At 39.5% G+C, this 72,089-nt stretch overlaps 3 protein-coding genes, 2 long non-coding RNA genes and 1 other non-coding gene across 6 annotated transcripts; 4 read left to right on the top strand and 2 right to left on the bottom strand.

Annotated features, from left to right (window-relative positions):
* The first annotated feature begins 13,611 nt into the window (after positions 1–13,611).
* Positions 13,612–14,215, top strand: LOC141622059 (uncharacterized). The gene is made up of 3 exons (XR_012532854.1): positions 13,612–13,764; positions 13,858–14,037; positions 14,132–14,215. It is a non-coding gene; the product is annotated as an uncharacterized LOC141622059 (long non-coding RNA).
* Positions 14,216–18,635: 4,420 nt separating this feature from the next.
* On the top strand, positions 18,636–31,825 carry LOC141618280 (uncharacterized). The gene is made up of 3 exons (XR_012531351.1): positions 18,636–18,708; positions 31,355–31,543; positions 31,618–31,825. It is a non-coding gene; the product is annotated as an uncharacterized LOC141618280 (long non-coding RNA).
* Positions 31,826–36,871: 5,046 nt separating this feature from the next.
* On the top strand, positions 36,872–37,705 carry LOC141620766 (pentatricopeptide repeat-containing protein At1g02370, mitochondrial-like). Its single transcript, XM_074437553.1, has one exon. The coding sequence runs from the start codon at positions 36,872–36,874 to the stop codon at positions 37,703–37,705; it is 834 nt and encodes a 277-aa protein (XP_074293654.1).
* A 1,102-nt stretch (positions 37,706–38,807) lies between these two features.
* On the bottom strand, positions 38,808–38,889 carry TRNAS-UGA (transfer RNA serine (anticodon UGA)). Its single transcript has one exon. It is a non-coding gene; the product is annotated as a tRNA-Ser (tRNA).
* A 3,269-nt stretch (positions 38,890–42,158) lies between these two features.
* Positions 42,159–44,962, top strand: LOC141618277 (alpha-L-fucosidase 1-like). The gene is made up of 3 exons (XM_074435377.1): positions 42,159–42,844; positions 43,386–43,625; positions 44,100–44,962. Exons 1-3 carry the CDS (start codon positions 42,264–42,266, stop codon positions 44,800–44,802), a joined length of 1,524 nt encoding a protein of 507 aa, XP_074291478.1. The 5' UTR covers positions 42,159–42,263; the 3' UTR covers positions 44,803–44,962.
* A 402-nt stretch (positions 44,963–45,364) lies between these two features.
* On the bottom strand, positions 45,365–51,045 carry LOC141618276 (DEAD-box ATP-dependent RNA helicase 7-like). The gene is made up of 14 exons (XM_074435376.1): positions 50,438–51,045; positions 49,561–49,695; positions 49,298–49,438; positions 49,050–49,161; positions 48,670–48,740; positions 48,361–48,515; positions 48,146–48,257; positions 47,945–48,046; positions 47,784–47,844; positions 47,533–47,701; positions 47,345–47,441; positions 46,881–46,975; positions 46,270–46,403; positions 45,365–45,926 (listed from the first exon to the last, which is right to left on the bottom strand). Exons 1-14 carry the CDS (start codon positions 50,888–50,890, stop codon positions 45,691–45,693), a joined length of 2,073 nt encoding a protein of 690 aa, XP_074291477.1. The 5' UTR covers positions 50,891–51,045; the 3' UTR covers positions 45,365–45,690.
* Between the last annotated feature and the right edge of the window lie 21,044 nt (positions 51,046–72,089).

Here is a 72,089-nt window from a genome sequence, read left to right as displayed (position 1 = left end):
TGTCAACAAACCACTAACCGAATGCATATAGGTATTAAGCAGATTAAGTTCATATTTATGCAAATTAATGTAACATGTCTCATAAGGAGTATTACTCACATCCTAGATAAACTGGTCATAGATGTCACTAGTTATAAGGCTCTAAATCTCAGAAAGTGATGTAGTTTGCCAAAAATCTGAGTCAAGTCTCAAGTTCAGCAAGAAATTAATGAAAACTCGTAGATATGCATATATGATTCTACTAATAACATGTCAATTAGCAAGGCTTAGGCATAAACAGCTGCAAATGCAATGTCATCATTGAAAAACTACCGTTCCGACTCGACCTAAATGCTAAAATAAACGTGCAATTTTTTGAAATTTTTTTGAAATTTTTTGATTTTTTGAAATTTCTGTATATATAAGGGAAATAAACAAATGCAAACTGAAATGCAATAAATGTGAAACAAAAAATGCAATAAAACATGTGAATGCAATGCAAAACCCTTCCCCAAACCAAATCACACAATGTCCCCATTGTGCAAAATCATGTATAAAGAAGCAAAAGGAAATGGGATTTTGCATAATAAAAACTAAAATTGACATAAAGAAGGACTGAAACTCACAAGACTTTAAGCGCGAAAAAAAACCTCCCCAAACCAGCGTGAACTAGGAGGTTTCAAAGAATCAACATGCTACCAATAAGTACCGAAAAAAGACAAACAATACCACGCGTAAAACGAGAAAACAATGTTGAAGCGCAAAATTATGTGCAAGAATAAGAAAAACAGAAGAAATCAGAAATTAAGCGGAGAATAAAGTGAAGGGAATACTCCCTTGACTCCGCAAATCGACCAAACACAAGAGGGGAATGATCGAAAAACAGTACAAAAGAGCTGACTCACGGGCGGTCGATCGACCACATCACCCAATCGCTCGACCAAGGTGAACAGGAACAGAAGCTTCTGGATTTCGCAGCTCAGTCGATCGACCATACTTGACGACTCGATCGATCGATCGAGAAACCTCTTGTAACTTTCTGATTTCTTCGAATTAGCTCAATAACGTGATCTAATATGGTCCATATACCTGCAAAAGCACATAATAACGCGCCCAAAAATTGCGCAAAACCCAAAGTAACAGTCTAAAGTTTATAAAAATCCTAAGCAAACCAAACTAAGCAAAGTTTCACGCACACGAAAAACGATAAATCGTCTAAAAGCAATAAATTGTCTTAAAAAGGTCTAAAAAACGAATCAACGGAAACTGCAGAAAATTTCCGACGAAGGCTTTTGTCTACATGAAGTAGCTTCCGCGGTGCTCATCTCAGAAGCTAGACTCCACTCTACTCCGACTGGGATGCTCAATGGATCATCTCTAGCATCTTCCCAAGCATGGCCATCATCTTCTAGCTCCTCACACTCGAGATCCGACTCCGAAATTTTGACTGGCTCCTTCTTCTTGGGCTCCTCATCTGGCTCCTCGTCCGTGCCATAACTAAGACATCCTAGACCGCCTCTCGAACAACGGGCTCCTTCTCTCTTTGGAGCAAATGAGGCGGTTCTTCCTTCCCAAACCGGTTCTGCAACATTCAAAACAAAGAGAATTGTCCTCCATATTGCTCCCAATCAGGGCGGAGGTGTCATAACAGAATAGGTACAGGGTAAGGAAGTGGGAATGTCGAAAAGCACAAAATAAGATTTCTTTTCGAAATCATATTATTACAGTCATGGGCCACATGGGGTCTTTCTTCCTAGGGGACTGGGCAAACATAATAGAGTGCTTCCCTACCTTAAATCTCAAAGTTCTTTCCCCTACATCAATTATTGCACCAGCAGTGTGCAAAAACGGTCTTTCCAAAATAATTGGGGTGTTGACATCTTCAGGAATATCCAAAACAACAAAGTCAACAGGAAAAAGAACTTTTCAATTTGAACAGGCACATTCTCTAAGACCCTCGGTGAATCTGAGAACAGTCGACCATTTGCACACCATGTCGATAACAGTGAATCTAGTTAATTTCAACTTCTTAGCCAGACTCAAAGGCATAACACTGACACTAGCCCCTAGATCACATAATGTCTTCTCAATTGAGAAGGTACCAATACTACATGCGACAGAAAAACTACCTGGGTCAGACAGTTTATGAGTAGCAGTGCGAGTTAAATATGAACTAGACTCTTCAGTTAAATGCACTGACTCCACAATAGACCTGGCAAAATCAACCCGACCCGATTGACCCGACCCGAAAAGGATGACCCGAGACCCGAAATCGACCCGAATTGCTGAACCCGAATGACACCCGAAGCCCGAAGTGACCCGACCCGACCCGAAAATGACCCGAGCTTTCATGGACCCGTAACAAACCCGACCCGAAATGACCAATCCGAAACCACTCAACCCGAAAATGACCCGACAAAATATAACTTTAATTGACCCTAATAGACTTGAAATGTCTCTCTTCTCTTAATCTTTGACCCGAAAATGGCCTGACCCGAATTAACCTGACCCGCTTGACCCGAAACACACCCGACCAACAAACTCGAAATAGACCCGTAACCCGAAATGAACTGACCCGATCCGAACTAACCCGAAAATTTGAGAAACCCAAAATGACCCGACCCAAACCGGCCCGACCCGAACCCGACCCGGTTGACCCGTTTTCCAGGTCTACTCCACAACATTCAAAGACCTTTTCTTAGCTAGCAATTGTCTCATAAATTTCATATATGCATGTACTTGATTAACTAGCTCTAAGAAAGGAATTTGCACGTTAAGACTACGCACGACATCTTTAAATTTGTCGAATGTTACCTCATCTTTGGTCGGCACTAGTCTTTCTGGATAGGGGGCTGTCAGAAGTAGCTTTGCCCTCTCCTCTAGGTCTCTCATACCGGCATCAGTGGACTTAGGCTGAAAATCCACTACCTTGTCTTTGTTGTAACTTGACCCTTCTTCATACCGTCTCAGATATGAACCATTAATCGACATCGGGCCATAATTTGGAACCGGGACTGACCCATCAGCACTCGGGTCTTGCCTCAATATTGTCGGAGTTGTCGTACCCCGAAACAAGTGATCCCTAAAATTATTGGGCATTGGAGGACGGAATGGTTCGTCATCAACTGCTTCCTCAGTCGATCGACCATGTTGGTCAGTCGATCGACTGGTTTCAACAGTACCAGAAGCTATGTCATTTCGCGGATTGGTCGATCGACTGGGTGATGTGGTCGATCGACCGTGTTTACTGCTGATCGTCTTTTTCTCGCCCTTTTTCTTCTTCCCTTTTCAGCAGGTTTCTCGGGTCCATCGAGAGCAGACCCGCTCCTCAGCGTCATTGCATGTACGGTCTCAATACGCTGATTCAGAGAGTGGACTTGACTCGGTATCTCAGCTGCATTCTTGTCTAATGTAGCAATTTGAGATATCAGCTTCGTGATTAAGGCCTGATTCGCCGCATTGCTTTTCTGTACCTCCACCATAAGCACCTGCACTAGACTCGTCAACTCGCAACTTCGTTTTCAACTCTTGCTTTGTGACGGAGTAGATGGTGGTGGGGCTTCATAAGGAGGCACATATGGTTGATGGGGTGAAGTAGGAGCGCAATTATACGAATTGTCGAGCTGAAGTTGATGAAAAGCAAACATCTTCTCCTTAGGGTGCCTGCATGCCTCAGATGTGTGTCCCGCTCCGCCGCATCTCCCACAAAATAGCACCTGCTGCTCCTGAGAATGGAACATGAGTGGACTCTCCTGAATTACTGCAAATAAACAACACTAAAGAAGAAGATAAGAACTGCCTCAAGGTACTCAGTCTTCCCTTGAGGCGAAAAACAGACTAAAATGAAAAACAACTAAAACTAGCGCTGCCTCCCCGGCAACGGCGCCAAAATTTGATACCTGTCGATGTGAGTATCAAAAATAATATTTATAAAACCAAACTACTACTAGCAAGCGGTAGTAAGGGTCGATCCGCAGGGAGGTAGGGAGATGATAGTTGTTATTAATTCTAGTCTAAGGGTAACAGTTGTGCGGGTTTTGGATTGGATTATAACTAAATCTAAATGCGAAAACAAAATAAAAACTATAACTAAAGCAATTAAATAAAAAGGTGTAGAAAATAATAAAAGGGAAGCTAAGACGATTGGTTCACTGCAGCTGCAACGACGGTATCTAAGTAAGTCTGATAAATCACGATAGGTGGGCAAATAAGAAGTCCTCTCGGTCCATTCTTAACTAGTGGCGCCTCTCAGCCTATGCTACTGGTCCCTAGGTCTCACTAATACTAGCTCTCGCCCTGAAAAGTGATTCCTAATACCTAAATTACTTATCTTTCGATCTTAGCAATTTAGTCGTCTCAGTTTATTAATCTATTTTCCCTCCCTTATCTCTCGATCTTGTGGGTCGGTCAAATACTAAGCATTTAACAAGTCTCCTCTCGGTCTCGTTGTCAAATATTGCAATTAAAACATTGAAACGGTGCTAATCTATCATCGCGTCGATCGATCGACCACTATAGGCGATCGATCGACCAACAGTCGATCGATCGATGACTAATCCGATCGATCGACCAAAGGCCGACATCAAGTTTACTAATCTACGTCGTCTTCGCTTACGCTCGGATCCCCTCGCATCTTAGCACGGGGTATTTAGCTACTCATAATAATTCTAACTACAACTACGAAAGCAATTAACACGGTAAACGGAAGCATGATTAAAACGATTTAACAAAAAAATTCGCAATAAAGAAAATTACGGCTTTGGGGAACTAATCTAGCAATTCTAACTACGAAGATAATAAACTTAAAGACTGAAATTATGATTGAGAAATACCGAAACTGAAGGCCGAAAGGAAATCCAGATGCAAAATAGCGAACTTTATTGAGAAACTAAAGTATTTGAATGTAAACTATGCTAAACTCGAGACCTAATGTCTCTCCTCTAAAAACTGATAATTATTCTGAAAACATAGGTTAGTTATATAGGAATATCACGCACTCTTATTCCTAAACCTAAGAATACATTAGGCTTTCTAATTCTCGATCTTTTAATTTGCGCATCAGCTCGCGTGGTGGTCGATCGACCACTGAGGCCAGTCGATCGACCAAAGGTCTTTGTCTGAAATGCATTCGACGATTCCTGCAGCGCGCACCAATCTTAAAACAGCTGCCATTTCTTCGTTACTTGGTCAAATCAGGCGTTCTACACGGCGTTGGAAAGCTAAGAGGATAAGCTTTCACCTCCAATTAGAATCACTCGATTATCTGCTCTATAACACGAGATATAGCCATCTGAACAAGGCTGCAATATCGTGAAATGCTTCTTTGCTTGTTAAACTCATACGCACCCTTGCTTTTGCTATCTTTAGGCCTTGAAACGCGCACCAAGCTCATTCCTTGAGTCAATACTCCATGTCAAATGCAATGCTAAGTACTTAGGGACGGATTCGGCTTATTTTCCACTGAAATCTTCATATTCCTACAAAATCACAAAAAAAGGAAGAAATACACGAAACAAGGGAAATAGTAGCATAAACTACTCAATTGAGCTCTGAAATGCGTGTAAAATAGGGTGTAAAACATCATATAAATGACACGCATCAATCGTGAATATGCTAAGGGAAGACATAGTAAAGAGATTATAAGGAAGAAGCATATACTAATAATGATAACAATAAAGTAAGAATTAAAGAACAAGGAATTAAAGTAGAGAAAAAAAAGATTAGATTGAAGTTAAGAGTAAAGAAAGATTACAAAAGAACGAATCCGGCAATAAGAACAAGGTAGCAGCAGAGATTAAGAGAGAAAACAGTGATTAAGAGTAAACAGTATGATAAGATGTTTTTAACCTAACACTACTACAAATACAGGCAACCACAACGGCCCTTTAACAACGCTTATTCACGAAAATCATCAAAACACGTTGTAGAATTTATTCCGCGAATTTTACCAAACTTAATTACAACGGTTATGTGTTGTTAGCCGTTGTTATTTGTTTTAACAACGGGTCATACTTAAACAACCGTTGTTAATGAAAAAACTAATAACAACGGTTAAATTTTAACCGTTGTTAATGGTTTGGCGCCAAATTAGTGAAAAGTAATCACAACGGTTATATTAGAACCCGTTTTTAATACTTTTTAACAACGGTTGTAATCTCAATAACCGTTGTTATTAATAATATGAAAATCTTAAGAACAACATATTGCTTTATTCTCGCTTATACGCTACAAACACAAACACAAGCTAATATCACTACTATATATATCATCCTCCATTCCTCCCTGATCGTCTCTCTGTCTTCATCTCCGTCACCGTTGTCACGTCTTCTCTCCCTCATCGCGCGTGTTTATCAATCCGGTATATATATGTTTCTTAGCAACGCTTATTATAACTAGATATAGGATTTTTGGGTTATTATCTAATTTGTTGATAATTTAGCTTAATTGCTTTCCTGAATTTCGTTTATTTGTTTGCCTATTATTGTATTTTCTGAATTAGTTGCCTATTATTACGAATGTAGAATAATGACTCGAACTTGGATGATTGATGCAAATATGAGTGACCGCACCTACAAGGATGGTTTAGCTGAATTTTATGAATTCGTTTCGAACAATTTGAAAGGTTCTTCTAGTATTGCATGTCCTTGTGAAAGATGTGGTAATATTAGCTATATGGCTTTTCCGGACGTTAAAATACACCTAGAAAAGTGGAGATTTAGTCGATCCTATACACTTTGGATTTTTCATGGGGAATCATTAGAGGAAGAGAATAACTCTGAAGAAGATGATGTTGAGGTACACGAAAGGCTAACTGATGATCCTGAGTTTGCCGAGTTTTTTGAGTTGGAAGAGTTGGAAGAGTTGGAAGTAGAGAAGTTGAATGTTGGGTCTATAGATAATGAAGAGAATGATGATGAGTCCATTGCTTTTGAAGATGTAGGTGATGACACTAGTAATTGGGATGACCTTAACAACATGTATGAGAAGTTGTGTGAGTCCAAGCACCTCTTTATCCTGGTTGTAAGTTCACAAAAATGTCGGCTGTGGTGAAGTTGTATAATATCAAGGGGGCAAATGGGGTGAGTGACACGTGTTTCACTAGTTTTTTAGCCTTAATAAAGGAGTTGCTTCCAGATGGTAATGTTCTACCTGTTAAGACATATGAGGCGAAAAAACTAATAAGAGGAGTGGGTATGAAATATGAGAAAATACATGCATGTCCAAATGATTGCATATTGTATCGGAAATTATATCAAAACTTAACCAATTGCCCTAAATGTTTGGAGTGGCGTTATAAGGATAAGGAAGGGATCCCGGCTAAGGTGTTGTGGTATTTTCCATTGATACCAAGAGTCATAAGGATTTATGCGAATCCCGGTGATGCAAAAATGTTAACTTGGCATGAAACAGGAAGAATAAATGATGGAAAGCTAAGACACCCGGCAGATGGTAAGCAATGGAAATCGTTCGACGCTAAGTATCCCGAGTTCGGCAATGAACCTAGAAACTTACGTCTAGCGCTGTCCACTGATGGAATGAACCCACACGGAAACATGAGTAGCCAACATAGTACTTGGCCAGTAGTGTTGGCTATTTATAACTTACCTCCATATGTGTGCATGAAAAGAAAGTATTTGATGTTGTCGTTGTTAATTTCCGGCCCTAAACAAACTGGAAATGATATAGATGTATATTTGGAACCTCTTCTAGATGATTTGCGATTGTTGTGGGATAGTGGGATAGAAGTATTTGATGCATATAAGAACGAAACTTTCAATTTGAGAGCGATGTTATTGTGTACAATAACTGACTATCCGGCTTATGGCGACCTTTACGGGCACACGTTCATGGGAAAGAGGCTTGTCCATTGTGTGGGGAGGATATCGAGTCTGAATACTTGAAGTCTTCTCGTAAGTATGTGTATATGGGAAATAGGAGGTTCTTGTCTCATGACCATTGTTATCGCAAGATGCAGAAAGCATTCAATGGAAGACAAGAACTTCGTCAACCTCCTAGAATTTTGAGTGGGCATGAAGTTTATCAGAAAGTAAAGCATATTGAGATAGATTATGGGAAGAAGAGCGGCTCTAAATTATCTACTCGTGGGTATAAGAAAAGATCCATATTTTTTGATAAACTTCCATATTGGCCTGACCTGGAGGTCAGGCATTGCCTCGATTTCATGCACATTGAGAAAATTTACGTGATAATATTATCAATACCCTTCTGAATGTTCCCGGTAAAACAAAGGATAACGCCGCAGCTAGGGGAAGATATGAAAATGATGGGTATTAGGCTAGAGTTGGCACCACGAAGAGAGGTAATCGTACATTTTTACCGCCAGCACTTTTACCCTTTCACGGAATGAGAGAAAAGAGTTACGTGCATGCTTGAATGGAATTAAAGTGCCACATGGTTATTCGTCGAACATCAAAAGCCTAGTGTCGATGCAAGACCTAAAACTCACCGGGTTAAAGTCACATGATTGTCACACTTTGATGCAACAATTACTACCTGTGGCTATTCGTTCCATTTTACCTAAAAAGGTAAGATATGCTATAACTAGATTCTGTCTCTTCTTCCAGTCCATATGCGAGAAAGTCATCGATCCCGATGACGCGGATTCATTGCAGGACCTCGTTGTAACCTCTCTTTGTCAGTTGGAAATGTATTTTCCACCCTCTTTCTTCACTATCATGATTCATCCGACCATTCACTTGGTTAGGGAGATTTTGTACCTTGGGCCCGTGTACTTGAGATACCGGTATCCTTTCGAAAGATTGATGAAAGTCTACAAGGACTATACATCTAATCGGTATCGTCAGGAAGGTTGTATTGCTGAACGCGCTATTTTAGACGAAGCTCTTTCATATTGTTACGCTCATCTCTCCCTGAGGAGTTGATTGGCGTTTCTAAGAATCGTCATAGTGACTGGATGACCGGAAAAGGTATTAGGGGTCGGGTTGAAAAAATTGTGACACGTGAAATGTTGCATTTAGCACACATGTATGTGCTAAACAACGAAGATGAGGTGCAACCTTATATTCAACAACACAAAGATGAGCTCAAATACGATCACCAAAACAAGACCGAGAAGTGGATTGCGAACGAGCATACGAAGACGTTTCCAGAGTGGTTTAGGAATATTGTCTTACAAATGTACTTGATCAAACTGGTGATGACATCTCTCCTAGGTTACTACGTCTTGGTTTAGGTCCAAATGCCAGGGTCACCTTTTACAACAGTTTTGCCATTAATGGATATACTTTTTACACCCGCGAGCAAGATGAGGTGAGCACAATGCAAAATAGTGGTGTGAGTTCTGAATTTGAGGCAATGCACTTTGCTACTTCAAAAGATAAAAAGCCTATTTGGGGAAAATGCCTTTATTATGGTGTTATTCAAGAAATATTGGTACTAGATTACATTGATTTCACACTGCCTTTGTTTCGATGTAACCGGGTTGATAACAACATCCATTGTGTCCGAAAGGATAAGATGGGATTTACGTTGGTCAATCTGGGTAAGGTTGGCAATAATAAGGATGATCCTTTCATAATGGCATCCCAAGCTAAACAAGTGTTCTATGTCACCGATCCTATGGATAAGAAGTGGTCTCATTGTCTTGTCTATAAGGAAAAAGAAGGAGTAGTCCATCCGATAATGGTGATGATGATCGGGATGTCGTTTTTGAGGGAATGGATCAGTCTACCACTGTATCTTATTTCGACGATGTTGACACTGATCATGAGGACACCGAAAGCATCTATATGCGTGATGACCATGGTGAAGGTATTTGGGTTAACGAAGAAACTATGACATCCAAGAAACGTCCCGATCCTGAGATAGTTCATCGGGACACATACTGATATATGCATGCATCTTTGGTGTAAGTTGTCTTATTTTCTTGATCTTATTATTAGATGTGGATCTTTGGTGTTGAAATTGCTTTGAATAATGTATTGTTACAGAGTTTGGACCGTAATGGAATTACTGATAATTTTTAAAAAAAAGAGGTTCAACAATAACAACGGTTATATTTAAATTACCCGTTGTTAATACTTTCAACAACGGGTGTAGTACCTCTACCCGTTGTCAATTATTTTTTTGACGTATTTCATTTTGGCGCAAATTTGGTGAAAATATATTACAACGGGTATATGTTACCCGTTGTAATAAACTTTTGACAACGGTTGACTTTTATTGACCCGTTGTTATTAACATATAACAACGGTTCTTCTTTGAGCACCCGTTGTTAATAGTTTGTCTTAATAAAAAACTAATATAGAAACCCATCCAGCATGCCATACACAAACTAACACACACAACATTATTACTCCAACCGTTGGTATCCTGTGTTAATCCTTCTCTCTTCCTCGCTTTTTACATTCTCGTCGTCCGCTTTCGAAACCCAGATTCCGTTGCCTTCCCTTATCATCCTGCTCGTTCTCTTTATCATCATCATCAACAGGTATGTTCACTTTAATTTTGTGTTTCGTCATTAGGGTTTTAAGACGATCATCTTGTTTCTTTTTTCATGCATTTGTTTGTTTTTCGTCTTCTTTGTTATCTTTATCATCCCGCATCATCTACTTTACTCCTCTTATCAGGGTTTAGGATTTTAGAAGCTCAATCTGTTGTTTTAAGTTTTCATTCCTATTAGGGTTTAGGGTTTTAGATAATACTCTGCATGTACGTTGTTAAGTTGTTCATATCCAGCTATATCATTCATATTTGGTTTTTAGGATTATCATGGGTGAAAAACGTAAAAGAAGTCAAAAGAATAATGAGCCTGGTGATAATAAGCCTGGTGAGAGGGGTGCTACGAAGTGCAAGAAAGTCCTTGCAGCTATAGCCGCTAAACAGCCGTTCGAAATAACATGGAGTGAGAAGGGTTTCCCTACTGGTCCAAATGCGGGTCTTTTCTCCAGTTGGATTGGTGCTTGCACAAGACAGTTTGTGCCTATCCATTTAGAGGATGTTAAAAGTTTGAATCCAAAATTGGCGGAGTTATACTTGGCTCGTATAAAGGAAGGCTTTATTATACCCGATGAAAGTCATGATGAGTATTTAATGCATAAGGCAGCTGAGGTCCATAGGCAGTGGAAGTGTGGCGTTGCTAGGGATTGGTTGTATGTGGACAAGGCAACGGGGGAGATGCGTAAGAGCCCACCGGAAAACAAGTGTCCCACCATCAAGCAGGAAGAATGGGATCTTTTCAAAAAGATGAGAACTACTGAGAAGTTTCAGGTTAAATATTCTCGCCTTTTAACGATTTACCTATCATTTTTTTAATTAATGAGTCCTTTATATAATGTTTTTATTATCTCATCTACTTGCGCTTTTATATAATTATTTGAAGGCCGTTAGCAAAAGAAATCGTGCTAACATTTCATGCAAGAAGGGGAAATTCTATGGTTCTCGAGGCGGTTACAGAAAGATAGAAGAGGACCTCGTAAGTAGCATGCATTATTGCCCTGTGAGACTTTATTTTTTTAATCACACTTGGACTTGCATTGATACACATTTACGTGTATAAATGTTACCATGTTAATGTGTAGGTGGCAAAGGGAGTGAAAGAGGTGGATCGGCATGTAACTTATAAACATGGGCACACGCCTAAAGGATCCCGGTCGTCGCATGACAAATACGATGTGGAAGTTTTGGCCAACATAGTAAGCATTATTTTATTAAGACGAGTTCATTACTAACTTTATTATTTTAGTCACAAATATAATTTGAAGTTTATTTAATATATTATAGGATAACGTATTGAAAGAGGTAGAAGAAGGGAAATTCACTCCCAGTGGTCGTAATGACGTTCTTGCTAGAGCGATCGGCCGACCCGAACATCCAGGTCGTTTGAGGGGCGTCCCGTTACGGGTTGGAGTAACGAAATATTATGGGAAAACTGCCCAGATAAAGAAGAAAAGGAAGACTAAGTCGAGAACGCCGACATGGTAACATTTATTCTATTATTTTCATTTAAGTTCAATTCACATGTTATTGTTGGGATAAAAATTGCGACACATTACATTCTTGGCAAGCGACTTGATTAATGGCATCCGTAGTACTAAAGCTGAATCTTTGGAGGTAAGCTTTCCGAAGAAGAAGTGAAGATGATGGAGGATGTCATTTCTAAAGAGGGTAATAATAAGGTACAACAGATTGGTGAAGAGGCCGCTACTACCTTGGCAATACATGAGAAGGAAGTATCGGTCAACGAGATTCAAAAGATCGGTACCTAATAATGCTTCTTAAGTTGTAACAACTAAAGCCGATCAGGTACCTAATATACTTCCTTATTTTTCTTTTGTTTTTTTTTTTTGGGTAAGATCGGGGGTGTGTTCACCGCCAACTTCGACATGGTGCCATTGAATTGGTTAATTTTATTAGGTAAATAATGGGTCCGAAAAGGAGATGCAACTTGATGAGAAGACGGTGATGGAAAACAAAGATACATCCCCTTCAAGTCGTTCCTGTTTTTGATTAAGGTATGCATGAAGTGTTTAATTAGTTAAATTTATATGAATGCTGAAGTTTGTGCAAAAATCGGCCCGAGACGAGAAGCGTTGTTGCAAAATCTTTTGAATGTTGAAGCGTTTTTGCAAAGATATAATAATAATGTATGTATGTGTATATTCTTGGGCCGTAAACAAGAGGCCGATTATTCTTCTTGACCCTAATAGAATCGAAAAGCCACCGTGCGTGTTGGCCGGGTCTCGTAGAAAACAAATCAAATGCTGGCGGAAAAACGTAGTTCATGGCGAAAAACTTTTGCCGAATCATAGAATAGTAGAGATAACTACGGTCAATCCAGGCCATGAAAAATTTCCATTGCTGTCCCGATTAAATGACGACATTACCATTCTGGGAGATGCGCTTGGAAGTTTCATCCAATGGCCTGATACTCACATCTACTTGGCGAAGATATCTCCGCCGCCTCCGCCTGAGCAGCGGAAAGCAGTTGGGGTTAGAAGAAATACCTTTATATATATATATATATATATATATATATATATATATATATATATATATATATATATATATATATATATATATGTGTGTGTGTTACATTTTTAATTGTTGAATGTTTTTATATGTTAAATTTATATGTTATTTTTTTTTTGTAGGGAACAAAAAAGGCGGCTTTGGCGGATAAGCCTAAGTCCACAGACATGCCAACGACCTCGACTTCACAACAACTTGATGAGGTATGTATTTAATTAACTTCTCCATTTTTTTAAAAATTAACCTCGCCCCTTTATTTATATTTTGTCTGTATTTATAAAAAGCATGGTAATTTTGTGTATGTAGGGGACAAAAAAGACTGATAAGCCTAAGTCCCCGTCTTACTGCTACTACTACCTCATCATTGAAAGAGCGGGTTGACGAGGTATTTAATTAAGTACGCTTTTATTTTTATTACTCCAACTAGGATATGTTACCTTTGAATTTTTTATTATTTTAATTATCTATACTACATGTGTAGGCTGGTGGTGGTAGTAGCACCACATCAAAGACTCATTCTTTCCGTGTGAAAGTTAGGAGTATAAACTCCACAAAATATAAAGGGAAGGATTACATGGAAAAAGTAAGAACGGGGACGATGATGACACTGTATGAGGAGGCTGGCCATCGCATAGCCTCCGAGCAACTGATAATTATTCCGCTCGAGGAGGATATTCTAGGGGCTGAGCGCCAAGCGCTTATATCATGGGATCTGCTAGCCGTATGGGCTGGACTAGACCAGATTGATATAGCACACATATTTGTTTGGATGAAGTAAGTTTCTTAATAAATAATTTCACAGTCTAATATTCTGACTACTAGGTAGATAGTGTTTTAAATACCGGAATTAATACCGTAATAATGTAGGATATTGCAATTGAGAGTGATCCCCGAGAAGAATATTCCATCTGATCAATACGGATTCCTGTGCCCCTATGTTTTATCTTTATCTATTCCGGATTTCTCGTTCAAAGAACGGGTAGATTATATTGCTCAGCAATTGACGACAACCAAGAAGCTGATTTTTGGCGCTTATAATGAAAAAGGGTAATAAACAAATTAATATTACGTTTCCCCCTACAATTGCATTTTCATAACTAATATATGTACTTGTTAATAATGATGATGTCTCTTGATGTAGGACTCATTGGGTGCTAGCAGCCATCATGCCGACAAAGAAAAAAGTTTTCTGGTTGGACTCTATACATCACCAACCAAGCGAGACTTTTAAGCGCTTGATTAATATGTAAGTTTATAATACTGATTTATTTATAATAACATTAAGTTTCAATTTTTATTTATAGAAAAAAGCTCATTTTTGCCCCTAAAAAAATGAGTTTCTGCCTCCTTTTTTATTTTTTAAAAAAAGGGCCTTTGAGAAGAGAAGAGCAAACGAGCGGGATCAACCCACGAAAGATTCTGATGTTGGCCCCGAATTTATTACGATAACAGGAGTACGTGCTCAAATACAATAACATTAAGTGCAAAATCTGTGTTTAATACTAATATAATACCTAAAGTTCAAGATTCTGATGTAAGCCTTCTCTCGTCTGTTTGTTTTTATGTAATAATAGGCCCTCGCCAGACCAGATAGCATACAATGTGGATACTACGCTTGTCGGTTCATGTTGGAGATTATTAGGCGAAGATATATCATTATTCCTCCAAAGGTTAGTAATTTAATAATGTGTTTATTACTTTTTTTAAATTAGAGCTAATGTTGTGTTGCTTGCTGCTATATATGCCATGATGTTGCTATGTTGTCTTGCTTGCTTTTTGCTATATATACCATAATGTCATCTCTTTGTTTTTTCCATGATATGCAATCAACCCGTCGAAACAGTTGAGCGTACTCAAATATAGATATAGACGAGGTAAGAGACATGTGGGGCAACTACGTCTTAGAATATATTAGAAATGCATGATACTCAGAGTTTAGATCAACTTATTAGTAAATTTTTTGTTGAAGTTAGGGAATGATTAGTTCATGTAAATTCAACTCCTTGTAAGTATATATATATATGATGCAAATTTCTTGTTGTGGTTGAATTGAATCTATTGAGTTCGATGAACCAGTGTGATTTATCTTTAGTCTTTGGTATATGGTGTCACGACATATGCAGGTTTTTGAATAGCATGAAACCAATTTATTTTTTCAAAACATTAGGCGTTTGTAATAAAAACGGTTACTAAAAAAAAACCGTTGTGAATACCTTTAACAACGGTTAATAAAAATAACACCGTTGTGAATGACATTCACAAATACCCGCGCATAATATTCAACAACAGGTTTTAATCGAAGAACCGTTGTTAAAAGTATTCACAATTTTGGAGGTAAAATTACAACAACGGGTATTAAACAAAGAACCGTTGTTACTAACAGTTTCAACAACGGGTATGTAACATAAACCCGTTGTCAAAAGACTTCATAATTTTGGAGGTAAAGTTACAACAACGGTTATACATACGACAACCGTTGTTATATTATTCCCTCCAAAATTTTGAGACACTTTCCACAACGGAGAACACCCAACAACAACGGCTTTTAACCGTGGTGAATACTTTAGACAACGGTTTCACTAAATAAGCAAACCGTTGTAAATACCTTCTACAACGGCCGCTTTAACAACGTCCGCTTTTTTATTTTACAACGGTTTTTACCCGTTGTTATAGGCTGTATCTGTAGTAGTGTAATCCCGACTTCCTTTATAAAGGGAAGTGATTATTAACATAAAATAAACCTAACACGGAATAAAAATCCCGAGTATATAAGCTAGTCACTCGATCGAGCAACTTTATATCACTCGATCAAACAAATCCAAGCTAAAACCTCTCGATCGAAGACTTTAGGTACTCGATCGAGCACTTATCAAAAAGGCACAATTCGATTGAGTAGAAAAAGGACTCGATCGAACAAGATAGTACTCGATCGAGTACTTTCCAGTGCACAATTCCTGCTTCGCGCACTGAACTTAAAACGGCCTCCATTTCTTCGTTACTTGGGCAAATAGAGCGTTTCCGGTGGCGTTGGAAATTTAAGAGCACAAGCTTTAATTTCCAATTAGAATCACCTGAAAATCAGTTATAGAAATCGAGATATGGCTCTTCAAAGTAAGCACTGGTAATTTGAAGTTCTTCCTTTGCTCACCTAGCAATCCTACTTCTTTGCGCATCTCAAAATAGTAGTCTACAAGCTCCGACTCAACTCATCTCATAAATGCATGCATAGGGACATGTATTAAGCTTGATTTCGCTTCTCTTTGGTTCATTCCTACAAATAAGACAAGAGAAACCAAAGTAGACAATTCGGGGGACATTTGTAGCTGAACATTACACAAAATGCATAGAGATGCGTGCAAATATGATACAAAAATCCTATATAAAATGCACGCATCACATACCCTAATTTGGGTTGTATTGGGGGTAGTGATTGATTGTGTTGGTTGTGATTAGTATTGTTTGATTACCATTGTTGTAGCTGACGATGTGGTACTCGTTGTGCATTTCTATGATTGGCTGCAGTGTAACGAATTGCGAAAAAGGTAGGGCTTCCCTACTCAGTCGGTTGTATAATTGATTATAAGAGATGATTGTGGGTGACTGTTTGGTATTGTTATCATTGTGATTGAGATTGTACTGTGATCGATTGTTGTTGTGGGACCATTTTCGGGAGATGGTTCCAATCCTTTGTTTGCCCCATGTGGCTCCCGTCACAAGGGGGATGTGCATATTAATGATCTGGGTTCGCTCGTTGCGATGAGCGAGGATTTGGTGGGAAAGGTTGCGGTCCCCCACTGGCAGTGTGGGTTACATGTTGCGATGGGTAACCTGGCAGGGCTACACACTCGGGTCTAAGGGTGTTAATGAGACGAGACAGCTCGCAAGCAACTCGAGATCGGCTCGGTCAAAGCTCGGCTCGTGCAAGCTCGGCTCGGGCTCGGAATCGGCTCGAAAGCTTAACGAGTCAAGCCGAGCAAAGGCTGGCTCGACTCGAAAAGCTCGCGAGCGGCTCGAACTTGTGTGATTACATTAGATATTGGTCATATTTTATAAAAATATTTTATCATGATTATATCTTTGTACTACACGTATCAAATGTCTCACTGATTTGCCAAACATTTTCACATATAACTTTCGAACCTTATCATTGAAAATATCAGAACAAAAAAATAGAAAAACAAACAATTTTATATAGGCTCGATTTGGGCTCGAGTTTGGCTCGAGCTCGCGTTAAAGCTCACAAGCTTTATAACGAGCGCATTTTTTTCAGGCTCGGGTAAGCTCGAGATCGGCTCGAGCTCGAGTTTTGGTTCTTGAGCACAAGCCGAGTAAGGCCAAGCTCGGGCTCGGCTCGGCTCGTTAACACCCCTACTCGGGTCTCATTCCCCTCCACTCGGGGTGGATTTGGGGGAAACGCGATGCGTGACGCCCAGGCATACGTGCCCTCAGCCGAAGCTTTGGGCGCAACTTGTAACACCCCACGGTAATTGAAGAGGTCAAGTGATAGGCTTAAATGAGTAGTGCTTAAACGGATTAGAAGTACTACTCATATCAACAAAGTGCACTTTCTTTTATGGTCATCCATGTGAAAAAACTCCAAAGTTAAGCGTGCTTGGCTGGGAGTAGTCTTAGGATGGGTGACCTCCTGGGAAGGTACCCGGGATGCGCATTAGTGAGGACAAAATGTGCTATAAAGGACTTGTGTTGATCTATGGGTCATGTACACAGCCTGGTGAGCTATCATAAGTAACCGCTCCCGACCCGGTTTGGGTCGGGGTGTTACAGAAGGCCTTTGATAGATTTGATATTTTTATTCCTCAAATGTGGAAATTTTCATCCGATGGCTCCCTCCACCTCATGGATGGTTATTATTAAATACGGACGGGGCATCTAAAAGAAACTCGGGTATAGCGGGAGGTGGCGGAATTCTATGAGATGAAATGGGTAATTTCGTCACTGCATTCTATTTCTCATGTGGCGTGTTTTCATCAATGAAAGCCGAGTTGTTAGCTCTACTTACCGGGTTGGAACGAGCGAAGTCGCTTCGGGTTCGAAAATTGCTAAAACATATCCATGTGTCAATATTATTAAAGAAGAACAATTAGTAAGTAGTAGTCTGAAATTTATCGTCAAAATATGTCAAGACTTGATTCGAGAAGATCCCTGGACGGTCAAGCTGGGCATACTTATAGAGAAGCTAACAGAGCGGCGGATTTATTAGCTAATACAGGAGTGAACGCTAGTACTATTCCTACACATTTAGATGTTCCTTTAAATGAGCTGCGTCCTATCTTTCGGGAGGATATATTTGGGGTTGCTATTCCCGTGTAGTAGCGAACAATTAATTTTCGGGGCCTAGCCCTTTTTGGTACCAAAAAAAAAACACAAAAAAAATGATGCATCAGGTATTGAACCTTACAAAAATGAAGGTCTCAACCACCATAGCCACCCGCATTTTTAACACCAACCTCCACCCTCTCCTTCGCCACATATCCACCGCCGTCGCTAACACCACCGCCACAACCACCAAAGCTGCGGCGGCACGGCCACAAAGGGCGTCGAAGGTGTATATCCTCAGAAAAATAAATGAAGTGCGGTCTACAAGTGGCAAAGTGTCCGATGCTTTGCACCGTATTATAAAAACAGGTCAACGATTTTACCCTGTTTGATTGTTTCAAAGACCTCCGTAAAAAAGGCCGTTACCAACAATGTCTTGAGGTAAATACTCCATCCGTCTCGAATCTCGATCATTTGTTTACTTTTTACGAGTACCTGTTCTAATATGTTAAAAAGATGCCAACTTTTTATCTGATCACATTGTTTTGTCTGAATTTGATTAGTCTAATTACTTTTTATCTCGACGCAATTTTCATCTTGGGTCATTCACCTAAACTGAAACCGAAACGATTTCTTTTATGGTTTTAGCTTGTGTTTATGTTGGTCTGTTCTTTTAGTGACTTCACAGCTGCTGAATGTTGTTGTTCTGGGTGATTGAAAGCAATACTATCCAACAACAAAGATTGGATTTATTTTTTTTTTGGGTTAAAGCATTACCTTTAGTTTGTCTCATTTGTGAAAGCGACACCTTATCTAACGGTGACGGAGCCAAGATTTTAACTCGTTGGGCGAATATTTGGCAAACGGGTAAGAGTATAAGGGAAACTCGAAAAAAGTTCAAAATTTTGAACTGAAGAGTGAAATTTTAATTCTGGGGCGAGCGCCCCTCTTAGCTCCGCCACTAGTTTCTAATGGAACACACCATCCGAACTGGCGTGTTTCCTTCCAAGAGCTAAGAGCATCCGCAAAGGTGAGACTCCTCATATTTTCTCTTTCCTTTTCTTATTCATCCACCTCATTTTCCACTAACTTTTTCATTTACCCTCCCCATTTCATAACTATATTTATGCAACAATGGGGTTCCCAATTCACACACAAAAATTTGGGAATCTTCCCAAAAGTAATACAAATTGCTTTACTTTTTTTTTAGACCTCCCCTAAAAACAGTGGAGCCCCATTTTATGGGGAGGTTGGTGCAACAATGGGGTTGCTTATTTGAGGAAAGAGAAGACAAATGGGAAGGTGATTTCTCTCTTTTGCGGATGCTCTAAGTTTCTAATGGAACACACCATCCGGTTATTTCATTTGTTGTCCTATTTCATTTTGGGGGTGTCTCAGTGAATTGTTGTCCTTTCTATTTTAAGAATGAACTTGATGAGCAATTTGATCATTTACACTCAATTTGATCCACTTATCATTTAGTAATTGGTCCCCTGCTCTTTCCTTGGTTTTTGTGCCAAAATCAAAGTACAACAATTGACCGGGACGAAAGGAGTAATTTCCATACAACCCCATTTTACTGAATAATGATTGAGAGGGTGTGAGAATTAATATATTGAAAGGATGCTATTTTTATCTGATCACATTGTTAGTACTATATTTGCTTAGTGTAAGTACTATATTTGCTTAGCTATGATGATGGGTCATTACTCCCTCAGCATAAAGACCAAGAAGAGAGGAATGGGCCATTTGTTAACGGATGACAAGTGGAAAATAGTGTCATTTGATGATCAAACTAGTGTAGATCCCGCGCAAATGCGCGGTATAAATAGAGCTTTTAATTTTTACTATAATATTTATAGATTTCAGATTTATATCTCATGAATTTTAAAAAAAAAAACAAAAATTAATCTTACAATTAATCAAGAGAATTGAGCAATTTCATGAATTGTGTTTATTTATGAAAATATTTTAACTACCCCATATTATTTTAGTAATTTTTTTTTCGTCGCGAAGTTAATAATAGGGGTAACAATTTATGTATAGAGATTATAGTTTTATACCAATTTCGTTTTATTTTTATTAAATGATTATATTTTTAAGTTTAATGATAAAAAAGTTATTTTTAAATGAAAAGTTATTTTAATAAATGAAATCTAATTTGTTTTCATATATAAGTTAGAGCACTTTGGAGGAAAAACTTGAGATAAGTTTTATTCTTTTATTCGTAGTATATGTTGGGGAAAAAATTAACACTTTTTTCTAGAAAGATACGTGGCATGCATCAAGAGGGGAAAAGCAAGTGTGAAAGAATTGATGAGTTGGCAAAATCAGGACCACAAGTTGAAAGTAAACAAACACATTTAACATGGGAAATGCGCCAGTCAAAGGGGAGAAAAAGTCAGAGCAAATTCCTCCTGGAAAATAGGTAACCGCTCCAGGAACCTCGCAACGGGCGTGCAGGGCCCTGAAAAGAGGAAACCCTAGGAATTCAACTATAAAAGAAGAAGATACACAGCAGCAAGGGCATTCACTTCCGTGGAGCTTACTAGAAAAAATATTGTACTTCCTTACTTGCAAATCACTCTCGATTATAGTATAATTATTGGTGGGATTCCGACTCCCCCCGCGGTTGTTCCCACAACGGGTTTTCCGCGTCACCAAAATTCTCTCGTGTCACTCTTCTTCTTCCGTTGCTCATTGCCTTTATTTATCAATCTCGTTATACGCTCAAGACCATAGACGATCACTTTGACCTCACATATTAACATATAATCGGTAAAATTTACCCAAAACAATTTGGCGCCCACCGTGGGGCCTCAGTGATCAATTTCTCATAAAGTCGAAATTAAGCAATCCGTCCGTCATCATGTCTGGATCCAGTGCGAGTTCGTCTAGCACCCAGGGGGTATCCTCTCAATCCTCTGGGGGAAGACCTCTTCCAGCGAGTACGGGATCGGTCACCGCACCATCAGCAGTCAGTCAGATGGCCCCGGTCAGCACCTCCCCGAGAGCCATGCCGCCACCTTTCAAGCCACCCCAAGCGCCTAAGGCGTCAGCAGCACCCGCTGTTACGAGATCAAGCAGGGAAAGCAGTCCCAGCAGGACCCAGATCCAGGCGACTGCATCCGGAGGAATCCATCAGGAGACCGCATCAGGAGGAGTCCCGAAGAAGTCAGGAGCCTCATCACCAGACCCAATGCGAGTGGTGTTGGAAGGAATGGATACCCTGCACCGAGCCATCGAAAGCCTGAGGAGAGACAACCAAGACCTCAGGAACCAGATCGCAACAGTAACCAAGACCTCGTCGGCCGCGCTGCCTCCACCTTCTGAGGCCCCAGTTCCGGCTACCAACGCGGGCCCCAGACAGATTCCATCGGAGCTGGTCACCAGATTGGATCTTGAAGGAGTACCACCCAGAGGAGCCATCGAGCCCAGCGGATTGGGATTCCTGTCTTTTGATCGACCGTTCAGCTTGCAGCCAACCCCAGGTAGTGTTTTGTCTAATAGTCAGCCAGGAATTAACTCGCAATATTTTGCAGGAACACCCGTCCAGCAGGTGGCAGGATGGAATCCAGGACCCAGCGTCAGCATGATGAACCCAGCAAGCGGACACCTCGCTGGAGGAACCTGGGTGTGAGGAATCTCTTCTCAACAGGCACCAGAATGGCAGCCGGGAACAATCATCCATGCAACACCTTTGGCAAGTCAGCCAGGCAGTCAATTCCCAGGAGGAGCCTGGTTGGGAGGTACATCTGTCGGCTCTTTTCCGCCTGTCTCTAACCCTCTTGCAGGAACAGGCAGCTTGCTGGAACAACAATACCAGGAGTTGAGGGACCTGATGTACAGGATTCCTGGTGTAGCAAGGCCCCTGGAAAAGGTAACACGAGATAGCTATGCAGATTCCCCTTTCGTGGATGACATAGCCCTTGTAGGTGTCCCAAAAGGATGCGCGCCGCCAGCCATGACGCTTTACGACGGAACCACGGATCCTCTTGACCATATCAACCACTACAAGCAAAAGATGATGGTGATCACCGCGACAGGCTCCTTGAAGGAAGCCTGTATGTGCAAAGGGTTTGGATCTACCCTATCCGGAGCAGCCTTGCAATGGTTCGTCGGCCGCAAAATGTATAACTCCTTCGCCGACTTAGTCAATGCCTTCCACCCAAAGTTTTGCAAATGGCCATGGACGAAAAACAGACCAGTGACCTGTACCGGATAGTGCAGGGACCTGAGGAGGCCACCAGAGATTTTCTGAACAGGTTCAACAGGGAGAAGGTGGCAATCCCTCGGTGCGACATAGCCACGGCCATAGAAGCATTCCGCCAGGGGCTCCGCCAGGAGTCAGACTTGTATAAAGATTTGACCAAGTACCCATGCACTACCTTCGAGGAGGTGCAGACAAAGGCAATTGCAGTCATGCGGCTGGAAGAAGACTCGAGCCCGGGAGGGCGGCTTATGGCACGATTCTACATCCGAAAGGCACCGTGGAAAAGCGAATGAAAGAGCCAAACCCTACAAACAAACCCGTGAATAAAGTATCGGAGGGCCCGGAGAAAAGAACAACTCGAGCCACCTCCAGAAAGTAAGTGAGTATAAATTCTCAACCAATCTTGCAGGTGTACTCAAGGCCCTAAAGGAGATCCGAGGAGTCAGATGGCCCAGGAAGCGGGCTGACGAGCGTCCTAACGACAAGAGAGACTCCAGTAAAAGGTGTGAATATCATGATGACATCGGCCATGACACCGACGAATGCTACACCTTGAGAAAGGAAGTCAAATTCCAGTACGATCGAGGAAACCTGGACCACCTATTGCCAGGAGGCTCCGCCAAAGTTCATTCCACTAACCAGGTTCTGCCTACTCCTCCACCTGTGTGCACTAGAATTGTAAATGTTATTACAGGAGGCTCGGAATTGTGCGGCCTGACCTATTCAGCAGCCAAGAGACACGCCACACAAACCAAAGGAGATAAGCCGAGTTTTCTGCAGAGTCGGCCCCGGACCTCCCCTGCGATCACCTTTGATGAAACAGACGCACAAAATGCTCCAGAACAACACCACGACGCTCTGATCATCACCCTCCCCATAGGAAACTGCGAGGTACGGAAGATCCTGGTAGACACAGGAAGCTCCGTCAACCTGATTATGCTGGAAACACTGAAGGTCATGGGGTTCAGCGAGAAGGACTTGGCAACAAAAGAGGTACCTCTAGTCGGTTTTAGTGGCGAAACGAAGCACTCTCTGGGAGAAATCGTCATCCCGACCTATGCCAAAGGAGTCAACAAGCAGGTGAGATACTTGGTTATCGATGGGCCCTCTACTTACAATGTGATTCTTGGCAGGCCCTGGATCCACGAAATGAAGGCGGTACCTTCAACTTACCACCAATGCACAAATTCCCAACGCCTTGGGGAGTGCAAGAGATACGTGGGGATCAGGAAGAAGCCAAGAATTGCTACAAGATAGCCCTAAAACCAACGGCGGACCGCCAAAGATAGCAATTCAGAGCGAGCATCCGGGAAGAATACGTCGAGCCACCTCGGCGAGAGCTAGACGAGATCGGCTGGATGAGGCGCAACCGAACGAACCATACTCATCGGGTCAGAATGCACAGGTAAAGTCCGTCAGGAACTTATTCAATTATTGAGAGCTAACATGGATTGCTTTGCTTGGTCCCACAATGACATGGTAGGTATAAATCCAAGTATCATAACACACAAGCTGAGTGTGGACCCAAGATATAAGCCTATCCAGCAGAAGAGGAGGAAAATTGCTCCAGAGAGGAACCAGGTCATAAACCAGGAAGTAGACAACACCTCATTGCTGGAAAAATCGAGGAGGTAAAGTACCCGGAATGGCTGTCTAATGTGGTGGTAGTCCCGAAAAAGAATGGCAAGTGGAGGGTTTGTGTCGATTTTACGGACCTAAATAAAGCTTGCCCTAAAGACCCGTTCCCGCTGCCGCACATAGACGCTATGGTGGATGCCACAGCAGGCCATGGAATGCTCACATTCCTGGATGCTTGGAGTGGTTACAACCAAATCAAGATGCACCCAGATGATCAAGAGAAAACGGCATTCAGGTCAGAGCGAGGTATCTATTGCTATAACGTGATGCCCTTTGGTCTAAAGAATGCAGGTTCCACCTACCAACGGCTGGTGAACACTATGTTCAAAGAACAAATAGGCCGCACCATGGAGGTGTACATCGACGACATGGTGGTGAAATCAAAGCAAGCTACCCAGCACGTTGAACATCTGGCTGACACTTTCAGCACCCTGAGAAAATATGAAATGAAGCTGAATCCCTCGAAGTGCACTTTCGGAGTCTCCAAAGTGGGAAGTTCCTGGGGTATATGGTCACCCGAGGGGGGATAGAAGCCAAAGATCATCAAATCAAGGCCATACTCAGTGAGTCACCTCAAAAGCCGAAGGACGTGCAGCGCCTGACGGGACGAGTAGCTGCCCTAAACAGGTTCATAGCAAGGTCCTCAGACAGGTGCAGGTTATTTTATGACATCCTAAGGAAGAGCCAGAAGTTCGAGTGGACGGAGGAACATGAGGCAGCACTCAACGAGCTGAAAAGATATCCGAGCACTCCACCACTACTATCAAAGCCGAACACGGAGAGCCCTTGTCTTTGTACCTCTCGTAACGGAGGTGGTGTCGGTGCGGTGCTAGTTCGAGAGCAAGAAGGAATACAAAGATCCAGATATACTATGTCAGTAAGTCCCTGCTACCTGCAGAAACCAGGTACACCTCACTCGAAAAACTTGTACTCGCGCTGGTCACAGCCTCCTATAAGTTGTGACCTTATTTTGAATCCCATACTATCTCTGTGGTAACTAACTACCCTCTTAAGACTATAATGAGGAAACCGAGTTATCGGGAAGAATGGCCAAGTGGTCCATACACCGAGTGGCTACGATCTGAAATTCGAACCTCGGACAAAGAATCAAGTCCCGGCTCGCGGACTTCGTCTTCGACTTTTCCCCCTCCCTCCGGATGCGGTGAGAAGGAAATCCTCACTCGGAGGAGGATAAAGGAGAGCAGTGTGGGAGCCAATGTAGATGGAGCCTCGAATATGAAGGGAGCGGGAGTTGGTCCGGTCCTTAAGTCACCCCAAGGAGACCCTGCTTTGGTCCGAGCGGTTCGGTGCGAATTCAAAGCTACCAATAACGAGGCAGAATATGAGGCCTTGATCTTGGGTCTGCAGCTGGCTCTGGACCTAAAAATCAGGCACCTCCAGGTATACAGCGACTCCCAACTCATCGTGAACCATGTAAATAACTCTTATGCAGCTAGGGACCCCACTATGATGGCCTACCTGGAAATAGCGCAAGCGTTGAAACTCAGGTTCCAGACCTTCAACATCAAGCAAATCCCCAGGGACCAGAACGTGGAGGCTGACGCCTTAGCTGCCCTGGGGGCAACATTCAAGGCAGGTACAATCTCCACCGTACCTATCGTCCACGTACTAGAACCTGCAATATCAAAAGCAGAACAAGGCAACGAAGGCACAGCTGGCTCACCACAATCACAGGAAAAAGAGGTGTTAGCAAACACTACCAGCCAAGAAGAGGCTGTAGATTGGAGGAAGCCTTATCAAGATTGGTTGCAGAATGACACACTTCCAGCAGACAAAAAAGAGGTAAGAAGCTTTAAAATGCGAGCCTCCAGATTTGTACTGATTGATGGTGTCTTGTTCAGGAAATCCCATGCAGGACCCTACCTGAGGTGCCTGGATAAGGATGAAGCCCAGGCTGTTTTACATGCTATCCACAGTGGTGAATGTGGAAACCATGCAGGGGGCAGGAGCCTGTCCAACAAGGCCCTCAGGCAGGGGTACTTCTGGCCCACGATGCGCAAGGATGCTATGGAATACGCGAAAAAGTGTGACGCCTGCCAAAGGAATGCACCAGTCAGCCACCAGCCTGCAGAACCTCTGCACCCAGTTATTTCTCCCTGGCCTTTTATGAAATGGGGAATGGACATAGTGGGACCACTGCCCAAGGCACCAGGAAACAAGGTCTACATGCTTGCCATGACGGACTACTTCTCCAAATGGATAGAGGCGGAATCATTCTCCCAGGTTACCGAGGCCCAGGTGATATCTTTTATTAAACGCAACATCATCTGTAGGTTTGGTATTCCATCTGAAATAATATGCGATAATGGGTCCCAGTTCATTGGCAATAAGACAGAAGCATTTTGTGCCAGTTGGAACATTTCATTGCAGAAGTCTACTCCCAGAAACCCTCAGTCCAACGGCCGGGCGAGTCCAAAGAATAAAATCATAGTGGAGAACCTGAGAAAGAAGCTGGAAGAAATTGGGGGCAAATGGGCAGAGGAGCTACCACTAGTCCTGTGGGCTGACAGGACCACCCCTAAAGTAGCAACAGGGCAAACCCCCTTCAGCCTGGTATTCGGGGCTGAAGCAGTTATTCCTTCAGAGGTCAGGGTTCCTACCCACAGATACGGGTGCCTGACAGAGGAGCGAAACCAGGTGGAAATGGCAAGCAGTTTGGACACGGTGGATGAGCTCAGAACCAGCGCCCAGATCAGGATGGCTTCGTACAGGCAGACAGTGGCCAGAAGTTACAACAAGAATGTAAAGGTCAGGACCCTGCAAGTAGGAGACCTGGTCCTGAGGAAAGTCTTCCAGAACACTAAAAACCAGAGAGCGGGCAAATTTGCCTACAATTGGGAAGGACCATACCAGGTGGAAAGTATCGTTGGAAATGGAGCCTACAGACTCATGACAATGGAAGGGCAAATGGTCCCCAGATCATGGAATATCATCCACCTAAAGAAATATTACATCTAAAGCGACTAGAACAGTCAGCAACCAGACATACAACACGACCCCACCAGGTTCCAGGTTTTGTTAAAATGTTCTTGTCTTTCTAAGAGCTTCAATTTAAAAGTAGAACTTTAAAATCCTTTTTAGAGCTTCCAAATTAAATCTCTTAACTTCAAATTATCGGACTATAATTTTCAGTATGCTTTAAATGAGTTACTTTAAAAAATCTAAGTGTTACTTTAAAATCTAAGTTTTAAACGAATTACGCTCTAGAAGATAGGAGCCTGCAAAAGCTAATCTGGTGGAGTTTCTATGTACCTACACAGAGAAGCATGGATCTACGGCTAAGTATCCACAGATCGGATGAACTAGGCTCCTGCAATACTCAGCATCCATGCAAGCGAGGTTCCTCTGAATAGAGGGGCAAAATAGATCCCAGAGCCTCCAATCAATGAAAGCCGGCAATAATACAACGAAAAAAGGTGCACGCACGACAAAATAAAGGTACGCCAGAAAACGGCAGAATATTAATTAAAGCGCCTGAAACGGCAAAATATCAAAAGTACGCCTTGCTCCCATGAGCAAGGCCAAAACACACCGAAAATTATCCAAAAGACTAACAAAGTTTTATGCCACACAGGGGCCCGAAAAACGGATACTAAAAACCAAAAAGAAAAGTTGGTCCAGGAACCTCATTAATCCAGAAACACATGCTCCACCCCTGCATCAGGAGTAGGAATAGTCTCAGGAGCAGATTGAGCAGTGGAGTCTCCCGCAGGAGCCAGGCCTCCATATGGACAGGTTCCCCCTTGCACCTCTTCTTCTTGGCGGTGAAAAGTCATCATCCTCCGGGCGTCAATCTCAAAGTCCGACGCATCCCCGATCAACCTTCTCGGGAAAGACTCGGAAACAACCTCTCTTCTTCCTCCGGGTCCCGGGACGAGATGCTTTCCCTCGTTGAACTCCTTGATACGAGGTGATCTTCATCTCCCGGAGGAGCAAGTGCAGACATCGATCGGGGCCTTGGACAAGTTGGCCTTCTTTTCTTTCAAAGCCTTGTTTTCGGCCGTCAGAGAGTTGTTAGCTTCCAGAACTTGAGCCATCTGTATCTCGGATTCCTTCAAACTGTTGCAAATGGAGCCCGCCTCCTCCCTGAGCTTAACCTTCTCCTTCATCTCGGCATCTAGCTGACGGAGCAGGTCCTTCTTCTCTGATTGCCGACGGCACACTTCATCCTCAAGTTGGGCAAGCCTCTCGCGGAGGAGGAGCGATATTTGCAGCGACTGGGGAAATCAGCAAGACAACGATTAAAAAAAAAAAAAAAAGAGAAAAGAGAAAAAGAAAGGAAACGGGTCTTACCTCAAAAGCATGTTCAGCATCCAGGTCGGACAGCTCCTTTGAAGTCCTCTTCTCCAAAGATGAACGGGGACCAGGAAGCATCAGCCGCTCCAGATAAGGCCAATGCCCCAAAGACCGAGAAAGACCGAAACCCTCGGGAAGCTTCAAAATCATTTCAAAGGGATGAACATTGGGGTGTCATGAGTAGGAGGCCTAGAGAGTTCAGGAGGCAGAGACGCCAGAGGAGTAGCCTCGATGGGAGAAGGCTCAGAGAAGGAAGCAGGCTTCTTCGAATGAGCAACCTCAGCATCCGGGGTGGAATCAGCCTTCCTCTTGGAAGCAGGCTTGGGCGCACCTCCCGTAGCCCTCTTCCTTCTCTGGGCTAAGATCATTTGCAGGGTAACCTTGGGTCTGACAGTCTCTGAGGATCCTGGAGAGGCACAGAAAAGAGTAAGGCCCCAGGAATAATGCAGGGTCCTGGAAATAGAGAAGTCAAGGAAAACATGCAAAGGAAAAGCCTACCAGTCATCGTTGCTTCTTCCTCCTCCTCTCCGTCAACGGGCGGTGTTCCACCTGGAATAAGGCCCAATAAGCGGTTGAACGACCTCTGATCAGGAGGCAGACCAAACAGCTTGGTAAGAGAAGCGGTCTCGTCTGGCGAAGGCACTAAACGGTTCAAGCCTGCACAAAAAAGCAAGTAAGGAAAGTAAGAAAACAAAGAACACGAGAGAAAGAAGAAATCCTAAATACCTGAAGTGGATCGCCACTCAGAGTACAAGTAATCAACTGGAGGAGGAAGAGAGTTAATTTCTACAAAGATAAAGCGACGGAACCAGTCGGTGTCATTGGGCTTAGGAGGAAACACTATGCAGTGCTCCTCATTTTCTCGGACTCGCAAGGTCACTTGACCATGGCCCAAGGACCTCACAGTAAAGAGATGACCCAGATCACCGAGATTGATCCCGGAGTCATATAAATCGTTCATAGCACAAAGGGGGAGCAACGTACGCCAAGCGTACGGAGCCACCTGACACACGGCGAGCTTGTTCAAACGGAGGAAATCTTGAATCAATTTCGGGAAAGGAAATCTTAAACCCAGAAAAAAAGGGTAGAAGTAGAAGCATGTCCACCCCGGCCTACGAAAATCCGCCCTCTGGCCAGGGAGGGGGACATGCACCACCACCTCATCAGAAAAACCGAACCACTCTTTTATCAAGGCAATATCAGATGCCTCAAAAGTAGAGTCACACGAATGCGTCAGAGCAAGAATAGAAGCAGAAGGGAACAAGTTGGAAGGATCAGAAATGGGAATCGACATAGAGGAACTAGAAGAACGAGTATTTTTTCGGGCCATTACAAAAAAGGAAAAGTGAGATACCTGGAATGGGAGATGAGAAAAATGGAGGATGAGGGAGATAGAAGATGAAAAGGACGGAAGATGAAAGAGACAGAAGATAAAAGAAAATGGGAAGTTGGAAGGAGTAAAAGAAAGTTATAGGGAAAAGAGAAAGTGGACGGTTGGGAAGTGATTAATGGGCATGGAAGTTAAAAAGATAATGGGCAATCATCCGAAAAGGCCTGGGAAATCGTGCAGACGGTTTTTTGGCGGCTCAGTCAGTTTAGAAATTCCCGCCCAAGTGTACTTGCACAGGAATTTGGGGGCAATTGTTGGGGAAAAAATTAACACTTTTTTCTAGAAAGATACGTGGCATGCATCAAGAGGGGAAAAGCAAGTGTGAAAGAATTGATGAGTTGGCAAAATCAGGACCACAAGTTGAAAGTAAACAAACACATTTAACATGGGAAATGCGCCAGTCAAAGGGGAGAAAAAGTCAGAGCAAATTCCTCCTGGAAAATAGGTAACCGCTCCAGGAACCTTGCAACGGGCGTGCAGGGCCCTGAAAAGAGGAAACCCTAGGAAGTCAACTATAAAAGAAGAAGATACACAGCAGCAAGGGCATTCACTTCCGTGGAGCTTACTAGAAAAAATATTGTACTTCCTTACTTGCAAATCACTCTCGATTATAGTATAATTATTGGTGGGATTCCGACTCCCCCCGCGGTTGTTCCCACAACGGGTTTTCCGCGTCACCAAAATTCTCTCGTGTCACTCTTCTTCTTCCGTTGCTCATTGCCTTTATTTATCAATCTCGTTATACGCTCAAGACCATAGACGATCACTTTGACCTCACATATTAACATATAATCGGTAAAATTTACCCAAAACAGTATATAGGAAGATTTGTAGAATCTAACACACATAAAAACCCAAAATATATATGGTAGTCCAAAATATTTTACTGAATATATTTTTTTCTCTACAAAGGTCCAATATTTATATAGAATAACCAAAGTGTTAGGCCCAATTTATAGGTGAAATGATTTGAGCGGGAAAATCTCAAGTTTCACCTATTCATTTAGTAAATAGAGGATTACCAGTAAGTGGATTATACATCTGATGTAGTACATCAGATGCTATAATTTTTGAGCATTAAGATAAAGTTTTTGAGTTTTAATTTAAAATTTGAGCTTTATTATAAAGTTTTTGAGTTTATTTACTTAAACTTTAATCTCAAAAAGTTACATTATAACTCAAAAAAATTACATATAAGCTCAAAAAAATTTGATTTTTGACATCATAAAACTAAAATGTAATTTATAAACTCTATAGTACTCGAAAAAAATACACAAAAACTCAAAAAGCCATTAAGTATGATGTAGTACATCTGATGTACAATCCTTTTTCTCTCAAATTACCAAGACGGAGGGAGTAGTAAACAATGTCATTTGACTCATTTCTAAGGAAAAAAGATGGATTCTTTTTGGTTTAGTAGCATGTGCACACATTGATCTCCCTTGAAGTAGTACTAAATAGAAACGAATTGAGAATTTTTTTTTGGGTTTTACCTTGTATTTATGTTCTTCTCTGCTTAAATTTCACAGCTGCGAAAAGTTGTGGGTGATCTGTAAGCAACACTATCCAAGAAAAAAAGAAAATTGGACTTTTGGGTTTGTCGCCACTGGTAGATGGCATGTTCCCTTTACGGAGCTAATTTTCGAATTCCCAATCTTACAACTCGTTTACTCGTGGTGTTGCTCCTCTAGTGGCAGTGATGTTTAATATGCTTTCAGGTAATTGAGTGATTACGTGCTTTAAAAGATGTAATTTTGGCGACATTTAATTCTCTCGTTTATGTTTGTGGCAGACTATAGATTGGTTTGAGAAAGGCAAATTTGACAGTTCAAGTAGACACTTTTCATTGCGCGTAGATACGTTGCACAAACTTAAGGGTCTTGCTGAAGCTGAGAAGTACTTTGACAGCATTCCGTCTGGTTTTAAGAACCGTTATGTATATAGGTCACTCTTAACTTGCTATTGTGCTGATTTGGAAACTGATAAAGCCATGGCTACTGTTATAACAGAAGCAAGAAAGAACAAATAAAGAACAATAAAAGACAAACGCACAGATTTACGTGGTTCACTAACGGTGTGTTAGCTACGTCCACAGGGCAGAAGGGAGAGAGTTTTATTGATATGTGAGGAGTTTTTCAGATTACAGATTCAGACGGTATGATAAGCATAACTGCTAGGTAGAGGATTAGAGAGTTTATATAATACTCTCTAAACTAATACAGAACGACCTAATAAAGGCCCAAGACAGACCTAGCCCAATAACAAATACGGATACCGTTTAAGTTTCGGGGGCGTTGCCCCCGAACCCCTAAACCAGGGCGCTTCGCCCCTGGACCCAGACTCGCTGACCGGGCAGCGAGACCCCCGCATAGTTATACGAAGCGGCGGTTAACAGAATCAAGGCACAAACCCAACAAATCTCCACCTTGACTTGAATTCTCTCACAAACAGACAGATGTACCAGATGCATTCCCATAAATGCCGGATGTACCGAAAAGCTCTTCTCCTTCCCCCTCGGATATTGCCCCCAAGAGGGCAATTACAGATCTATAGATATTTAGCAAGTCCAAACAATGTTGGAACTTGCTATGCGGAACTCGGCTTAGTGAACATGTCACCAAGGTTATCGGCGGTACCCACTTTGTTCACCTTAATTCTCTTCTCATTTCTCGAAAAGTGATATCTCACATCTATATGCTTAGTCCTCTTATGATGGACTTGATCTTTAGCCAAGCATATTGCACTAAGATCATCACAGAATACAATAGCTTGCTCCGATGTAGACCCAAATCATCGACCAATCCTTTTAACCAGATTCCCTCTTTAGTGCTGCGGTCAACGCCATATACTCTGCTTCAGTAGTAGACAAAGTAACTGTAGGCTGCAATGTAGCCTTCCAACTGACGACTGAACCACCAAGAGTGAAAACATAACCAGTCATTGATCGTCTGCTGTCAACATCTCCTGCATAATCAGAATCTGAGTACCCTGACACAAGGCACTCTCTATCACCTCCATAAATGAGACCAACATCAGATGTACCCTTAAGGTACCGAAAAATTCTCTTCACAGCTTGCCAATGTTCTTTACCTGGATCACCCATAAACCGGCTCACCACACTGACTGACTGTGCTAAATCAGGTCTAGTGCAGACCATAGCATACATCAAACTACCCACTGCACTAGAGTACGGAACTCGGGACATGTACTCCCTTTCTTCAGCTGACTTGGGTGAGAAAGCAACGAACAGATGTGCATTCGATGCACTAGGAGTATCTATGGATTTAGCGAAGAGACATGCCAAACCTTGCTAGCACCTTCTGAATATAGCCTTTCGAGATAAGAAAAGCTTCTTCTTGCTCCTATCCTGTAGATCTCCATTCCCGAGAATTTTTCTTCTTTGCACCCAAATCTTTCATCTCAAATTCAAGACTTTGAGGAGACCCTTCAATTTCGAACATCGAGACTTGCTCTCTGCAGCTATCAACATATCGTCTACATATAGGATCGGATAAATGAGAGACTCATTCTTGACTTGTTGTAATAAACACAACAATCATACGGACTCCTAGTGTAGCCAATCTCCAACATGTAGCTGTCAAACTTTTTTATACCACTTTGCCTCGGAGACTGTTTTAGCCCATATAAGGACTTCTTGACTTGCAAACATAGTCTTCTTTACCCGGAATCTGGAAACCGTCTGGATGAGTCATGTATATCTCTTCTTCCAACTCTCCATGTAGGAAAGTTTGTCTTCACATCTAGTTTGTTCGAGTTCTAAATCCGATGTGCAACTATTGCTAGCAACACTACGATGGAAGTATGTCGACCACTTTGGCGAAAATATTTCATTGTAGTCTACCCCCTCTTTCGATCGAACCCACGAGCTACCAATCGAGCTTTATACCTTATACCCTCGGTGAGCAGTCTCTCCCTCTTTCTTCTTGAAGACCCATTTACAAGTAACAACCTTTCTCCCTTGAGGCTTCTTGGATAATTCCCGTGTCGATTCTTTTGAAGAGACTCCATCTCATCTCCCATGGCGGCAAAGCCACTGGGCGGTTCAGAACATGTTCTTTGCTTCTTTGAAAGTGGATGGCTCATGTAAGTCAGGATCCACCTCCTCAAAAACCTGAAGTGCATAACCCACCATATCTTCAAAACCAAGTCTATTCGGAGGCTTCCCAAAATTAGGCCGATTGACCGTTCACGGGCCAAACTCTGCGATTCGGAATCTGGTAATGAAGAATCGATGGAACAGTTTCGGATTCGGACCGTAGTGGTTGATCTTCTTCTGTGGTACACTCTCATCAAGAGTGTCTTGCTTCTCCACCGTTTATCAACACTACTACTACTATCTGACAACATATAAGACTTCACGGTAGGATTAACCATAGAATTTTCATCAAAGACAACATTTCTACTCAAAATAACCCTACCCTCGGATGGAGACCGGATACGGTATCCCTTGACACCATCCCCATAGCCCACGAATACTCCTTTTTTAGCTCGTGGCTCAAGCTTACCTTCACTAACATGATAATAAGCGGTACTACCAAAAGCCCTTAAAATAGAATAATCAAAGAGACTTACTGGACCACATCTCAAATGGAGTTTTGAGATTCGGACTCGTGTGAGGTCCCCGATTTATCGAGATAGCATCTTTGTACTAACGCTTACCTTAAATCTTCTTGTTAGTCCAAAGGCATTAGAGAGCATGCACCTTGCCCTCTCCGAAGTGTCGATTCATTCGCTCTGCTACACCATTTTGCTTTGAGGTGTATCTCGGATGTATGCGATGTCTAGCAATCCCTTCATTCTTGCAGAACTCGTCGAACTCGGAACAACAAAACTCTAGGCCGTTATCAGTTCGCAACCTCTTGACCTTCTTCCCAGTTTGATTCTCCATTAATGCCTTCCACTGCTTAAAGTGAGTGAAGGCTTCGTTTTTGTGCTTCATCAAATAAATCCAAGTCTTCCTGGAATAATCATCAATAATAGACACAAAATACCTGTGACCTCCCAAAGACTCCACCTTAGAAGGACCCCAACAATCAGAATGGATGTAATCAAGTGTGCCCTTGGTCCTATGCACTGCTTTAGGAAACTTGCTGCGATGTAGCTTCCCAAAAACACAATGCTCACAGAAATCCAGATTCTTGACCTTGTGACCACACAAAAGATCTTCTTTTGACAGAGTCTGCATCCCCCTTTCACTCATATGACCAAGTCTCATATGCCACAACTTAGTCAAATCTTCTTTATCAACATCTGAGGATGCAACAGCAACAGAACCTGACAGAGTAGATCCCTGAAGATAATATAGAGTACCATGCTTGATACCCCTCAGAACTACACTCGAACCTTTGCGGACGTTCGAACTCCACCTACACCTTGAAAGTGAAACCCTTCTTGTCTAACGTGCTTAAGGAGATCAGATTCTTTGTCATTAGTGGAACATGTCTAACCTCGTTCGGTGTACAGAATTTACCATCATGTGTCCTTACCCCGATGAGCCGATTCCAACTATCCTGCAAAACAAGACTATTCGCCATAGAAATAGTGCCTCCATCTACCTGTTCATAAGTTGTAAACCACTCCTGCGCGGACATATATGGTAAGATGCTCCAGAATCTAGAATCCACACATCAGTGTGATGCGTGACCTTACCCGTAACTAGAGCATAATCATCTTCCTCGGAACCCGCATCTGCTACACCAAAGAGCAGTACTAGACTTGTTCTGTTTATCTTTCTTGGGACAATCGAATTTCCAATGCCCCTTCCCTTTACATGAAGTTACAGACATCACTAGGTTTAGGACCTCTAGAAACATAAGAACCAGACGAACCAGAATTACCGTAAGTACCGAAGTACCGAAGTACCAGTGAAATTAGAAGAACCCGAATAAGAAGGCTTCTTATATTTTTTCTTCCCGAATTTCCCCGTCCATAACCCCCATTGGTCGCTAACCCTGCAGCTGATTATCTGTACTGTACCAGCCGCCTTATGGCGCAGTTCTCTAGTATGAAGAGACGACCTAACATCTTCTAGAGTAACAGTATCTTTACCCACAATAAAGGACTGTACGAAATTCTCATACGATAACGGTAAAGAAACTAACAGAATTAATGCAGCATCCTCATCTTCTACCTTAACATCAATATTACGTAATTCTAGTAAAATTGTGTTTAACTGATCTAGATGATCTCGAAGAGGCATACCTTCCTGCATTCTCAGACTAAACAGACGTTGCTTAAGAAGCAACTTATTGGTCAAAGACTTGGTCATATAAAGACTCTCAAGCTTTTTCCACAGACCGGCTGCGGTAGTTTCCTCCGCGACTTCAGTGATGATATCATCAGCAAGACACAACATAATCGTTGAATGTGCCTTCTCCTCCAGACTGGCCATCTCAGCGGTAGCAGCGGCAGTAGCAGCAGTTGCGCTTTCCGTCTTCTTATCTGAAAGCGGCGCCCACAACCCTTGCTGCTTTAACAGAGCCCGCATCTTGATCTGCCACAGACTAAAACTATTCCTCCCGGTGAAGCGATCGATCTTTATGTTCATCGCCGACATCTTTCTCGCTGGTCAGGAACCCGAAGGCTCTGATACCAGTTTGTTATAACAGAAGCAAGAAAGAACAAATAAAGAACAATAAAAGACAAACGCACAGATTTACGTGGTTCACTAACGGTGTGTTAGCTACGTCCACAGGGCAGAAGGGAGAGAGTTTTATTGATATGTGAGGAGTTTTTCAGATTACAGATTCAGACGGTATGATAAGCATAACTGCTAGGTAGAGGATTAGAGAGTTTATATAATACTCTCTAAACTAATACAGAACGACCTAATAAAGGCCCAAGACAGACCTAGCCCAATAACAGATACGGATCTGTTTAAGTTTCGGGCGTTGCCCCGAACCCCTAAACTCGGGCGCTTCGCCCCTGACCCCGAACACTCGGCCAAGGCGGCGAGACCCCGCATAGTTATACGAAGCGGCGGTTAACAGAATCAAGGCACAAACCCAACAGCTACTTTCAGAAAGATGGATGAGATGGGTTTTGCATCCCATGTTCTTGCCTTCAACAATATTCTCAATCTATATTTGAAAACCAAACAGCCCGAAAAGGTTCCAGAACTTATATCAGAAATGAAGAAAAAACACGTAGCTCTAGACGGTCACACATATAGCTTTTGGATCCAAAGCTATCGACTTCTTGGAGATCTCGATGGAGTAGAACGAGTGTTTCATGAGGCTCAGGAAGATATCCTTGTAAAGGATAATTTTGTAATATATAGTAACGTCGCATCAGTGTTTATCGAGTTTGGCCAATTCGAGAAAGCTTCTTCATACTTGAAAAAATTTGAAAATGTCTTGAATAGTTCCGATAATCCAAGTCGTGATGCATTCCATCATCTGATTAGCTTGTATGCCGGTGCTGGTAAATTAGACTCCGTCATCCAGGTTTGGAACAAGCTCAAGTCAAAGTACAAAGTTGTTGGCAAAGAGAGTTACCTTTTACTGCTTCAAGCGTTGTCAAGACTAGACGACATTAAAGGCCTCGAAAATTACTTCCAGGAGTGGGAATCAAGGTACTGCAAGGATTATGATGACAAGGTACCAGCTATTCTAATAGGTGCGTACTTGAGACACGACATGCTAGAGGACGAGGAGGCCAACCTTTTGCTAAAGGATGCTACAAAGAAATCAGGAAAAGTATTACGCTTTTCACATGTCGAGTTCATGAATTACTACTTTGGGAAGGGTCAGACGGAGTGTGCATTGAAGCATATGGAAGCTGCCATTGTGTCCAAATGGAAACCAAGGGCAGAAGCTGGTTCCTTGCTTCCAGCACTTCAAAGATCGGAAAGATGTTGACGGTCTAGAGAAATTTTGCCAGTTATTAAAGAGAGCTCAGGCCTTGGACACAAGAGCCTATTTATGGCTCCTTGAGACTTATGTGGATGCTGAGAAAACGGCGCCTGATATGCGTAAAAGGATAGAGGAAGATGGCATTTATGTTACTCCCGAGCTTGAGGAGTTGCTTGAGCGGGTTTGCCCTACTGGATTTTAAAGCCAGGTTTCTTATTTGTTGATAGTTCGAGTAAGAGTACCAAGAATAGTACGAGAAGTAGTGAAGTTTGTTCAACATAAGCGGCAACAAGCCTGAAATTTGGTTTAGAAGTACTCTTTTCGTGATACATTAGATGTAAATCGTAGCTTAATTGGGGAAGGATTCTTAAGATAGCTTTGTTTTTCAAAGCATTATGATGCGAGTAGACGCTTATATGGTGTTCGTTTATACGGCGACTTGATGACCTATTCTTTCTCCGATTCCCTTCCAACCTCTTGTTAGTTGTTACAAAGAGGCTTCGTGAGATATATAAAGGAGTCACAGTTCACATGAATGCAAGTAACTATAAAACATTGTCTTTAAACATCCTGAAAAGTGTCTCGAGGATTACAAATCCTCCCAAGTTTAAGAATCAAGGAAGAAATCATCCAGACAACCGGGTTTGTATTCCGGTCTAGGTCCCAACTTTTGGTTATTTACTTGCACCTAATGCCCCAGTTAAACCGAAAACATGAACCCGATGTCTCTAACTCAAAGACTCTAACCGAGTCTAACATATGGTGAATCAAGCCCATTTAATACATAAAGTTCAAAAATAATTCGGATAAAAAACTAGATGTAGCTTAAGCCTTAAAGTTAAGACAGTGTACTTCTAATCTCCTAGCACACCTCCAAGCTATAATTAATTTTAATAACTAGATGTAGCTTAAAGGTAAGCAGGTGATTTTTCTTCGTTAGAGACCGCCTTATTAAACCATTTGTGTCAAATCAAACACTATCGAAGCGGTTAAGCTTAAAGGAACACTAGTGGGCTAAAATACTAAAACAGCGCCATTTATATTGGCAGTTCAGAATGTTGAATCAAGCCCAAATCAGTATATTCCTGGGGCAAAAAAAATTTAAAAACGTCGACAGCAGGGTTCGAACCTGCGCGGGCGAAGCCCAACAGATTTCAAGTCTGTCTCCTTAACCACTCGGACATATCGACTTTATTGAAAAGTTAGATGATTTTATTTATAAGAACTATCTTGATAATATCTTCATCCAACAATTTTTTCATCTTCTACAAGTCCATATGATTTGGACAAATTTTGGAAAACATGATTCTGAATATCTTGTTTAAAACAATTTTGCTTCATAGTGATGTCAAAAAAATAAATAACTGTCGTGAAATTTGACCTTACTCAAGAAATATAATTATTATTCAAATCGGCGTAGTCGATCCAGTAAAAGCTAAGAGCAGATCCATATATATTAAAAGCCTTGTCCCAAATTTGACAAAAGGAGCTCAAAGGGTGATATTAAGCATTAGTGAGATGGCGGAATTGGATCCACGAACAAATTACCTTATTAATAATTAGCTAATTTGGCTTTTAACTTAAATAAATTTAGTGCCATATCAAACATTAATGAAACTAATAATGCGGCCATGAAAAATCAATAAAATCACCGATAACAACTACGTTAAATTTGAAAATCGACTTGGCTGACAATTGATTGCTTAATAATAACCTGAATTAAATATCGTTTGATTTAACACATGATACCAAAAAAAATGACCAAACTTGCCTTGACTCAATAGTAAGAAGCTTGTACATTGAACACAGTTTTGTTCTTTAAGCAAGACTGTCAGAGACTCAGAGGTGTAGTCACATGAAACCATAGTTCAATATGCTAGAACAAAAGAGATGAATATCCGAGATTTATTGTAACATTTTCGTGTCTCATTACGTTTTTTATCAACGCATAATCCTTGTAAATAGAAAATATGAAGTAAATCACATTAAATAGATGATGTATGAGAAAATCATGATAATGAGAGACGCATAAATTCTTGTTAAACTTAAAATAGGTCAAATAAGATAGATGAAAAACAAAATGTCTAAGAACTACAAAATTTTTTTGTCCCAATTATCCAACAAGGGCGTTAATTAACCTATCTTAATATTAAAACAGATATACTGATTTTAAGTAAACATAAAATTTCATCCATGGTACACACTTTCGAAAGATTGAGATAAATTGGTACTTAATTTTACCCCAGAAAATCAATCTAGTTTTCTTACCTTATAAAAAAAAATTCATGGTACACACTAATCAAGTAATCACTACACAGTATTTATCAACAACTGTCAAACAAAGAATGGGTAGAACTTAGAAGTGGGAAATTGGGTGCACCCGTGATTCAAATAATTAAGGCATGGTTTACAACTTTAGAAGTATCAAAGTTGTGTAAACAACTCAAATAAATGTTAGTGCTCTCTTTCTTGTTTGTTTTATGTGTTGGTCCATTCCCTTTCTTAGTTTATTGTGACTTGTGTGTGCCTCTTTGGTCCCCTTGTCACTTTGTATCTCCCATCATTTTTTCCATTCTTAAGCATTCCTTATCTATTATTAGAATTCATTATTAAAAATTGTACAGAATTTGGTTGTATGAAAAAGAACTTGATTTGGGTGTTTTGTGCATAGTTTATGATCATAGCCTCTTAAGGTTGTAATTATTAATTTTAGTTGCAGTTGTGTTATTATAAATTTGGTAAAAAATTCACGTTTTAAAACACGAAAATATTATAGCCTTATTTTCAATTAAAATACAAAGTACTATTATGCATGTATCAAATTCAGGATTAAGGTAAAGCCTCTTATATATAAACCCCGTGAATAAAATCAAAAACCCAGTTACTCCAGTATTCAAAAGAGATTAAAGTAATTCACGTTAATCTTTCATACTTAATAGATTATCTTATGTTTTATTTTCAATGTAGCCAAAAATTTATCATTTTTTGATTCTAAATTCAAGATAAAATCACTTACATACAAAATTGTGAATAAGTCTAAAGCCTGGTAACTGCAGTATCCGAAAGAAGTTAAAAGTGATCATTCTCGTTAGTCTTTCATAATATATCATATGTTCCTTTCTCAATTTAGCTAAAGATTTACCATTCTTTAATTTTGGATTACGATAAACTAAAATCAAAAGACTCACTAAACTGAAAACACTTCTTTTTAATGTGAAACGACGATCTTTCGCTGTAGAATTGACACAATTTTTATTCCGGATTTTCGAGTAATGTTATTGCTTTTACAGGTTAACTAAAAATACTTCTGTTGTCATAAACCATGATCTTTAGTTATACACTTTCACCACTACATTGAATAATGTATGTATTATACAACTAGTTGTATATACAACTTATTCATTGTAGTTGAGCTTTGTTATAAAGTTATCGAGCTCTACTATCAAAATTATCGAGTTATGATACAAAGTTATTGAGTTTAACAGAATAATTATTAAGCTCAATAACTTTGTACTATAGCTCAATAACTTGTAAAATAGCTCAACAACTTTGTGTAAGAACTCAACAACTTTGAGGCGGTTGTACAATGCTACTATACAACTGGTTGTAGGATAGTATTTGTGCTGCATTGAAGCCTAATTATTATCCCTTATGTCCGGGTTATTTGCTTACCTATTTCATTTAATGCGTCTCATTCATTTGTTTACCTTTCTATTTCGAAAAGGAAATGTTTCTCAAAGGTAATTTGATCATTCATATCCATTTTTATCTAGTTGTCATTTAATAATAAAATCCTCTACAAATGGTCTCCATTTTTCTTAATCTTCTTATCAAAATCGAGGATAAATAAATGATCGAGGCAGAGGGAGTATCATAAGAACACATATACTATATTCTACTATAAGTGTATTAACTATATGGTGTTGTGTCATGTATGTTTTGCACGATGCGAAGAATTAATTATGATGTTTGTAAAGAGACTGATCCTGGAAGCCTGGAACTCATGTGGTGTATACACTGGCAAGAGCTGGCATTGAGTTTGTAGATAAATTTCTATATTATCATAATATGTTGACATATAAAATTAGTGGCAAAAGCACGGTTTGAACTTCATAAGAGCCAACGTGTATAAAAGTTAAAAACTAAAAAATATCGAAAATTTTAACTAAAAACTTTGAAGTTTTCTCCTCTAACGGTAGTATGTATATAGTTTATAGTAAGATTTAAATTTTATTAAAGTGTTCATCAATGAGAAAATATACTTCAATAGAAATAATATAGCTCAAAATCCAAATGGTACATATTAACCAAATTATTGCTATCATATACTCCGTAATTCCCAATTTCATACAATCTGTTACACTATATAAATTACAGTTTTTTCTAACATGTGTCATAAGAATACACATTAAGAAATTAATATAGTACAATATCGTCTCAAACTCTCAATCTACCAATTAAAATACTTACTAATATAGTATCATATTTCACATATAATGAGTATATTTTAAATTAAATACAAAGCATTATTAAGAGGAGGGACAAAGTCTAATAGTAAAGTTGGATGCAAAAAGCCATAGTTCATCCTATGGCTAAGCTATGGATTCAATTGTTGATAACACTTAATATCATACACACATTTTGCAATGCAATTCACATACATTCCAAACAAGCTTATGTTGCAACACCACCACCATTACCAATCCTTCCACTTCCAACATATTCTCAATTAAAATGGCAACAAAGAGAGATCATCATGTTCTTCCATTTTGGTGTCAACACCTTCACCGACTCCGAATGGGGTACCGGCTTCGAATCCCCATCCATATTCAACCCGACCGGCCTAAATACAAGCCAATGGGTCGATGTAGCGGTCCAAGCCGGGATATCTTTGGCAATTCTAACAGCTAAGCATCATGATGGGTTTTGTTTATGGCCTTCTAAGTACACTGATCACTCTGTGGTTAGTAGTACATGGAAAGGTGGCCATGGAGATGTTGTTAAAGAGTTTGTGACCGCGGCCAAGGCTCGAGGTGTTGATGTTGGGTTGTATCTTTCACCATGGGATAGACATGATGTTAGATATGGTCATGAAAAAGAGTATAATGAGTATTATCTTGCTCAATTACAAGAGCTCTTAAAAAGGTAAACAAACATCTTAGCTAATCATTTTTATTGATCATGTAAAATGTAAATATTTGTTGCTTAATATTGATCATTTTGCAAGCAATTTGAAGGTAACTAACCTTAAGCAAATTATTTCGAGTCATCATGAATAATAGAAATGTTTTTGAAGCGATTTTGTTCCTTTCTGATTTTCGAGGGTAAGATTGTATACATCTGGCCTCTTTGACCACACCATAGGTAGCAAATAAGATGTGATTAATTGTCAAGGCAAGAATATCCGAATTTGCTACTCTATGTTATTTACTTAGTATTCCATATATCAACATTATTAAGTTTTAATCTAAAGGCTACTCCTATCTCGAATAATCTTTACTTGCTCCTTTCGTCTCAATCATTTGCTTGCCTTTTATATTCTTTGTACGAATATTTTAATCAAAGGTAAACAAATGATTGAGACAGAAGGAGTATGTTTTATTACCTCAGATCGAACACATTTGTAATTTTGTACAACGAGTAAAATTAGTATTGATGAATTTAGAACGAATTTCTGGTTATGTAGGTATGGAAATGTAAGCGAGATTTGGTTCGATGGAGCCAAAGGTGCAAATGCACCAAACATGTCCTACTATTTTTGGGATTGGTTTGCAATGGTCAAAGAATTGCAGGGTTCAATCAACATATTTTCCGATGCTGGACCGGACGTCCGATGGGTCGGAAACGAGAGGGGATTTGCTGGAGACACGTGTTGGTCTATCATTAACCGGACTTCATTATCAATTGGCAGTTCAGGCATTGAGGGGTAAGTCCTAAGTAGTCACTAATCACTACAACTCTGTTAAAACATGTACTCTAACTCGTCACGTCACACACACCAAAGTGAACCCTGACTAGTTCACATATCGCAATACCTCCTTATCTTACCTTATCTTATCTTATCACAATTTTATATCGTATTATGCACTCATTTTCATTCGATTTATTAGTAATAGTAATATGATTGAATGTACTCGTATTTTATGACTAATTTTCGGGTAAAGGAATTATTCGGTGATTAATGGGTGAGAAAAATCGAGTACAAGTTTAGGTAAGAGATCACAACATTAAACACTTAAAGACACCAAATTTAATTTCGTACAATTATGCTCATTTATTTGAATTTTTTTTATTAATGACTAGTCAATTAGTCTAACAATAAATTATTGTTAAACCGTCTATTATCGATATGTTAATTTGTTACATCACTTATGATTTATACTTCATATATTGATTGAAGGTATCTTAACACTGGGGATCCTCAAGGGACAGACTGGTTACCACCAGAATGTGATGTTTCGATACGACCGGGTTGGTTTTGGCACAAAAATGAGACAGCAAAACCTCTAAGTGAACTCCTACAGATTTACTACAATTCTGTGGGAAGAAACTGTGTTTTACTCCTCAATGTACCCCCAAATTCGACCGGTCTCATCTCTGAAGTCGACATTCAGCGACTAACAGAATTTAGGACTGCCTTGAACAAGATTTTCTCCCACAATTTGGCACCTGACTGTCTGGTTAAAGCTAGTAGCCAAAGAGGAGGTAAGAACGGGAGCGATTTTGGGCCGCGAAGTGTCGTAGATGAGGATCCGTTATGGACTTACTGGGCTCCTTCTGAGGACGACTCGAAAAGCCCGTGGATAGAGATAATTAGCCCAAATGGAAGTCTGAAATTCAATGTGGTAATGATCCAAGAGGCAATTGGACTTGGTCAGAGGATCAAACAACATGAGGTCTACATAGATGGGAAGAAGGTTGTGAGTGGGACTAGTGTTGGGTATAAGAGGCTTCATTGGTTAGGGCATGACGGTGTGGTGGCTAAGAAAGTGCGAATCAAGATAGTCGAGTCGAGGGACTTGCCACTGATTTCTTCGGTCGGGTTGTTCTACGATCCTTATTTGCACCCCGTCGGAGAGTTGATTCAACGAAGCAAGTCTTAACCTGATTATTAAGGCAACCGAATTAGATACTCTCATTTTCGTATCTTTCTTATGTCCGTTGTATTGGCCTTGATGGCTCATTGTGAAAACGAAAATTGTAATTCACGAATCTTCTTTACAATGAATAATAAATGACGGAAGAATGAAATTTATAACAAAATTGTGGTTAAATACAGTGTCAGGGACGGTAGAATGATACATACCTCAGTTCATCTTTGTAATCCATCGGCCTTAAGTACATTTTATCTTGATTCACAAGGCTACATGGTTAAGGCATGAAGCATGTATTCTTAACTTCGAAACCATCCGTATAAGCAATTACAACTTCATTGCACGAAAAAAATATCGCACAAAGCAAACCAACCTAATTTAATCATCATTCTGGAAGCACCCATTATATTACAATCGATCACATACTGGAGTTCAAACCATAGACAACCACCATGGGCAGCCAAAGTGAAAGTGTATTCGAACCCCAGACGTGAAAATCAGTGTCGAACTATATTCAAACATCAGGGAAATGCCCTTCAAGTTGCTTAACGGTAAATTACTCGAAACTAGATTAACAAAATTGGAATATAGCCACAAATTTAGGCTTCCAAATCATTACTTTTCTTTAGTTTGAACTTTGAAGTACATTAAACACTTTCTCTACTTTAGAAGGCACAGCAAAAAGGCAGTTGAAGTTCGATTATTACAATTAACCTATATTATCGCAATTCATTTGACTGCAAAAGCAAAAATACGAGAATTATAACAAAATGGAAAATAAATAAACATTTATGTAGGAAAAGTCTTGTAGTGAACTTGCCTACTATATATTTTCTTCATTGTCAAAATTTTTTGCAGCTTCTGCACAAGAGACTCAGCAGCTATTGTATTAACACTCTAACCACGGCCTCTTCCTCTGTTGAAGCCGTTAGAATAGCTGTTGTTTCTTCTATCTGAAAATCCATTGTTGCGACCACCAAATCTAGCGCCTCCACCACCGCGAGAGAATCCGCCACCACCGCGAGAGTATCCGCCTCCACCTCCACCGAACCTTCCCCTTGAAGTATCTCTTTCTTGTAGCTTTGGCAAAGTTTTAACCACCTCCAGGCTTACTTGTGCAGCACTTTCTTGACCTGTTCCAACACCAAATGACAGCAAAGTAATTAAGGCGGGCAAAATACTTGTACCATGAATCCATGATTACCATCAAAGTAGACATAATAATGCATAAATGAATGGAAGGATGTTAGTGGGACACTGGATGGTAATAAATTTCAACACCATCAATCCATCATTACTCACATACAATTTTTAAAAAAAAAAAAAAAAAAAAGAGGGTTTTAGAAAAAATTGCGGGGCTAAATAGAAAAAATTGCGGGCCTAATTGTATGAGATAACTGTGATTAATACAAGTAGATGGCAGGAACAAAATAGATTTTCGTAAATGAAATGGGTACCATAATCAAACTGACATACCGATAAGAAAGGTGTCCAAATCTTTGGCGGGCACGTCAAACACAGCACCGTTCTGGTCAGAAGTGATCGAGACCCCCTGGACTGACTCCACATTCTCCTCAGGCAGAAATCTTCTCAAGACACCAAATGCAAATCTACACAAAAGCAGAAACAGATAAAACTATGAAAATGGAAACCAACAACTATCAGAAAACCAATAAAACTGAAACATTATCCTCACCGTCAAGATTTTTAATTTCACGTCTCTGGGGACAGAAACTTTAGAGCTTAATAATATATGGTTGCAAAATGCAAGTTGATACGAGTAATAGATATAGAGCCACTAATCATGGTGGCTTTAATATGGAAAGGGAGAATCTCAATTACGTAGTTAATAACAATGCCATGCTCAGAAATCAACCACATGAAGAAACCGATGCAAATAAACACATACAAATGCTAGCACAAACCAAATATGAATAGGGTTGAGCCTTGGCATAACATAACACATCATGAAAAAGGCTCTTTCTTCCAGTCCTAAAGTAACAGGCCTACACAACTTCCTGTTAAGTAACGTCCTCACATAGGGCAGAATAAATTCAGTAGAAACACAAGCAATATGATCCACTTACGATGGAGAATAGAATGGTTTCCCTGCCTCAAGGAGTAAAGTTACATAACCCTCCATGCCAGTGAGGAGTGATCTTTCCTTTATGTCTGTGTAGCCCTGCCAAGAAAACATATCAAATAAATTTTCCCATTATACTGAAAGTAACTCGTTACACCATAGAAGTATACAACAACATTACCCAAGTACCTGAAAGGCTCATCCTGATTGTGTGGTAAGGGGTATTGATGTATAGAACATTACCCTTTGTTTTTAAGGGAGAGAGGTTGTTTCCAAATAACCCATAGTGAGAACTGTGTTAAACACATACCACTTCACTATATAAGAAGTGCTTACTGCTGATGGTTAAAGAGTCGTCTTGTTTTATTTTATCATACTCCAAAGAGTCCTCCATTGTAAAAGGAAAAGAAATAGCCCTTTACAGTATACACTACAAATCATAACAAATAAGTAACCAGACAGACTTACAGCTGCCTTAGCAAGTGCTTTTGCTAGTAGGTCAACAGCAGATAGACCAGAAGTACTCAAAAGCTCCTCAGCAGATTTCTTGAAAGCTGGAATTACACTGAAGTACGCAAAGAAGAAAAATGATTATGTTTGAACATAGAGAAAAACCAACAGGTGCAAAATCTGCAGACAAATTTCCAACATATTACCTGTCAGAAATTTGGATTATGGATGCCGCAGCGTCCACACCAGCTGCTTGAGCAACGTCGGCAGGCTGAGGTGCTGATATATGCTCAAATTTTACACCTGATTCTCTTTCAATTCTAGAGAAGTTAGACTTCTTTGGATCATAAAGCATCACAGCAACACCAGTGTTTCCTGAATAAAATACACAAGGTTATCTTCATGTGCCACTAGTATATATACAGGCTGAACACGACGAAGCCAACATATTGCTTACCAGCTCTCCCTGTCCGGCCTGAACGATGGATGTAGGCTTCAACATCACGAGGAGGTTCGCACTATATCCCAAAAACAACCACCAATAAAAGAAGATCAACAAATCCTCCCGTAGAAGATTCAGATAAGTGCATTGTAAAATAACTAAGGCATGATACTCACCTGGATGATCAGCTGTACATCATTTATATCCAGACCTCTGGCAGCTACATTTGTTGCAACAAGCGTCAAAAACTTCCCAGATCTAAACCCAGAAAGTGTGACCTAAGGACATAGCAAATAGATGTTTAGTGAACAGATTACCAATACTCCAAGAACCAACATAAAAGCACAAAAAAGCCAATCACCATACTACCAATTTACCTCACGTTGTGATTGTTGTATGTCGCCGTGCAAAGCACGAGCTCCAGTCAAAGACGACGCAAGCTGGGAAGCTGATTCCTTGGTCTCCGTGAAGATTATTGTGCGGCCTCCACTGCATAGTCATGGAAAAAGATTAAATCTATAGCTACCCAACAAAAAGTGACAACTAAAAGGGGAAAGCGGATATATTAAAAGGAAAGAAATGGAATATCCACCTGCTATAGCAACGAATGATGTCAGGAATGAGTTCAGGCCTGGCGGAGGCAGAACAGGGCATGACAATGTGCCTAACACTAGTACTAGCCTTCATTTTCTGATCACTTACAAGATCTACAGTTTTTTTATCTGGTTTGAGAAACTTGGTAGAGATCTACACAATATAACCATCTTTGTTTTAGAAACAAGAACCAAATGATAGTCCCAACTCCAAAAGTAATTGTGGTCAGCTGCCCTAATAGAATCTAATGGAGACTGTTTTCACAAGAATAGACAATCAAGAAAGAAGATTTAAGAGAATTACTGACTTGTTTGACCCAAACCGGCAAGGTTGCACTAAAGAGCAGGGTTTGAACTTTTGTAACATCATCCACCTTTCCTGCACATACATACTTATACGTCAGAGAATTAAAAAGAATACGCTAATACTACTTTTGACTAACATAAGCAGCTGGACCAAAAGGGTAGCGAGGAAATGCCACAAGGTGACAATCTGTCATACAATTAAACATGATTTAATAAATTATTAGACATACCAACAATTTATCTCAGCACACGATAACATATTATCAAATGGAAAATTTACAATGAGAGACAAAAGAGAAGAAAAAAAATATATAGCATGATGCAACTGCCTCTTTAGGGGACAAATGACACATAAGTTCAATGCATCAATATAACTACATACCTAGAATTAGTTCGACATCTTCAACAAATCCCATTCTGAGCATCTCATCAGCTTCATCAAGGACTCGAAAAAGTAATGAACCCAAATGAAGAGCCCCCCTCTCTAAAAGATCCTACAAAAACATTCCATGGACATGAAGACGCAATCTTGAGATAAGGCGCATAAGAAGTTCCTCAGATAAACTACTAACCAAGACTAAATTGCAAACACACTTAAAAATAAAAATTGCAAAATATTTCAAGTAATACCTTCACACGACCAGGGGTTCCGATGACAGCGTCAACACCTCGTTTTAGACTGTTAATTTGAGAATGCATAGGTGCTCCACCATATACACAACATGCTGAAAGGCCCACAGCACCACCATAAACTTGAAAGTCAGCAAACACCTGTATAGACAGAGATTTAAGTAACTGACATACAAAGATATGAGGGCAAAATCTTTAACATGACTTTATGAGTTTATGTTATGGGGAAAAAAATAGAGAAGGGAAGCATATTTATTCAAGACCTGAGTAGCCAACTCTCTTGTAGGTAAGAGGACTAAGACGCTAGGTGATTTCCCAAAACCACTCTTCCTCAAAGCTTTTGTGCGTCCATTCACCAAGGATTCTAGTATTGGCAACACAAAAGCAAGTGTCTTTCCCTGCATATTCATGAGACATCAAGGCACGTCAAATTTAGCATAGCGTGGTAATGTGGTTAGAACTACTCTCTAACAAATTAATAAAAATATAAGGAAACGCCAACTTACAAGTTTGATAACAAAAAATTAAATTGCCTTAAATCACAGCAGATTAATAAATATAATAACACTGAGCGCCTCAGAGACTCCGTCTTAGCAATGGTACAAACTTTCTAATTTTCTATAGTCTACCACTCTACCCTTCCAACAACATTCCCTCCCTCTTACATATTAATAACTTAGAACTCTCTCCGTCTCAATCATTTGCTCATCTTTGATTAAATACCCCTCCAACAATAAAAAAAAGGTAAACGAGAATGACGGAAAGAGAATTAATTTAACTAACTTGGGGTGTCTACTGAATTACTGATGACGACAATATATACGGAGTACATCATTCAATTTCCTGGGATAGTACAAGGTTGTACTTAAGTTTCCGACTTCGCGAAGCCAAAACATCGAATTAAGTTCTCCTAAGCTCACTAGCACAAATTCCTAAAATCTAAGCGGGATCACAGAAATCGTAATTAAAACCTCATTAGGTAACTATCAAAACAGAGCATCAAATTAGACAAACATAACAGAACTTCAATTCACCTCACAATATCAAAACAGATAATCAAATTCAATAATCAAGGAAAAATAATCACACACCCAGCTCAATATAAACCATAAAGCGAAAGCGAAGATGAATGACACAAACCTGGCCAGTTCTTGCACGACCAACTAAATCAGCACCATCAAGAACAGCATTAAAAGTCATAGCTTGTATCGGAAACAACGCTTTAATCCCTTTATAAATCAAAGCATCCTTCAACGGTTTCGAAATCCTAAAATTCGAAAGCGAATTAGGATCATCTTCTTCTTCTTCTTCAACCTCTTCCGTCAATTTAATCTTCTTACTCGTCAACTTACTAGGCTCAACAATTTCAGAAACAGTAGTAGCATCACTACCATCTTCCAATTCTTCAGCTTTACGCTTCTTCTTCTTATCCTTCTTTGATTTCTTCTTATGTTCGGAAGATTCTAGGGTTTCTGGGGTTTTTAGGGTTTCGACATCGTCGATGCCGGAGGTTTTCATCTTTTTGTCCTTGGATTTGGGGGTTTTGATTAGGGTTTCTGGGGAGATGGAATCGGACATGGCGATTGAAGGCATGTGGATGGAGGCGAGATTAGTTAATTCCTGCGTTTTTTTGCAGGAAGAAAAGAGGGAAGAATTGAAATTAGGGTTTAAGGGGTTTTAATGGCGGTTTTGAAGGTAAGGAAGGATGTGGGTGGGTTTTTAGCCGTTAGATTAACGAACCCTATTTTGTCAAGATGTTGGCGTTTGGTCGTTATATTTTGAAAAAAAGTAGTCTTAAACTCGTGCAAATTAACGGATTTGTTGTTTAAAGTTTTGTGTACTCCGTATTAAATTATGTAAATAGTGAAGATTGCTCTTTAATTAAAGTCTTATTTAATGTTTCCAATGCATATCATAATGCACAAAAACAAAACTTCAGAGAGACGGTCAATAGCGTTACTGAGAGACATCTCACATGATCATATATCAAAACATAACAAAAGATAGACAAAATTGAAAAAAAAAAAACAACAATAAACTGTTACAGTGTAAAATTATAAGTAAACTAGGATGATCGTCCGTGCGTTGCAACGGGATAATTAATTTAGGTTGGTAATCATTATTGTAGAGACAATAATACAAACTCTCACTTCTATTTATAAGCATAAGATCACTCTACCTTATAGTAATCCGATGTGGGTCAATTCTACTATTAATACGTAGTATACACCCACCTATATTAATTTTCAATGTGGGACAAATAACATATTCTAAGAAAAATAATAGTACAAATAAATTTTTTACCAACCATTTATAGATTATTAGGCGATGAAAACAAACTTTTACAAACTTTTAAGAGCTTTCTATAAAACAATACTTAAGAGACTTAAAATATTTTGGGTTGACACCTAAGTTTCAAGGATGACTCCTATTTATACATAGTATATTCACCGCACTTACATTACTTTTCAATGTGAGACATATAACATACTAAGAAGTACATATCTTTTATATCAAAAAATTTTAGGTTAATACCTAAGTTTCAAGGATGTCTCCTATATATATTTATAGAAATAGAATCACCCTACAGTATACTATTCTTTCGATGTGAGATATATAATTTAATTATTTAGACGTAGTATGTTCACCACACCTACATTATTTTTCAATGTGAAAGACATAACATACCAAGAAGTAAATGTCTTTTCTTAAAATAATCACTATTGTATACATTTTTTTTTTCTTTGAAAGTAAAACCACTTAGTCTCGATCATTACATAGAGATCTCTACATCGTACATATAACGACTCATTAACGCTCTATTAGTACATTCAGGAGACAACCATTAGTAAAATCTTTAGTTTTGTAATGTGTTAGGAGACTATCATTAGTAAAACCCAGTTTTGTACTGTGTTAGGAGACTACCATTAGTAAGTACCGTGCTTTAACTTTGTATATGTTGTAAATCTTATAATGTTGTTCATTATAGGTTCAGTAGGTCTTCTGAGAGACGGTCTTTTAATACGGTTTATTGAGAGACCATTGTACAATTTGAAGAAAAAATGGTACTAAAGGTAATAAATTAGGTACAAATCATGATTAATGATAAAATGGGTACATTTATTATGTAAATAGGTACGAAATTACTATATTACGATAAAAAACAAAAGGGATACGAAATACTATTAGACTATGTAAATATTTAGTTCCTATATTTACGTTATTGTATCCTTGTTTGTAGCATATAGTTATGGTAACCAAATCATCTAGAATGATCTATTGGCATGTATATAATGTGATCATATTATGACTAATAAAACCATCGAATATAATTCTTATATGGTATCAGCTATATACCGATCCTTCCTCTTTTCTCCTTCTTCTTCTTCTTCTTGAAACCCTATTTCCCGAGCCCCCTCTTCACCATGCCAGGAAACGACACATCCAAAACTTCACCCTTACACCCTGCTTTTACTGTATCAAATATCAAAAACCATGTGCCAATTACGCTCGAAAATCCACTTGTCAAAAAAAAAAAAAAAAAAAAAAAAAAATTACGCTCGAAAATGAAAACGTCCACTACGCTTCTTGGGCCGAACTCTTTCTCAACGCGGCTCAGGCGTTTGACGTGGCTGATCATATTGACCCTCCCAAAGGCGCTGTCATCAACAAAGATGGACAATGAACTCGGCTTGATGCAATCGTAAAACAATGGATTTACGCCACCATTTCTCTGGATCTGCTCCATACGATTCTCAAACCGGGTGCCACGGCCAAAGAAGCGTGGGATCGTCTCAAGGACATATTTAACGATAACAAAAATTCAAGAGCCGTTCATCTCGAGCAAGAATTTTCTCAGGTTCACATGGACAATTATCCTAATGTGTCGGCATACTGTCAAGCCGTCAAGATGTTGGCCGATCAATTGGACAATGTCGGGGCTCCGGTTTCCGAGGAACGCCTTGTCCTCCGTCTCATTGGTGGTCTCTCCAAGGGCTATGACACTGTGGCCTCTGTAATTCAACAGCGGGACCCTTTGCCCCAGTTTTACAAAGCCCGTTCCATGCTCACTCTTGAAGAGAGCCGTCAAAACAAGAATAATGCTACTGTTTCCGACTCTGCCTTTCTGGCGAACAATGAGACTCGTGGCGATAATTCTAATCGCTCCTCTGATAGCAACTCTAATCGGAATAACAATCAGAATAATTCCAATCGCAATAAAGGCAATCGAGGGAAGAATTATCGTGGCAAGGGTCATGGCGGTGGAGGCTCCTCCTCCAACCGTGATGATTCAAACAAAGAAGGAACGGACGACGAGGTGCGACAAGGCAACCGCGCCGGACGTGGGTCCCTCGACTCCGCCTCCGTGGCGGCAGCAGAAGCAAGCATGGGCCGTGCCACCGCCCTTATCCTACTTCGGGTGGGCGCCACCGCACCCAATCGCGGACTGGTATCTTAGGGCCGCGTCCACAGGCGTTTATCGCGCAGTCGCCATCCGCTGGGGTTCCACAGGGTGCTCTGGTTCCTACTGATATCGCCGCGGCTATGCAAACGATGACGCTACAGCAACCCGATGAAAACTGGTACTTGGATACGGGAGCGTCTTCCCATATGACGTCGAATGAAGGTACCCTTGTTTCTTATTTTAATTTGAGTAATGGTAGAAAAATTATAGTCGGAAATGGTACTGAAATTCCCATTCTTGATTGTGGTGCCAAGACACTTCCGTCACCTATGCCCCCCCTCCTGTTAAAAAATGTCCTCCACGCCCCTAACATTATTAAAAACCTTGTATCTGTTCGCAAATTGACAACTGATAATAATGTTTCTGTTGAGTTTGACCCATTTGGTTTTACCGTGAAGGACTTGCGGACGGGGAAGCCGCTTTTGAGACGCAGTAGCACGGGCGACCTTTACCCTCTTTTCAAAGCACCCACCCCGACTTCTACCTCACCTCAAGCTCTTGCTGTCATCACCGCTCCAACTTGGCATGATCGATTAGGCCATCCTGGACCGGCTGTTTTTAGTGTTTTACGCAATAATAATGTCATTCCATCCAAATTGTCCTCAAACATTTTTTGTCATTCTTGTCAGTTGGGTAAACATGTTAAGCTACCTTTTTCTTTATCCACTTCACACACTCTTTTCCCGTTTGATATCGTACACAGTGATTTATGGACTTCTCCTGTTATTAGTTCTATGGGTCATCGGTTTTATGTCTTATTTTTGGATGATTATACGAATTTTTTATGGACCTTCCCAATACGACATAAATCCGAAGTATTTGGTATTTTCAGTAAATTTCATGCCTTAATTTCCACTCAATTTAATCGACCCATTAAAAATCTACAGTGCGATAATGGTCGTGAATACGACAATTCCCAATTTCTCGACTTCTTCAAACAAAAGGGTATGATTTTCCGCCTTTCTTGTCCGCACACATCACCACAAAATGGTAAGGCCGAGCGTAAAATTCGAACAATTAACAATATGGTTAGAACTCTTCTTTTACGCGCCAACTTACCGCCCTCGATGTGGCACCATGCTCTCTCCGTAGCTACATATTTACACAACATTTTACCTAGCAAAGCCAATAACCTCAAATCTCCAACCTCTAGTCTTTACTTACGGACACCATCTTATTCTCACTTACGGACATTTGGATGTTTATGCTTTCCACACATACCTTCCTCCTCTATATATAAGCTCGCCGCCCAAGCTACCCCTTGTGTGTTCATCGGTTACCCGTCCCAACATCGTGGCTACTAATGCTATGATAAGTCCTCGCGTAAAATCATTACGGCTCGACATGTTACGTTTAATGAGTCTATTTTCCCTTTTACCTCATTACCCAACATACCCGAGTTGTCCTATTCTTTTTTGGACAGCGACAACTACCCGTTTTTAACACACTACCTGCAGTCCACACACACTGCTACGGCTGGCCCCACATCCCCTACCACGACACCCGCAACCACTCCTGTGACCTCCCCCACAGCACCCCTGGTTGACTCCCCCGTGACCTCGCCTGGACCAGCCTCCCCGACTTCCCCAATTGACACCACGTCCGCTGCAACTCCCCCTATAACCCCTGCTATTCCCTCGCCCCAGATGACGACCCGTGCTATGCACGGTATTTTTAAGCCAAAGCCTCAATTCGACCTCTCCGTCACCACCACACTTGCACCTATCCCGAAAAACCCGATAGCCGCCCTACATGACCCACATTGGAAACAGGCCATGACCGACGAATTTGATGCCTTACTCAAAAATAAGACTTGGGTCTTAGTTCCTCGTCCTTCTAATGTGAATATTACGCGGTGTATTTGGCTTTTCAAACATAAATTTAAGTCTAACGGTGATTTGGAGCGGTACAAAGCTCGGCTTGTTGTCAATGGCAGGTCACAACAGGTGGGAATTGATTGTGATGAGACGTTCAGTCCAGTTGTCAAACCGGCCACAATTCGCACCGTTCTTAGCATTGCTATTTCGAAACAGTGGCATATTCACCAATTGGATGTCAAGAATGCCTTCCTACATGGCCATTTGGCAGAGACCGTTTATATGCACCAACCTCCTGGTTTTCGGGACCCGAGGCATCCCGATCATGTTTGTCTCCTCCAAAAGTCTCATTATGGCCTCAAACAGGCCCCCCGGGCTTGGTATCAAAGGTTTGCTACATTTGTCAAAACAATTGGGTTCACTCACAGCATTTGCGATAACTCGCTCTTCATTTTGCACAAAGGTACGAACACAGCATATATTCTTTTATATGTTGACGACATTATCCTTGCTTCTTCCTCTGGTTCTCTTCGTGACTCCATAATTCGTCACTTGAGGTCCGAGTTCGCCATGTCCGACTTGGGTCCGCTAAATTATTTCCTTGGGGTATCTGCCATTCGCCATAAACATGGCCTGTTTCTACACCAACGGAAGTACGCAGAGGAAATTCTGAGCAGAGCCAATATGACCAACTGTAAACCCGCCCGTACTCCTGTTGATACCAAGCCGAAATTAGGCGCTGCTGCTGGCGCCAAGGTCACCGATGCCACCCTTTATCGTTCTCTTGCAGGGGCCCTCCAATACTTGACATTCACGCGCCCCGACATATCTTACGCGGTCCAGCAAATATGCCTTCACATGCATGATCCGTGGACTTCCCATTTTGCTGCCCTTAAACGAATTATCAGGTACGTTCAAGGTACCAAGCATCTCGGGCTTCACATCACCAAGTCCACGGTTACTAAGCTTACTGCCTATACTGATGCGGACTGGGGTGGCTGCCCGGATTCTCGTCGCTCTACCTCCGGTTATTGTGTTTACTTGGGTGATAATCTTATTTCTTGGTCCTCCAAACGTCAGGCTACACTTTCCAAATCTAGTGCGGAGGCCGAGTACCGGGGTGTTGCCAACGTGGTCGCCGAATCATGTTGGCTTCAAAATTTACTTCTTGAGCTGCATTGTCCGATCACCAAAGCCACTATTGTTTATTGTGACAATGTTAGTGCCGTTGACCTCTCTGGCAATCCTGTGAATCACCAAAGGACTAAACATATAGAGATGGACATCCATTTTGTGCGCGAAAAGGTTGCCCTTGGTGAAGTTCATGTTCTTCACGTGCCTTCCCGTTACCAGTATGCCGACATTTTTACTAAAGGGCTCCCTAGCCCGCTTTTTGAAGACTTCCGCTCCAGTCTCTGCATACGACCTCCTCCCGCTTCGACTGTGGGGGTGTATTAGACTATGTAAATATTTAGTTCCTATATTTACGTTATTGTATCCTTGTTTGTAGCATATAGTTATGGTAACCAAATCATCTAGAATGATCTATTGGCATGTATATAATGTAATCATATTATGACTAATAAAACCATCGAATATAATTCTTATAAATACAAATAAAATGGTACGAAAGATTGGTCTCTCAATAACTTAATGAGAGACCGTCTCTCCCAAGTTTTAGTGTTATAGGTTGGCTATGTGACACCAATATTAAATGATTTTTGCTTCTTTTGTTCATGTTCTTAACTCTTTCCCGGGTAGTTATCATCAATCTCCACTTTATTTTTTTATATCATAACGTAGAGATAATGATAAAAAATCTTGAGAGCTCTTTAAAACAATATTTATGAGACTCAAAAAAAATTTGGTTGATACATAAGTTCCAAATATGTCTCCTATTTATAATCATAGAATCACACTACCTTATACTAATCTTTCGATGTGGGACAATTCACCACACCTATTTATTTTCCAATGTGGGATAAAACATACCAAAAAGTACACAATTTTACATATTAAGAAGTACACCATTTTTAATATGTGCAAATAATATGAAATATATGCTCTAATGATAGCATTTTTTACCACAAAGCTATTTATATTATTTTCATAATTTTTTTGATATTTTTTTGCCAAATGAAATGTAAAAGTTTGATATAAAAATTGGAAATATCACTTGAATATAATTTAGGAAATATACATATTATAATAATTAAAAGATTCTCCACTTTATTTTTTACATCAAAAATTATACTTTCCTAAATTGATTTTTGATGTTGTGGACGCTCTCAGATCGCTCGGAAAAACTCTCTTATATATATACTAGATTATACTATAATTTCTCAAAAATTTATTCAAACACTTCTTAAAAATTGCACGGATATGTAGTGTCAAATTTGTTGTCTAAATTAATGTTAAAATGATGGCTGATTTTGTATAAAGTCATATTTAAAAATTTCAATTTAAATGATTGAGAAATTAATATATCCAACCTTAGTCATTTTAACACATGGACTTAAAAATTATAATATATTAACAAAATTAAAATGGGAGACACTACTCCGTGTAAAATACAAGAGTGCAAGCAGAAGACAAAATCAACCCGTGCAAATTATACGAGATTGTTTTACACGTGTTGACTGTTAATTAGGACCCGTGTATTATACTTATTGTGTAAATTGTACGGGATTGTATTACACGTGTTAAATGTTAATTAGGGCCCGTGTATAAAACTTATTGTGTAAATTACATGATATTGCTCAAGATATTTGTAATCTGGGTCGTGTATTAAAATTATCATACGTAAGCATGTGTAAAACAAAACCGTGTAAATTCCACCGGATTGCTTAAACTCTTCGTGTGTTAGTGTTACCGACTTACCGTTGTTTTGATGGGAACCGTTCCGTGCAAATTCTTAATATAGTTGTTGTAATTTACGGAGACCCCTAAATTTGAAAGAACGTACATTTAGATTTAAACGTGTTGTCACTTGTCAGAGCTGTTTCAATGGGAAACATTTGTGATTGTTCGGCGATGCATACCCGTGCAATATACACGGAAGTAGTAAAAGTATGAAAATTAATTGTCAATTTAGAATAAATTCATATAAGAAAATTATGATTATGTTAGTAGTTTTCAAATACTTTGGTACAAGTTTTTAAAAAGTGGATTGTGACGAGTAATATATGTACTGTGAAAATTAGCACCCATTTCAAAAACCTTGAAATTTTATAAAAAACGATGATTATTCTGTATAAAATCATATAAAAAAAATCAAAACGTAACTCGTATCATCATACTTGTATTATGATTCTATCCGTACAACTTATCTGAGACGATAGTTATATGCACGCTCAATGAGTCAATGGTATGTATTTAAATTCTATCGAATTAAACCAAACACATATATATTCTCATTTAAGACGGTATTATTCGTCTTAAACATAATATACAAGAAAAAATTCGTTTTGATATCCGTCTTAAGGTACACTAATTTCTTAAATGAACCAACACCCTCAGCCCAAACTAAAACCTCGTGAATTCCAGTTTCACTTTTAACCCTAATTACATACATACGCACTCACCCCATCCACCTCCAATATCCATGTACATCTTTCTCAATCTCCTCGACTTTTTCCATTCATATTCCCATCCTCCTTCCACCCCACTCAACTTCACCAACATCTTTTATATATAACCTCATATTCATTCCACTTTAATCTTAATTCCATTTATCACCCTCCTCCACCGTACACCATAAAACCGTGCTCTAAAGTAATTTTTGTGCGAAAATCGTGTATTTTTTAGTTTCGAGCTTGAAGTATACATCTGCTGAGTGCTGACTACATGAAGGCCCTGTTTGGTAATCAGTAGATTGATATTAGCAGAAGCAGATTGGTCAAGTAGATTATGGCCCTGTTTGGTAATTAGCAGATTGATATTAGCAGAAGTAGATTGGTCAAGCATATTATAAATGACAGATTAGATTAACAGGTTTGACTAATGTATTTCAATTAGCAGATTGTAGAAGTGTTTGGTAATTAGCAGATTTTAGTTAATAGATTGTTGTATCTATGTGTAGATTGCTGACGGATTCATATTTCACAATCTACTAATGTGAATATGCTGGGTAGAGTAGCATATTGGAAAATAGTAGATTGAGCTCCAATCTACTCTTTCAATATGTCATTTACTAAACACTCAAAATAGTAGATTGATGAGTCAAACATGCTAAAAGTCTTGAATATGCTGAAAATTTCTCAATCTGCCGTTTACCAAAACCCCCCTATAAATGGTAGATTCGATTAACAAGTTTGACTAGTATGTTTCAATTAACAGATTTAGTAGAAGTGTTTGGTAATTAGCAGATTTTGGTTAATAAATTGTTGTATATATGTGTAAATTGTTAACGGATTCATATTTCACAATCTATTAATATGAATATGCAGGGTAGAGCAGCATATTGGAAAACAGTAGATTGAGCTCCAATCTACTGTTTCAATATGCCATTTACTTAACACTCAAAATAGTAGATTGGTGAGTCAAACATGCTAAAAGCCTTGAACATGCTGAAAATTTCTCAATCCGCTGTTTACCAAGCACCCCCGAAAATATAAGTCTGCCTTTTTTTTTGTTTTTAAATAAGTTTAAAAATAATAAATACTCCGTATAAGGTTCCAATCGTCGTTTGTGTGTTTTTTAATAATTTTTTTGAAATAACTAAGTTTATCTTAGATTTTAACTTGAAGTTTTTCAATATATTCCATCAAATCTATGTTATTTTTGTTAAAATACTGTTTATAAAACATTTAAATTGTTTTTTTTTTTAAATTAAAAGTCTTGTTTTCGTTTATTAGACTTTTTAATTATGTTGTTAGTATGTAAAATCTTGCCTTCTTAGTGTACCAAAGTAATTTTGAATTTTTGGTTGCATGTTCATATATTTGTGATATAAAGTATTGAATCTATCCTCATATTAAGAAATTCTCTAAAAATTGTCTCACCCCGTACTCTTGTTTTCTATATTTTCTAAACACCTTACTATTTTTTTTTGTAAATTTTGATCTTAACTTATGTATTATAAAGCAATTTAATGTTTACTATGTCAATTTTTATCTTAACTTATTCTCTTGAATTGGAATATAATATAATTTTGTCACCCAGAAAAATATTTTAGTGCACAGTGGGTTGTTCTTCGTAAATCTTACGGAGTAATATATTGATTGGTATAATTAAATATAGTAATATCTAGAGTAAATTAATAATTACGCTCGATCCCATAACCTCTTGGTTTGATGTCATTACTATTACCACTGTGACACATTCATCATGTTGTTGATTTTGCATATCTTTTGATATATATCTTTGTCAAGACCTGACTTAAAACAATATGTACATATAATCATTATTAATTGTACTTCTAACTTATATTCAATGTACCTTCAGGAGTAGATCAATGTACATACTAGGTTAGTTAAATGTACTTGATAAAAATTAAACTAAATATTTTATGTACCTATCGTATTTATTATTTGTAATTATAATTTATATAATTTATATAAAATTTACATTCATTATAGGTCATATTATTATAATGAAAAATATTTAGTAAATTGAGGCGAAATTTTTTTATTATTATAATATGATAAATTATCAGGTATTATTACGAAAAATTATTATAAAGCTCTAGATGTCATGTGTAAACATATTATTAAATTATACGTCGAATGTATTTCGCCTTAATTTCCGTCTATCTATATATATATTTATAAAAGAGGCTTTTTTCGAGCGATTCTAGAGCGTCCACCTCATCGTTTTAAAAATTAGGAAACTATTTTGTAAAATCTCATAAGATCATACAATATTATAAAATTCATTATAAAATTAGATAAAAATAAACAAAGTACAAAACACAATACAAAACATGACCATGCCAACAATTTGGAAAGATGAGATATAACCACAAAGGAACTTGTCATTTAGCAATTTGGTAATAAAATTTGAAAAGATAAAAAGTTGGAAGTTGCTCTCACATCATGCATATAGAACTACTATTATTAAAGAATTATAGAAACTTGCCATTTAGCAATTTGGTAAACAAAATTTTGAAAGAGTAAAACGTTGAGGTTTCTCCTTGCATATAGAACTACTATATATAAAGAATTATGGACCGCTTCACAAAAAATATACAAGGTTAAACCTAAGAAACTATAGAAATTAAACGTCAATGGAATTGGCTAATCCACAACCGCGGTTAAAATCCTCATATGTCTTATATTAAAATTTAATTTATTATTAAATAGCTTCCCACATACGGTTATTAGTTCTTCTGTACTAATTCTTTATTAATTTTGCAGATCTTACTCTTTGATCCGTGAATTGAAGTCCGACACAAGCGATTGGAAAATCAAAGTACGTGTGTCAAGACTACGGGACGTTGAAAGCTCGAAAAAGTAATTTGTACTGATATGGTTCTAATTGATGAAGAGGTATTAATATCGTTTACTTTATGTAATTATCTTATTTTTCTACAAAAAAAATATGAAATTCATGTTTAGTTATTGTGTATTTCAGGGAGAATATGTCCACGCTAACTTACCAAGCAGTAATAAGTTGCGGCAAAAACTGGTTGAAGGGAAAATTTATATGATTAAGAACTTTGAAATTACTGATAATAAACATCAATATCGAGTTGTTAGTGACAGTAAGATAATGATAAATCTCCAATTTGATACTTTTGTTAAAGCAATTCACGAGGATGGAGATATCATACCGAGACATGGGTTCGACTTTGTGGCGTTTCATAATATGGATCATCGCCGCGAAAACTTCAGTGTTCTAAGCGGTAAATTATGCTTATCATCATACTGATTGTGACAATGTGACAATGGTATCTACTCTTAACATGTTTACGATTTGCAGATGTTGTTCGAGTTTTTGTCGATGATTTTGGTACACCAGAGTCCCCAAAAATTGAGATACAAGACAAATGGTATGAAATCTACCTTCTTAACGGTCAAAAGTTAACAAACTGTAATTTTGTTGACACTAAATTTTATGTTTGCTTATAGTGGACAAAAAGTCAGAGTAAAGTTATGGGATAAATGCATAACTGATTTTCATGAGCAAAGGCGCCTACTTGGTGAAGGAAATAACTCTTTTATAATAACAATAACATCACTCTTAGTGAAAGACTACATGGGTAAGGAGTCTTTGAAACTAATAATTACGTATTTTCTATTTTATAGCAAATCATCTTTGTCTTGGAATTAACCGTGTTACTTATTTTAGGTTTCTTAAGTCTAACAACATCTAAATCAAGCAAATTGTATATCAATCTTGATATCGATGAAGTTAATGAATTGAAGATGCTTCTTATGCAAAAGCTTACTCTATCACATGCCATAGATTTAAAACAATTGATATTAAAAAGGGAACAATAAGCCAATTTTTATATTGCAGAGGTAACTCAACCGATGTTGCTGCTATTAAAGCTGAATTTCACAACTACGCATCATGTGAGAAAGACATTGAGAGCATACTCAATCACTGCAACTCAACATATGAAAAGGTATGTAATTCACATCGCACGTCTCACTCTAAAAAAAGAAAATTATACTTCCAGTAGTATAATATACTAAGTGTCTCCTATATATAGGACACTATTGTGACCTGCTTTGCTACTGTGACGAAGATAAACCCCAAAACCGCTTGGTACTATTCATCATGTGTTGATTGTAATTTCAAGCCGCACGAAAGAGCTACTGATTTTTGGTGTTTCAAATGCGAGAAAAGAATTGAGAATCAGACCTCAAGGCAAGTATGCAAGAAGTAATCTTAAACACCACATTCTACGTATGTAATGTATTTCTGCTAAATAATCTACTTGAAATAAACCTCAGGTATCGTATTGAGCTATGTGTTGAAGACAAAAGTGGGACCACAATATTAACAGTACTCGATAACAAAGCTAGAAGGTTAATTGGCCAAGATGCAACTACAGTATATGACACTTATATAAGTGAGGTAATATTCTCACCGCCAATCAGAAGTGATTTAAGGGTAATATGATGCATATAAGCTTACTAACCAATGATGTGCAGCTTGATGAGGACGATGAGGATGCCAGCCGAATTCCTGAATTGCTCAAGAATGTGTTTGTAGGGAAAAAGTTTCTGTTCAAATTCAAGATTACAAATTATAATCACAATCCTAAAAATAGGCAGACCTTCACTATAGTAAAGCTCATTGAAAAACCTGAAGTCCAGGTAATAGAAAAATTAATATTACATGTAAACAACCAACAACAAAATCAGTATACTGTTTCAATAGGGTTTTGAGTTGTTTTGAATATCTCAGGTACACGAAGCCTCAACTTCATCCAAAGTTTCAAATGCAAGTCTAAAGCGACCCCAGCCTAATGTCCAGGAAGACGAGCAGAACAATGCAAGTGAGAGCCCGTCCCCCCGGAAAAAGAGAAGGTACTTAATAAAAAGTTGCAAGCTGAATGGAGACGAAGACGAAGATAGTACAACCTCAGTCATAGAGAATTTAACACTTTATAGCTTATCTTTATTATATAAAGTAGACAACAACAATTAGGGTTCTTAAGCGTGAGGAATGCACTTGGAACAAGGTTCACGATGCATTTATATTTTTGCTACCTAGCATATGTATTCACTACAATCTTACAAATTAAGCATTTATATAACAAAAAGTATTTCAAACTTATTTATGTTTTTGCTTCCAATTTTGTCAATAGAGATATTGCAATTCTAACTGTACACGACTACAATGACCCAGAATCACGAGCTTCTTTATTCGTTGCATATACCAATACGAGTAGTGTAGGCTAAATCAAAATCTCTACTTTACACAACTGTAAAACCAGTACCATGGTTTTTTTTTTCAGAAAGTGTGAGTGAGCTGGTTGCACTTGCACATAATAAGTAATTATGAACATGTCTTCCTTCTTCATATAAGTCGAAATAAGAAATGCAAATCAATCGGATGCTAGGGCTTGACAAGGCTAATACGGTCGAAAAGACATAAATTAAACAAAGAGACATTTCCAGCTTAAATAGAGGGAGAAAAATGGAAATTCTGGCTGCTTTTTGACTTTTACAGTAATTAAGTTCACAGCAAGAAAAAAATGGGCCAAAAAAAAAGGAAACTCTGACTCCTCTTTGTCTTTTATTTCCTAAATTTTAAGAAAAGTTAACACTTGATCGAATTTACCAAAAAGATCCAGTCAAATTCGAAAAACAACTCTTGAATGCAAACTATGAGATAACATCTGGCTTAAGAAAAACAATGGGAATTATAGCTTCTGTTTGACTTTTACAATAATTAAGTTCACGGGAAAAAAAAAGGAAGGAAACTCTGGCTGCTCTTTGTCTTTTATTTACTAAATTTTAAAGAAAGTTAACACTTGATCTAATTAAACAAGGAGACATTTACAACTTAAATAGAGGGGAAAAATGGAAACTTTGGCTGCTCTTGACTTTTACAGTAATTAAGTTCATAGCAAGAAAAAAATGGGCAAAAAAAAAAGTGAACTCTGACTCTTCTTTGTCTTTTATTTCCTAAATTTTAAGAAAAGTTAACACTTGATCGAATTTACCAAAAAGATCCAGTCAAATTCGAAAAACAACTCTTGAATGCAAACTATGAGATAACATCTGGCTTAAGAAAAACAATGGGAATTATAGCTTCTCTTCGACTTTTACAATAATTAAGTTCGCAGGAAAAAAAAGGAAAAAAAGAAGGAAACTCTGGCTGCTCTGTGTCTTTTATTTCCTAAATTTTAAAGAAAGTTAACACTTGATCAAATTTGTCTTTTATTTCCTAAAATTAAAGGAAAGTTAACACTTGATCGAAATTACCAAAATAACCTGTGTGCATGTGTATATTTAGTGCCGAAGAATGGCTTATTGAGGCAAGAGAAACTTGAAAATAAACAATGGCAAAGAGCTCGAAACCGGTTGCTTTTAACTGTGGGAATAGAAAAAGAAAGAACACAGAGGCGGCGATCGAGAGAAGACAAAGAAGGAGAACTGTTGCAGGTCCCAACACATGTAATTATTTTATTTCGTGAGCTACAGACAATAATTATTCTAACAAGAGACAACGAACTAATACAATTGCGTATTTTTTTTAATAGGTGAGATCGAAAAAAGGGTAACATACCCGAGTTTGAGTTTACCGGAATATACCTGCAAAAGATGTAATGCTATTATGTGGTATGAAGCAAGGGTAAATAAGACAAGTACAAAGGGTAATATCAATTTCAACTTGTGTTGTAAGGAGGGACGGGTCCAACTGGAAAGACTAAAGGAGGCGCCAGAGTTCCTCGGGAAATTGTTGGACTACAACAGAGGAAAGGAAAGTACTGCCTTCCAAAAACATATAAGGATGTATAATGCATGTTATGCATTTACTTCAATGGGGGCTAAGATTGATAAAACAATTAACACACACTCTACCTACCCCATACGTGTTTCGAATCAGTGGACAAGTATATCATCGTATAGGGTCTCTTGTGCCTGCAGAAGAACAACACCCATCATATTTACAGCTATATGTATATGACACAGACACGGAGGTAAAGATGAGATCGGACGCAATTACCAAACAGGAAGGCAGCCAAATGTTAGATGAACATATACTCTTAGGGATAAAGGATATGTTGGATATGGTGAACCCTTTGACTCATACCTTTCGTATGGCACAACAAAGACTAAAAGTTGATGAGAATTCGTGTATGTTAATAAGATTATTGGGTACTCGACCGAACAAGGACAGAACATACAACAACCCAACAGCATCTGGAATTGCAGCTCTTATTGTCGGGGATACCGTAGGCGATACATACGATAGAGATATTATTGTTGAATATAAAAGTGGAGATTTAAAGACTATCAGTGAGCTGCATCCTTCTTTCATGGCCCTGCAATACCCAATCCTTTTCCCCTATGAGGAAGACAGTTTTCACATAGGAATTCCATATAATAATGAAGGGCAAAAAAATAAAGTAAAGAGGGGACATGTAACGATGCGAGAATACTATGCGTACAGGATACAACAACGACTAACAGAAGCTCAAACACTAATCCGTGGAGGCCGACTGTTCCAGCAATTCTTAGTCGATTGTTGTTGTGCAATGGAAACAGAGAGATTGTGGTATATTAAAAGAAATCAACCCATATTTCGATGTGAGATGTTAAATAACTTGTGTGACGCCTTTACAAAAGGGGATTATTTAGGTGCATCGGTAGGAAAGAGGATATTTTTGCCTGCTTCATTTACAGGTTCTCGAAGGTACATGGAACATTATTACCATGATGCGATGTCAATATGTCGATGGTACGAAAATCCTCATTTATTCATCACCTTTACCGCCAATCCTAAGTGGCCAGAGGTTACTGCTATGTTGAGCCACATAGAAGGGCAAAAGGTAGAGGACCGCCCAGATATTATCGCAAGAGTATTTAAGCTATAGCTAAGACAATTGATGGATTGTCTTAAAAAGGACAACTACTTCGGCACCGTCGTAGCTGGTAACATTTTACATTCTTGAAATATATTTTTAATTTGACATGGAGGGGGGTAGAACTTATAAATATTTTGGATTGAGATTGTGCAGATGTCTATACAATAGAGTTCCAGAAAAGAGGATTGCCTCCTGCACACATACTATTATGGCTGCAAAAAGATGAGGTAGATCTATCTACCCAATATATTGACAGCATAATTCACGCAGAGATTCCAGACAAAGACGCACAGCCGGAGCTATATGAAGCAGTGTCGCGATTCATGGTGCATGGACCGTGCGGGGAGGATAACCCAAGCTGTGTATGTATGGCGAATAATAGTTGCAGCAAAAAGTACCCAAAACAATTCAATAAGGAGACAACATTTGATAACAATGGTTATCCGATCTATCAGAGGAGACTTGATAAAAGGTAATTACCCTTACCGTATGACAGAACATTCCTAATAAATCATATACCAATGAGGAGGTACGACAATCACTGCGACTGTGCAAAAAAGACTAAATAAATGGCATATGCATTAAAAAAAAGAAAAAAAAGGAAGTCGCAAAACGTTATTACCATTCTGACAGTTTAGATGTTTTTCAGGGTCATTAAAAGGGGGAAATCTATCTTGGACAATAGGTTAATCGTGCCGTACAATCCCGGTTTACTCCTAATGTTTAATAGTCATATTAACGTTGAATGGTGTAATACTGCAAGGGCAATCAAATATTTATTCAAATATATTGTCAAAGGAGCCGATAAGGCTACTATGTTAATTAAAAAAACTCAGAAGATGAGGTCCAGATGTACTTGGATTGTAGATACTTATCTGCAAGTGAAGCTGCATAGAGAATATTTGAATTTGACATCCAGGAGAGAAATCCTTCGGTATCACGCCTTCATGTACACCTGGAAGGAGAAAAAGCAGTCGTGTTAAAAGACTTTGATAATGTAAAGGGAGTTATTGTGACAACCCCATACTCCAAGTGTCTTACCAGGACCACTCAGGTATAGGAACGTCACCATCTCGGTTACCCGAGGCAATGAATATCATAAGACAATAAAGAAACGTACTTTAAAAGTAAATATAGTTTAAGTGATTACATGTCTCAAACCAAACTGTAAAGTGATATACAACCAAACCAAAATTGTCTACTAATAAAACTAAACAACTAAAGACCATCGTCTGACACAGCGGAAGACTCTTCTAACTGCAAGTGATGACTCATCCCAGCTAGCCCATATGCATCATATCAAACCTGCTCAACAACTGCTCATCATCCCCGAATGGTTCATCACAGTTTTGCAAAACAAACAATGGGGTCAGTACTAATTACACAAAACAAATCACGATAAAACATATGCCAAACAGCTCAATCGTCACATCAAGCACCAAACTCCTCAATCAATCTCTATATAACTGACTACACACTAAAGTGTGTAGTCCTGCCAGAGTACCCATCGCAATAGGTACTCCACACCGCCAGTGGGGGATCGCAGCAGTTCCCACCTAAGCCCCGCTCATCTCCATCGAGCGATAAACCCATGTTCATTAATGTGCACATCCCCTCCTGTGACGGGTTCCACAGAGGGAGAATTAAGGGCGTGAAGCCACTCCCGCAAGTGACTCCACTCAGCTAGGGACGCACCCCAAAGATCACAGACAGATAAACAGTAATCACAACACAAAACCAACAACCGTCTGAATCAATCAATAATACGAATTCACAACTATCTGAATCAATCAACAATCACTAACTACAGCACAATCACCACACATTATGTAATTAATACTGAGTAGGGAAACCCTACCTGGAATGCAATCACAAATCAGACGATTTAGTAGCTGTCTCAAAACCTCTCTTCTACGAACCCTCCTCCTATACACATATTCATACAATTACTACCACAACAACACAATCATAAAAACCCCCAATTCCCAAATTAGGGTTTAACTAACATTAACCAATTGCTATAAAAATGGTACGTAGAACTTACCCTTAACGCAAGGATCACAATGGTATAAAGAACAAAGGATTCCGACACCTCTAGCTCCGGGATTTGCCAATAATGCGAATGAATCGAACAACGTAATTTGCAATCTCTCTTTTTGTACATTAGGTTTGTAAAAGTGTTTAGGAAAAGATGACGGAGTATTATATATATTAATCCGCATTATTAACAAAACCCGTCAAATATCCCCCGATAACCGACTTACTCGATCGAGTAAGGTACGTACTCGATCGAGTGCTAAGGCTACTCGATCGAGTACCCTACAGGCAGACTACTATTTCGTATACCAAAATATACTTACTCGACAGAGTAAGCCCCACTCGATAGAGTACCTAGAGACTCATAAAACCGTAGTATTACAGTCTTCCTCCTTAAAAAGAACTTCGTCCCCGAAGTTCAAACCACAAGAAAACAAAAACACACTAACACTCTCCCGACACAACAACAAAAACAAAACTCAACATAAAACTCCAAAACATACTTACCAAACCAAACTCAACCCGACTCAAACAACTACTAACTATGTCAAAATCAACATAAAAGCATGTAAAAACTCTTCGCGACCATCTCCTACCCCCTTAAAAGAAACAAGGTTACGTCCCCGTAACCATACATACCTGATAAAAAAGAGACGGGTACCGCTCCCTCATAGCCTCTTCCGCCTCCCATGTAGCCTCCTCAACATCATGATTAGACCAAAGAACCTTAAGTAACACTGTCTCACCATGTCTAGTTTCCTAACTTTCCGGTCAAGAATCTGTTTAGGCACCTCAAGATAAGACAAAGACTCATCCAACTCGATGTTCTCTACCTCTAACACATGTGATGGATCACTAACATACTTCAACAGTTGAGACACAAGAAACACATTATGTACCCTATCCAAAGCAGACGGTAAAGCCAACCGATAAGAAACCTCTCCAACACGGTCTAAGATCTCATATGGTCTTATGAACTTCTGACTCAACTTCCCTTTCTTACCAAATATCATGACCCCACGCATATGAGACACTTTCAAAAGAACCTTGTCCCCAACCTGAAACTCTAAATTCCTGCGATGTAGGTCAGCATTACTCTTTTGTTGATCCTGGGCCGCTCTCATCCTCTGTCTGATCAGCTTAATCTGCTCCACCATCTCGTGTACCATCTCTGGTCCTAAAACCACTGCCTCAGCACTATCGTCTCAACAAATCGGACTCCTACATCTCCTCTCATATAAAGCCTCAAATGACGCCATGCCAATACTGGTGTGATAGCTGTTGTTGTAAAAATCAAATCTAACCTCTGTTCCCAGCTACCACCAAAATCCATAACACAAGCTTGTAACATATCCTCTAGAGTCTTAATGGTCCTCTCAGACTGGCCATCTGTCGCAGGATGAAATGATGTACTCATCTTCAATGTAGTTCCCAAAGACTCCTGTAACTCTTTCCAAAACCGCGAGATAAATCTCGAATCTTTGTCAGACACTATATCTTTAGGCACCCCATGCAATCTCAGCACATTCTTCCTATAAGCCATAGCTAACTGTGCCTTAGTCCATGTATCTTTCATTGGCACAAAATGAGCTGACTTGGTAAACCCACGATAAAATCCATAGAAATGGACTCCCACTTCCACTCAGGTACCTCAAGAGACTGAATCTTACCTTGTGGTTGTCGCTGCTCCCCTTTCACTCTCTGAGATGTCAAACAACGAGCCACAAACTCAGTTGTTTCTTTCTTCATCCCAGGCCACCAGAAAGTCTTCTTCAAATCCTTTTATAGCTTATCACCACCTGGATGTACCGAGTATGGTGTACAATGAGCCTCTATCATGATCATCTTTTTCAGCTACCTCCCATCAAACCTCAAACTACCATCTGTATGAATAGAGAATCTAGACACCGTCCCTTTCTCTACACCAGCTCTCCACTCCACAATCTTGGGATCCAACACCTATTTACCGTGAATATCATCATAAAGATCAGGCTGCACTGTCAAATCTCCCATAGCATCCCCTTTCTGGATCATATGTATCCCGAACTTCCCCACCTCATCTCTCAATCTCATCAAAGATATAGCTATGCACAAATAATGCACACTCTTCCTGCTCAAAGCATATGCAACCACATTGGCTTTCCCTTCATGGTAGATAATATCCGTGTCATAATCGCCAATCAACTCCATCCACCTCCTCTGTCTCATGTTCAACTCCTTTTGAGTGAAGATGTACTTGAGACTCTTGTGATTTGAAAATACCTTAAAGGTCGCCCCATATAGGTAATGTCTCCAAATCTTAAGAGCAAACACAACTGCACCCAACTCCAGATCATGTGTAGGATAATTATCCTCATAAGGCTTCAATTGCCTAGAAGCATAGGCAATCACTTTCCCATTCTGCATCAACACACAACCCAACCCATTCTTTGAAGCATCCGTATACACCTCAAAGTTCTCACTCCCTTCAGGCAATGCTAAGATTGGAGCTGTGGTCAAACGCTCCTTTAATGTTTGGAACGCCGTCTCACAACTTTCACCCCAACGAAACCTGTTCTCTTTCCTCATTATAGCTGTCATAGGTCTAGCAACCTTGGAGAAATCTTTCACGAACCGTCGATAATATCCTGCTAAACCCAAGAAACTCCTGATCTCAGCTACATTCTTTGGTGCTTCCCACTTGGTAACTGCCTCAATCTTTGCAGGATCCACCGCTACTCCCTTCTTTGAAATCACATGCCCCAGAAAAGCAACCTCCTCTAACCAGAACTCACACTTGGAGAACTCTGCATACAACTCATGTTCCCTCAAGGTCGGCAACACAATCCTCAGATGCTCCTCATGCTCCTCCTTAGTCTTAGAAAAGACTAAGATGTCATCTATGAAAACCACCACAAACTTATCCAAGCACTGACGAAAGACTCGGTTCATCAAATCCATAAACACAGTTGGTGCATTAGATAACCCAAATGGTATCACCAC

The sequence above is a fragment of the Silene latifolia genome, chromosome X, assembly GCF_048544455.1.
Source record: "Silene latifolia isolate original U9 population chromosome X, ASM4854445v1, whole genome shotgun sequence".
NCBI classification, from domain to species: domain Eukaryota; kingdom Viridiplantae; phylum Streptophyta; class Magnoliopsida; order Caryophyllales; family Caryophyllaceae; genus Silene; species Silene latifolia.
Note: the sequence above shows the minus strand (reverse complement) of the source record. Positions and strands in the feature narration are given on the sequence as shown.

What these genes read in the sequence shown, in the direction of transcription:
- LOC141620766 (XM_074437553.1), top strand. Translation starts at nt 36,872, where the DNA reads ATGGATGAGATGGGTTTTGCATCCCATGTTCTTGCCTTCAACAATATT.
- LOC141618277 (XM_074435377.1), top strand. Translation starts at nt 42,264, where the DNA reads ATGCAAAAAGCCATAGTTCATCCTATGGCTAAGCTATGGATTCAATTG. An exon ending in TTACAAGAGCTCTTAAAAAG is followed by an intron (nt 42,845 to 43,385) that starts GTAAACAAACAT and finishes CTGGTTATGTAG; the next exon opens with GTATGGAAATGTAAGCGAGA. An exon ending in GGCAGTTCAGGCATTGAGGG is followed by an intron (nt 43,626 to 44,099) that starts GTAAGTCCTAAG and finishes TATTGATTGAAG; the next exon opens with GTATCTTAACACTGGGGATC.
- LOC141618276 (XM_074435376.1), bottom strand. Translation starts at nt 50,890, where the DNA reads ATGCCTTCAATCGCCATGTCCGATTCCATCTCCCCAGAAACCCTAATC. An exon ending in CAAGAGAGTTGGCTACTCAG is followed by an intron (nt 49,439 to 49,560) that starts GTCTTGAATAAA and finishes CTGTCTATACAG; the next exon opens with GTGTTTGCTGACTTTCAAGT. An exon ending in AGATGTCGAACTAATTCTAG is followed by an intron (nt 48,741 to 49,049) that starts GTATGTAGTTAT and finishes ATGTATGTGCAG; the next exon opens with GAAAGGTGGATGATGTTACA.